The sequence below is a fragment of the Gallinula chloropus genome, assembly GCF_964237585.1.
Source record: "Gallinula chloropus genome assembly, chromosome: 6".
In the NCBI taxonomy this organism is placed as follows: Eukaryota; Metazoa; Chordata; class Aves; order Gruiformes; family Rallidae; genus Gallinula; species Gallinula chloropus.
The window spans coordinates 24,543,138-24,609,173 of NC_140091.1; the positions used below are offsets into that span (position 1 = coordinate 24,543,138).

The 66,036-nt window shown below is 53.3% G+C and overlaps 7 protein-coding genes across 7 annotated transcripts; all 7 read left to right on the plus strand.

Moving 5' to 3' along the window:
- Positions 1-19,987: 19,987 nt before the first annotated feature.
- On the plus strand, positions 19,988-24,691 carry LOC311193460 (histone H2A.V-like; the record flags this gene model as incomplete). The annotated part of the gene is made up of 5 exons (XM_084266290.1): positions 19,988-20,062; positions 20,997-21,074; positions 21,394-21,507; positions 21,594-21,723; positions 24,681-24,691. The coding sequence occupies 5 exons, from the start codon at positions 19,988-19,990 to the stop codon at positions 24,689-24,691; spliced, it is 408 nt and encodes a 135-aa protein (XP_084122416.1).
- A 719-nt stretch (positions 24,692-25,410) lies between these two features.
- Positions 25,411-30,115, plus strand: LOC311193463 (histone H2A.V-like; the record flags this gene model as incomplete). The annotated part of the gene is made up of 5 exons (XM_084266293.1): positions 25,411-25,485; positions 26,420-26,497; positions 26,818-26,931; positions 27,018-27,147; positions 30,105-30,115. The coding sequence occupies 5 exons, from the start codon at positions 25,411-25,413 to the stop codon at positions 30,113-30,115; spliced, it is 408 nt and encodes a 135-aa protein (XP_084122419.1).
- Positions 30,116-30,834: 719 nt separating this feature from the next.
- Positions 30,835-35,554, plus strand: LOC311193464 (histone H2A.V-like; the record flags this gene model as incomplete). Its single annotated transcript, XM_084266294.1, has 5 exons — positions 30,835-30,909; positions 31,844-31,921; positions 32,268-32,381; positions 32,468-32,597; positions 35,544-35,554. 5 exons carry the CDS (start codon positions 30,835-30,837, stop codon positions 35,552-35,554), a joined length of 408 nt encoding a protein of 135 aa, XP_084122420.1.
- A 719-nt stretch (positions 35,555-36,273) lies between these two features.
- LOC311193465 (histone H2A.V-like) lies at positions 36,274-40,993 on the plus strand (the record flags this gene model as incomplete). The annotated part of the gene is made up of 5 exons (XM_084266295.1): positions 36,274-36,348; positions 37,283-37,360; positions 37,707-37,820; positions 37,907-38,036; positions 40,983-40,993. The coding sequence occupies 5 exons, from the start codon at positions 36,274-36,276 to the stop codon at positions 40,991-40,993; spliced, it is 408 nt and encodes a 135-aa protein (XP_084122421.1).
- A 719-nt stretch (positions 40,994-41,712) lies between these two features.
- On the plus strand, positions 41,713-46,406 carry LOC311193466 (histone H2A.V-like; the record flags this gene model as incomplete). The annotated part of the gene is made up of 5 exons (XM_084266296.1): positions 41,713-41,787; positions 42,722-42,799; positions 43,120-43,233; positions 43,320-43,449; positions 46,396-46,406. 5 exons carry the CDS (start codon positions 41,713-41,715, stop codon positions 46,404-46,406), a joined length of 408 nt encoding a protein of 135 aa, XP_084122422.1.
- A 719-nt stretch (positions 46,407-47,125) lies between these two features.
- On the plus strand, positions 47,126-51,845 carry LOC311193467 (histone H2A.V-like; the record flags this gene model as incomplete). Its single annotated transcript, XM_084266297.1, has 5 exons — positions 47,126-47,200; positions 48,135-48,212; positions 48,559-48,672; positions 48,759-48,888; positions 51,835-51,845. The coding sequence occupies 5 exons, from the start codon at positions 47,126-47,128 to the stop codon at positions 51,843-51,845; spliced, it is 408 nt and encodes a 135-aa protein (XP_084122423.1).
- Positions 51,846-52,564: 719 nt separating this feature from the next.
- Positions 52,565-55,866, plus strand: LOC311193468 (histone H2A.V-like; the record flags this gene model as incomplete). The annotated part of the gene is made up of 5 exons (XM_084266298.1): positions 52,565-52,639; positions 53,574-53,651; positions 53,972-54,085; positions 54,172-54,301; positions 55,817-55,866. The coding sequence occupies 5 exons, from the start codon at positions 52,565-52,567 to the stop codon at positions 55,864-55,866; spliced, it is 447 nt and encodes a 148-aa protein (XP_084122424.1).
- Between the last annotated feature and the right edge of the window lie 10,170 nt (positions 55,867-66,036).

Sequence of the window (66,036 nt, forward strand, 5' to 3'; positions counted from 1 at the left end):
GGGCAGCCCTGCTGAGAAGGACCTGAGGGTTCTGGTGGAGGAGAAACTTCACATGAGCAGGCAGCTCCCTGTAGTAATGTTCCTTTCTGAGCAGTGTTTGGCACTGTGGCAGTTCAAGGCGCGGTGTCAACACTTAATTGTCGAAAGTCCACTGTAAAACACCAGTGCCTGGTAGGTTTCCTTACTGGCCATAGCGGTGAATTGTAAAGCCAGTAAGTTCTTTTCATTACATCCCTTCTTCCAGTGCTGTTACCCCCCAGTCAGTCCTTGCAACGGCAATTGCTGGCAACGGATGTTGCTGAACATTAGTGATTGTGGAGGGGGTAAGAGTCCAGAGGTTTCTGACAGTCTCGGTTTCATTGTGCCTGATTCCCTCTTATTTCAAATCCTAAAATGTCAGTGTTTGTGGCACCACCCAATACTTCTGCTCTGGTTAACCTCTGCTCTCCTGGCAGCCAGAGAGTTACTTTTGCAGTGGGGCATTTTTCACTGTTTCCTCAATTCCGGTGGTTCTAACCTCGCATCACCCAGGTTTTATGCTGAAGGTCTGTACTGTTTCTGTGGTGATTATTGGCATTTAGGCCCCTGTAACAATGAGAAAATCTACCGATCTTCTTCAGGGTGCAATGGGAATAGCAACAGTGCTCCTGGAAATTCAGTGGCTTTTATCAGAGTGCCACTGAATTTCCAGTAGCAGCCAGGCAGGGTGGCTTGCTACCCTCTCTGGGGACAGAAATATTTTGCTGTCTGCTGTGCTGGGGTCCCATTTCAGTTAGATTGTGCTCTGGTGCAGAAGGAGCACTTTCTTGATGGATTTGGATGTTAGGAGCTAGAGAGTTTCCCTCTGCTGAGTTACAGCTTTTGCACAGAGATTGGACTCAGGAGCAGAGGTCCTCGGTAGTGGCCCCATGCAGGAATTGTCGAGGTACACCCAGATTCAGGGCTTTGTGCCAGGACTCACTGCATTCCTTGTTCGGTCCAAATCTCCCACCGGCTTCAGGGCTTTGGGTGCAGAGTTGGCAGGCTCGCTGGGCAAGGCCTGGAGATTTTCCCCTGGGTGAACTGACCCAGCCTATTCAGTGTCTGTATTTATCTATTTCTCGTACAAAGTTGGTCCCGGTGGGTATAGGGCTGTGCTGGCTTTTGTGACTGGCTTTTTCATGACCAGTTTGAATGCAGTCTTGAGTATTTTTTACAAACTTCTGAAGACAATCAGAAAGACCACGAATAAGAGGGGTTAATCGTGCTGGGTCAATGGGAGCTAACATCAGGGATTTCCTTACACACGTCTCTTTCATACAGTGCTTGTATGCAGGCTGCTTTTTGTACCACCTCTGCCAGATGGGAGTAGCCTGTGGCTTTAATCTCCAGCAGCCCCTCTCTCTCCTGTGGATTTATGACACCTGCTCAGTGTGCAGCTTGTGCGGTCAAGGAATAATCGTGGTCTCCTGGCATGGGGGTTAAAAATACTCGTGGCCCCCCGTACCCTCCATCTTCCTCCTCATTTCACATAATCCTGTCTCTCCCTGCAAGAGAAACTTGCCACACACAGTCCCCGCCCGACTGCCCCGACCACCTGGAGAATTTGTCCTGCATCTTTGCCGGCTCCGCTGGTGAGCCTGGAATTGTACCGGCAGTGGTGTGAATCTGGTCATCACTGCCAGCAGCAGTTTTAGCTTTCAGCAGAGGTCTAATGGGAATTGGGGTTGAGGTTCAGAAACAGGGGTTCCTTTGAACTCAGCATCATCACTGTCAGACCAGGTATCTCCATTCCAAGTTTCAGGGTTAATGCTAGACATGAATCTACGAATCTGCCTGACTGGAGCAGAAGGTTCCATTTTATCTAATAGAAGATTTACCCTCTCCTAACTATTTTCACTCACGAGCTTATCTACTCAAATTCATAGTTTTTCTCCTGTCTCCCTCTCAAAGGTCAGTGATCACTTCAGCACCTCATTTCCCAATTCCAGAGTTGCGTATTCTGTAGCAGAAATTTGCTTGGAAGCAGGGGTGCCCTCAGCTTCTTGTTGAGCACGTGGCCAGCAGGCTCCCAGCACCACGCAAATGACACTTGTGTTATTATCAGTCTACGATTTTGAGCAGCTTGACACTGCTTAAGGCACGCTTGCTGCTTTCTGTTGATCCTTCTGAAAACATGGTGCCCACTCCTTCCTGGTCGGGGAAGGGGCACAGTCACTTTTTTGTAGTAGCTGAATGTTCACATCTCCCCCAAGGCGCCCTGGGGTGGGGGAGAGAGGCTCGCTCTGTCGACAGGTCCCAGAAGTCAGCGATGCCTCGTGATGGTTTCTTCCCTAACGTGCCTCTGGTTTGGGGCTACTTTTATGCTATTTTTCCCTGCCAGGTGGAGTTTGAGTGACTCTAGTCATGCGTATCTTTGTTGAGCTTGGTGTAAATTTTCCTCACTTCATGTTTAAAGGTCCAGGCTAACAGAAATTCAGAGCGTGTGCTCAGTGAGGGGTGGTGGTCCTACCTTAGAGGCAGGTAGCTTTTGGGATGGAGGTGTGGTTTTGTTTTCTAATGATATTATAATGAGCAACAGCTGACCTGAAGAACACAATCCTGCCAGGAAAATGATGAATTTCCAGCTGGGTTCTGCTTCAGTTCTCACTCTGGGCAGAAATAATGCAGCACGGCTGTACAGAGGCGCCCGTAGATCTGAGAGCTGCGCCACAGTGCCTCCTGCATGTACTGTTCTCTCAGGGGTAGCACATAAAGCTCCCCTGATGTTGCCAACCTCCAAGATTGCCTAGGGAACATTTTGTGAAGTGGACTATTGGCAACACAGGAGTTTCCTGGATGCTGAACCTTTGCTTGAAGTGTGAACATAAGTTTTAATTTTTAAGTCACCTCCAGTAATTATTCCACAATGTTTCTCAATGTAAAGCGCAGGCAGAACCTGGTACATTTCCTATGCTCAGTAGCTATTTTTGCAGAGCCTGTTTGACCTGGTTAAATCCTTTCTGCAGGAGGAATGGAATGGCTTAAACCATAGGATCTCTGTGGGAGCTGTGGCTGGTACATCCCCCTATCACATCCCCACCACAGAGACTCCTACGGTACCAGTGCAACATCCACCCCTTGAAAAGGGAGCTGAACCCACCAAGGCAGCGAGAAGTGTCATATACCGAGGGAGACGATATCGTCCCATCGCCACACCAAATGACACAGAGGCACCTCTACGAAGGGTAAGTGTTTGCCTGATGCTGAAAGCTGCCTGTACCACAATCCTGAAAGACAGACAGCTTGTAGCTACCAAAATATAGAAATGCCACCCATGGCTGTATCTACCGCAGCACTTGTGGGGCAGGAAAGAGGCTTGAACAATGGCACCACAGGAACTCTAGCTTAAAACCTCCCTTCCTATGACTTTAGTCAGCCTGCCCCCATCTCTGGCCCTAGCTGGTGCCAGGACTTCAGAAGGGTGTCTGAAACCCCTAAGTGTATGAAAAGGTCACCTGGTACGCTGCTTCTCCAGCCAGTTTTCGCTCCTGCAAAGGCTTTTCCACTCAAGATATTTCTCTGCCCTTCTGCATGTTAGACAACACGTTCCAAGTTAAGCAGGTCAAGGTGTTCACACTGTCTGTCGAGTTTTCATCTACAGCTGTATAGCAGCAAAACAGGCCTTTCTCTTTTTTGCCATTCCTCCTGCTGAGTCGCCCTCACGGGTTCAGAGAATGGCAGCTCATTGGAGCAGGGAGGAAGTGACAGGTGGACAGAAGGCGAGCTCAGGCATTGCTGCTAGAGTATGTGGTACCTCAGGACCTACATTTCTGTTCGCTCAGGTGGAGCCATCCAGAAGAGCAGTGGAAGGTGCTGGACCTGTTCGCTTGCCACATCCACCAGCTGGTCCCAGAAGGGGTGGGTTCCCAGCATTCGTGGCTGGAGAACCAGCTGCTCGCTTTCAACCGGTGAGTTTCCCCCAGCGCTCCATGTGCTGTGTGTAAGCACACACAGGGAAAGTGTGCACATAACACCTCTGGCCCCTTGGTGCTTAGCCTAGAGCATCTCCTGCCACCACTCTTCCTGCTTAGGGGCTCATCCTTTTCTACTCCCTTTTGGGGAGTAGCCAAATGTGATCGTGATGTGCACACGGTTGCTTTCAGGTGAGTTTTGGACTTGCCTTCTGGTTTAGAACAAAAGAACGGGATTGACTTTGTGTGAGGAGTTCTGTGGGACCATCGGATTTAGAATGGGACTGTGACCTGCTACTGAGGAGTGGCAGACAGTATATGAACAGCTCCCTCCTGCTCCACGTTGGCTCCGTGTCATGATGCTCATGAGTTTTTCTCCAAGAATTTGCGTCAAGTGGTGGTTATTAAGGTGATCTCTTCCATGCTCACCACTGCCAAGACAGCTCAGTCAGTCCTAGGGCATAAAGGCACGATGCTGAGCTTGGATCCAGATCATGCAACATTTGCAGAATTTCTTCTCTAGTATCTCTTGCTTTTCAGGGCCTCGTCACTCCATTGGCATTTCATCCCAAAAGAGGCCTAGAGCTCCCTAGAAATGGGCAAGAAGCCTTCTGACCCACATCTTGTATGATTGATGCCAGAGATCTTCCTGTTGGAAGATTCTGGCTGCTTGGGAATTGGCTTGCCAGCTGAGAGCGCAGAGCACGGCTGTAGGGGCTGAGCAGGATTCTGTCTGCTAGTGACCAGAACGATGCATGGGGATGAGCACTACCTGGCTCACAGTGTCGTGTGTATCTGGGGGAGACATTTTCAAGCAATCAGCCTGTAGCCTGGCAAAGGAAAGGAAAGAGGCACAGCCCAGGACTGTTCTCGTGACGAAACTTCAGAGCATCGAGTTACAGGGCAGACCCTGGTACATTTCATATGCTCAGTAGCAATTTTTGCAGAGCCTGTTTCACCTGGTTAAATCCTTTCTGCAGGAGAAATGGCGTGGCTTAAACTGTAGGACCTCTGTGGGAGCTGTGGCTGGTATATCCCCCTGTCATATCCCCACCATAAAAAAACCTATGGTACCAGTGCCACATCCACCCCTGAAAAAGAGAGCTGAACCCACCAAGGCAGCAAGAAGTGTCATATACCGAGGGAGACGATATCGTCCCATCACCACACCAAATGACACAGAGGCACCTCTAAGAAGGGTAAGTGTTTGCCTGATGCTGAAAGCTGCCTGTACCGCAATCCTGAATGACAGACAGCTTGTAGCTATCAAAACACAGAAGTGCCACCCATGGCTGTATCTACCGCAGCTTGGTTATTGTGTTCAGCTTCAGTCAGAGCTGGAAGGTGAATGAACGTGCTTTTTGTGTCTCTCCTGCCTCAGAATGCCAGAGGATCCCCCCAGGCCCTGCTCCGCAGCAACGCACGTGTTACCATGGTCTTCCTAGGGAAACGTGTCCGTTTGTCTCGCAGTGCTGATGATTACAGAGACAAAATCGCAGTCTACCAGCAGCACTGTGGAGGAGAAAACATCTGTGTTTACAAAGGCAACCTGCTGGAAGGAGGTAAGGGCCCAGAGACAGAGAGTTCCTGCTGATCCAGGCAACTGGCTAAAATGTGGACACGAGTCCCAGCGTACTAGTGCGGGCCCAGAGCCCCTGGCATGGCCGCTGTCCCCATCGGGAGCCTGGCTGCACTCTGCAAGGAGGCGCCCGCTGAGGAACGCCTGCATTACACTGCGGGAGCTCTGGCTCGCTGCTGCACGGCCCCATCAAGGCAGGCACACGCCGGGGGTCCCAACCTTCCTGCACATACCGCACGCTCTCATAGGGCAGGTGGCAGAGGGCACCTTGCTGGGCCGTGAGGCTCTGGGTTCTGTTCCGCTGCAGAGCGAGCGGCCCTGCTGAGGATGGATTTGCATGTCACAGGCCTGCCCAGCTTGGTAGTGTGGGGCTGGAAAGTGCCAGTGCTGTGGTGTGGGGAGGAGGTGGACTTTTGCCACCCGATTGATAGAGCCGAGAGCCAAAGTACCTGACCTGGGAGGGCTGGCTGCTTTTGTGGGGATGGGATGTGATGATGGCAAGAGGCTGACAGCAAAGCATAACCTGTTTCTCTGAACCCTTTCCTCTGCGATTGCAGAAAGCTTTCAGTTCATCTCCTGGAGGCACCACGGTTTCCCATTCAGCCTCACCTTCTTCCTCAATGGGCTGCGGGTGGACCAGTTGAGCACGTGCTGCGAGTACAAACATCGGAAGCGCTGCAGAGTGGGAGGCAGAAGTGGATCCTTTGCGTTCCTCAAGGTGGAGGGAGCGTCTCCTTGCTACAGGTACAGAGACAAATGCACGTTGCTTGCTCCCAAGGACCTAGTGTCCCGCTTCTTGCCCACATGAAAGACCTGCAGTCAGTTTAGTGAACTCCAGAGTCTCCAGAAACTGGCTCATTCTGACCTAGGTGAGAGTTTGCTGCTTGCCTAGGTCCGGCCTTTCTGAACAGTAGAAGTGCTTCAGTATCTCCAAGGCCCCTGAAAAATAGAGCATGGACAAATAATTCAAAGGCAGGACTCTCTTCACAAATGGTCACATTGCCTACAGTGTCTGCCCGCAAAATAGAAGGATTCCTAGAGTGACTGACTGTAGGATATTGCAGAGCACTTGTGAACAGCCGGAACATGAGGGACAATGAGGGCGATCAAGCCTTCCATAATAACACAGGGGGAAAAAGGAGCTCAGTGTAGTTTGACATTAGCACACACCTGGGATAATTCTGACTTGAAGCTGCATTGCCAGCTTGAAGTGCAGAGAGTGTTGCTTTCCTTCAAGGAGGAACTGCATCACTGTCTGAGGAGCACTTGCAGATTTTAGGGTGCTTCTCCCACCCAGTCCGTCTCAGTTACAGTGTTGTCTGAGTGGCAGTGCCAAGACAGACAGGTACATCACGTCACTGCTGGTGCATCGTGCAGAGACAGCACAATGTGACATTTTCCTGTTCGCCTTGTTTTTTTATAGGTGCATACTTTCCAGGGGTATGGACAAAAAGCCATCCCCTCCCACAAAGAGGACAGACGACAACAAGGAGAGGTATGTGGACTCAGAAGGAAGTGAAGAGAGCACAGGAGCTCCTGAGGAAAAAATGGAGAAATGCCAGGAGTACGGAGAAGATGATGATGATGACAAAGATGACAACGATGAAGAAGAATACAATGATGAAGAAGACAACAAACTTTATGACAGAGAAGACCAGGATGAAATCGATGACATTGAAGAAATTGTTGACAAAAAAGTCAAAGAAGAGGAGGAAGAAGTTATTGAAGAAATCATTCTGGAAGAAATCTTAGTTGAAGAAATCGTCAAAGAAATCATTGAGGAAGTTGTCATCGATAGAGAAGTTGTCATTGATGAAGAAGTCATCATTGATGAACAAATCATTCAGGAAGAAGAAGGGAAAAGCCTCTCTGATGGAGAGCAGGAAGACAGTGAGGAAGACACCTGCCAAAATGGTATGGTATTCCAAAAGACAAGCAGGGTGATCCTGGGGCAGGTATGGGCTCCTGGTTCTCCAGCTTTGCCTGGAGAATCCTCTTCTCACCTGCCTGAGCATTTGTTCCCTCTGCTCCAGGCCTGTCATCTCAACTTTCCTACCGTCCCTGCTCCAACCATGGGGGCGACTGCCCCTTCCCCAGTGCTCCCTCTGCCTGTTGTAGCTGGCTGACAATGCCCCTTGGCTTGAGCCCTGTCTCCTTTCTGTTGAGGGAGATTTCAACAGGCAGACTGGAGAAAGGCTGCCCCTGCTGAAAGTTTGCCCAAGGGTGTTTCTTGCAAGACGTTTTTCTCCTGGAATAAAAGAAAAGACCGTCTTGCATTTTGTTTCTGAGCCTGCCCAGGTCTTAATCAGAGTCCCCACAGCACAGTGCGTTAAATGGCTTTGTTGTTAACACTGGTGCATCTGCTTGGCAAAGGCAACAAGAGATGACTTAAGTCAATCTGCCTAAACAGACCGGATGTTTGAGCTGTGAATTCCGTTTCCTGTCTCACAGTCTGGGTCTTTTATTTCAGAGTACGAGGACGATTTTGAGTTGGACGATTTTGAGCCGGACAATGTTGAGCCGGACGATGATGAGCCGGACGATGTTGAGCTGTGCGAAGAGGGTGGAGAGGTGGAACTCCTTCACCCTAGGTCACAGTCTCCATCTGAATGCCACAGCTCATCAGGACTGCCTTCTGTGGCCAGTGACAGCGATGAAGACATCAGCACTTGAGATCCTGTCACTGACTCCGAGGATGGGACTTCTGTGGAGGTAAACTTGCTAAGAAAATCCTTTCCATCCTGTTGAAGTCCTCAGCCTGAGCGCTGCCTGCACAGCGCTTTCTGCAGTGGGAATGTTTTCTGCGGTGGAGAAGGTTTGGAAGTCCACACTGAGAGTGCAGAGCTCTGCTCTGGACAGGTCTGAGAATCCCCACTGCCAGAAACATGAAGGAAATACAAGAGGGTGATGCTGGACAAAGAAAGCTTGTAATGATTCTTATCAGGCCTTTAGTGATTAAGGAAAAGAGTGACATTTGGGGCTGGGAGATGACCAGCTTTCCGGAGAGCTCTCCAAGAGAGGCCTTTGGCTGTCAGAAATAAGACAGCCCTTGAGAGGGGTCATGGGTGGCCTTGCAGTGTGCACCTTGCCACCATGTGTCCTGGAGCTCTCCCTGCCCTGGCACCTCTGGGACACCAGCCAGAGCTTCCCCCAGGAATGCTTCCTGGGGGTTTCATTTGGAGACAACGTAAGAAATCATAACCCCATGTGACTCGAAAGACACACACACACCAGGATTTATTAGGGGGTTTCTAGCAAAACTACCATAGGAGCGCCCCATGACACTGTCGTAGCATTTCCTTGGTGGAGGAAAGCAGCGCAGGAAAAATATGGAAGCTCCAACTCAGATGAAGTTCTGTACATAGTGGGGAATAGCATCCCTGACTTCTCTATGAGGGTTCATCAGGCTGAAATGACACGTGTGACAGAGCCTTTTGGAAGAGAGTGACTAAAACAGAAACTGCCCTAAAACACCTCCCCAGGCCAGCCTGTTCCCAGGCAGAGTCATGCCGAGTCACAAAGCAGAGCTTATACTATACAGAATTTACAGATGGAATTGCTTTACATCAGGAGGAGGAATGTGAAATGCATCCAGTTTAACATGGGACAAGAGAGAAGTTTCTAAAGTAGATCAGAGGGAAGCAGAGGAGGGTGAAGCCCATGAACACAGTGTACATACGAGTTACTTCATGGTCTTTCTGCCACTATTTTCCTAGAAAAAAAAGTCTGGTAAAACTAAAGTGTGATGCAAGTAGGTTTTTGATTGGCTTATAGTGTCAGGATTACAAAAATGTATCCTGTGCTTCTGTGGCAGTCCAAGATAATAATGTTTAGACTTTTTATGAGAACAAGGAAGAACCAGGGATTGGACAAGAAGAAAACAGTGCCTATCTCAATTTTTAACGTAGCAGACCACAAGTAATCAGACCACAAGTCTATGTAAACAGTTGGTCCACTGCCATTTACTCCAGAAAACAAAACCGTGGGTGGAGGGGTGTTACTGTGCTTTTTGTTGTTGATTTTTGTTTAGGGGTTTTGGTTTTGGGTGGGGTTTTTTTCCTCCCCAAGTCTGAAGAGACTGCTGTGTAGCAACTGTTCTTAAAAGCCAGGCGCTGACTTTTCACAGTTACCCACCACAGCTTTGGAGCTGATAACACTTCTCTGGACAGCTCTGGCAGGCATATAGGGGCTTTTTATAATGACAGCGAAACACGAGGAAAAAAGATCTGTCAGCACAGTGCACTGTTAGTATTTGAATGCTGGTAAGGTTCTTGAGAAACAGATCAACAGGAGGACGCTTAGGGTATGGTCACTAGGATCTAGCCGCCTTTCAGCTTGGGCACACCAAACACTGGAAAAACGTGTACCAGGCTCGTAACGTTTATGTGCCTAAGACTGAGCTGACCTCCTCGCCTGAGATCACAGCTTTACATACAGCCTTTTTCAAACGAGACTCTGGCTTAAGGCTGATCACCCCTTCCTGCAGGAAAGCTAATCACCCCTTCCTGCAGGCACCTCCAAAACTGGAACACTTCTTTATATAGAGACTCTGTCTAGAAATAACAAGTAACTGGGTTTTAGTGACCTTCAGTTTCTAAGTCATTCTGCCTCCACTGCTGTCACTAAGGTTCAAAATCATCATCATCCCGTGTTTGTACTGCTGCTAGCTGCTGAAGTATTTGTCTGTAAATCTCATTGTTTTGGGTTTTTCTTAGGCTCTGTCGCAGTTCTGCATAGATGGGTGCTGGGACAGACCAAGCACTGCAGAGAATGACCGCTGTAAGGAGCAGTTAGAGCGCTCTGCAGGCTCCGAAGACTAAACATCGGCCAGCGCGCTCCTTGCCAAGCCCTCGGCCCCTGGGCGGCACCGGCGGCTTCCTGTGGGGCTGCGCGGGGCCGGCCCCACACGCGCCTCTGCCCTCTCCCCTCTCCCCGCCGCGGGGCTGGCGAGGCGGCAGCGGCAGAGACGGGGCTGCGGGAAGGCGGCCGGTGAGTCCGCGGCGGAGGAGGGGGGCGGGCGGCGAGGGAGGCGGGGGGGGGGCGGGCGGGAGGCCAGTCCGCGGCAGCGGCGGAGGGGGGGGCGGGCGGCGAGGGAGGCGGGGGGGGCGCGCCGCTTCCTCGCCGCCCCGTCGCTGCCGCCCCCGCGCCGCCCGCTCTTGTATTTGTGTTGGGGGGCACAAAGGTGGGAGACCCGTCCTTTCCCTCAGCATCATCCCCAGTGTCTTTGCAGGTGTTACAGCTGGCAGGGAAAGTCTCGAAGGACTTGAAAGCCAAGCGCATCACCCCTCGCCATTTGCAGCTGGCTATTCGTGGAGACCAGGAGCTGGATTCCCTAGTCAAAGCCACCATTCCTGGAGGAGGTGGGGATCGCCCTTGCTGCTCCCTTTCCCTCCTTCCCGCGGGGAATTTTAGAGGGGAGAACTGTGGGACCACGGGAATTTGGCAACGACGGGAAATACCGGAGCCACGGCAGGAGGAGACACGTCACCAAATTCGGCTGGGAATTGAGGGTGTCTCTAAGAGGCTTTTAGGAAGTCTGATGGGAATCCTCCTCTTGTATGTGCAGGTGCCGTCCCTCACATCCACAAGTGCCTGACTGGAAAGCAGGGCAGCAGAAGACGGCGCAGAGGGAAGAATTGAGAAGCAGCCCGCTCCCTCCTCTTTTACCATCCCTGGGACAGAAGAAACATTGGGAATTCGTTGTTGTTGTTGTTGTTCTTGTTGTTGTTGTAGCTGTTGTTTTTGTTGTTGTTCTTATTGTTGTAATAAATAAAAGGGAGATCAGAGACCATTGTCTGTCAGAGGAGGAAAGATGGGTTTGGGCTTGAGTTTGGGGGAGGAGAGAAAAAGTGGTATCTCGGTTTAAGCGAGGGGGTCGTCTGCTCCCTGGCGTTTTATATGAAAATGGGATGGATAAACGTTTTTTTACAAAAATCCCTGCTGAAGTCCACCTTTCTTGGGGCATGCAGGGGTTGTTCAGGGTTAGGGAGGGGTGCTGGGGCAGCCATGGGTGGGTTAGGGCACAAAGGAAGGGAGGTGTAGGGTGGGGGTATCTGGCTCCCCTGGGTGGTGGGGCAGCCTGTCCCATGCCAAATGCATCCGTGTCCCCACCCCTATGCAAATTCCAAATAATTATCCACAAGCTCTCCTCTTGACTCACAAGCCTCACTGTGTTCTCTGTCAGTGTGGCAGAAATGCTGATTGTTTCTGATCTCCAAGAGTATTCCACAGGTGAGATGGAGGAATGCTTTAAAAAACAATCTCTCTGACTCTCTTGTGTCATACCCCTGTCTTAGCACTGGGAGTACAGGTATTGACAAGCCTTTCTGTGTTAGAAACACTTTAACCAGAAGAAAAACAATCACTAGGATCTTCCCTGCCTGAATGTTCCCATGAATCTGCTGCTGGAGAGCAGATCTGAATCTTTGGAAGCATGTGGGCAAGGCCCTACTTCCATTGCACGCTCAGCCAGCACCAAACAGAGCTCAAGCCACAGAGCTGAAGATCTAGAGAATTAAAAGGGTGGGTGGGTGGGTGGCAGGGAGCTGTCCAAGAACAGAGGTCCAAGAGAAATGGCTGTGATTTTGCTCAGAGAAGACTACCCGAACTTGTCACTGTCTTCTCTTTTGACAGTGTCCCATGCTCAGAGAAAGCAAGTGTCCAATGACAGCTCAGTGACCGAGTTCCTCCTCCTGGCATCCTCCAGCCTCCACACCCCCACGTACTACTTCTTTCTCCTCAACCTCTCTGTCCTTCGCCTGGGATCAATCTTCACCATAACTTCTCCTTGGTTTAGGGCAGTCTGTACCCCTGTCATCAGGGCTGCTGTGTTTGGAGAATGTGATTATTAAAATCCTCTCAACATGAGTAACTTTTCCTGTCTCAGGGGGACACGAGGGTATTGTCAGGGCCTATGTCTTTGGTGAAGAGAGCTAGGCCGCCGCCAGGCCTGCTGCCAGGTCAGCCCACCACACTCTCAACAAGAGGTTGAAAACAAAGAAGTTAATGGGCCTGTGGAGTCGTAGGCTACAACAATGATCCTTAAACTCTTGCTCAGGAGAGCAGCCAGGTAGATGCCCAGCAAGAGCTGCAGCTCCCATGTGTCTGCAAAGGCCAGGAGGAGGACTTCAGTTTTGGGTACGGGTGAATGGGGCTGACAGTTAGTTTCCATCACGTGAAATCCAAGCTCCTGGAGAAGGGGATCTTGGCAAATCTCCTCCCACCCCATGGGAGCTGGGACCCTGGAAGAAGGTGCCTAGTTTGTGCCCACCAGAACTGGGGAAGAGGAATCCCATTTCCGCTGGGTTTGTGAAAGTCATAGGCCAGAGCTGCATCCCCTTCCAGCCACAGGCCTCAAAGCAAGGATGAGGTGACTGGAGTGACTTGCCTGACTCCCTTCCTTTCACAGGGGAAAGAGTCCCCTCCCGGTCCCTGCCTGGGGGTCCTGTCTCATGTGGATCCAGACCAGGAACATTGCTTCTCCTGCCTAGCTCTGGTTTGAGCAGGAGAAACAACTCTGCTGGACAGAAGGATTTCTCCCCCGCCAAGGGAGGCAACGTCAGAGTTGACAGCGTAGAATGATCCCCATGAGGCCTGAGACACCAGGAGGGAGCCTACAAGAACTGGTCTTTTCCTGCTGAGCTGGGCTGGGCTCCTGGGATAGAGGGACTATGCTCATGCTAACCCACAGCACTGCCGGGAGACAGCTCTGCCCAGGAGCAGCTCCTCTGCCAAGCGCACAGGCCTTATTCTCCAAGCTTTAAGGGTGCTGAGAAGCGCTATTCTACCTGGGAAAAAGGGAGGTTTGTGCTTAGCCTAGCCTTGTGAGAAACCAAATGCACCCTACGTAAACAAGCAGTTGTACTTAGGGGTGCATTCAAAGTAATAAAATCTGTATCGGCTGGGACACCACCCCCTGACAGGGTGTCTCCAAGAGCTTCAGGGAGAAAATGCTGCTCTTGGATAGAATGTTACTGTAAGAGCTTTACAGTTTCAGAGGGTGCAGCCAAAACCCTGGCTCTTCAGGTAAGAGCTGCTTTAGAAACCCAAACCAGTACAAATTCCCCTGGGGTGTAAGTCATACCACACACACACCTCCCCCCCATTTTCAGAACAGTTACTGAATGCTTGGTTTACAGATGCTTCTGCTAAAAGAGAGGGCAAAACATGGGAACATCGAGCTGTTGCCTTGCAAAATATCATCGCTGAAGGGGAGTGTCGTGTTCAAGGAGGAGAACTGGTAGCAGCATGGGGTGTGTTTCACCACGAGGCACAATCTCCTTCTCCTGTCCATACCTATCCCGACACTTTCTCTGTATTCAAGGGATGTACTGAATGGCTTCCCTTGGGAATGGAAAGGGTGGGAAGTCAACCGAGTACCTGTCTGGCAAAAGGAAAACGGCAAGATCTCTGAACTATTGCAAAGCAAGGGAATTTGGCAGCGGCATGGGTCCCTAGCAGCAGCCCAGCCCAGCCCAGGGGGGAAGGGGGGCTCAGAGCAGGGCCCGTGGCATGTGGCCCATGGAACGTGCATGATGCAACAAACAGGGGGGCGGGTGGAGCACACGGGCCTGAAAGGGCTCTTCTCCCATTGGCTCCACGGGCTGCCCGTCCAGTGGGCACTGCGTTGCCAAGTGCCCGCGTCACCTTGCCCCATGGCTCCAGCTGCCGAGCAGCCTCTTGCCCTCATTCCCTGTGTGCCCTTGGCAGAGGCGCCACAGCTGTGGAGCTGTCTGCAAGGCAGAACTCCTGGGAGAGACCGAGGACCAGTACTGCGAGCAGGGAAATGTTCAAATCCATATGGGATGCCTTGATGGCCTTTGGGTGGCTGTGGCAGGCCGCGCTTCCTCCTCACACTCCGGTGGGTTATTCTCCGGCACCTCCTGAGGCACATGCAGTGGCAACTTGGGACCCAAACTCAAGAGAGGATGGTGGTAAAATGGTGAGGGGTGAGAGCGCTGGCCAGGCCGGATCTACTGGGATCCTCTGGGGTTGCTGGAGAGGGTTGCAGGGTGGGTACCGAGGCCAGTACTGGGGCCGATAGGAGACTGAAGATGAGTGCAGCAGTGCGGCAGCCTGGGCAGGGCATCCGGCACCAGCCTGGAGGTGACAGGGCTGTTCGGGTGAAGGTTGGAGCTGCCACTGCCAGTGGGGAGCCATGGCCGGAGTCGCGCAGAGCCGCAGCTCCACTCAGCAAGGGGCCTGAGCTGCTGCGGGGGTGGGGGGGACACGGGAACAACAGGCAGGTCTGGTGATGGGTTCCTGTCACCGATCTGTGACCTTGGTCACAGTGCCATGCCCTGCCCTTCCCAAGGGACTGCCCAGGAGCCTTCCTGTGACGGGATGCCGGGAAGCCAGCTAAAAACTGCTCCTCGGCCCCCTTCCCCCATTGCCCTCGTGCTCCACAGGGCTGCCATGTTGTACAATCAAAGCGTCTCGCCGGCACTGGCGAGCCCATCCCAGAGAGGATGTGTGCTGCTTCCCCACAGCCCTGAACCCCGCTGATCGGGTCAGTGGCGGGCGAGCGGTTGAGCCACTGTGTCCCTGGGGCTGTCAAAGGATGGGAGGCGCGGCGGCTGCCTTTACCTCCCCGGTTACGGTTTGGGAGGGAAGCTGCTCCCTTTTTGCTGCTACTTGCTGAGCAGGATGGGAATTGCCCTGGAATCCTGCAGGTCAGGGTTTACTTTCCGACTCGCACGTCCCTTCCAAGCTGGGAAAATGAGTCTGGAATCAAACCATTCTCACTGTGGCTGGAGAAAATGCCAAACCCACCCCGAAACCACAGCAAAATCTGGGGGGCGTTGGGAGCTGTTTTCCCCCCTTTTTGGCTTTTTCTGGAAAACAACGGGAATATATGGAGCAGGAAATGAGACCCCTGGGGTGATAAAGCAGCCGCCACACCCCTCACACCTGCCTCATCCCCTCAAGTTTGCTTCTTTTTGGATAGTTTGAGAGGCCACGAGTTTCCTGTTGTGGCCAAGAGCATATTTGCCCCTGGATTATGGTGCAGCAGGTTTCTCAGGATGAATTAAGATGATTAATAGGTGGATTTCTCCATTGCAGGCGGGTGGAAAAGCGGGGAAGCATAGTGGCAAGGCCAAAGCAAAGGCCGTGTCACGCTCCCAGAGAGCAGGACTCCAGGTAAGGCCCAGCCGCTCACGCTGGTGAGGGAAACCACGCCTCCCTGGGTGGGGGACCTCCACTTCTGGGGGCACGCCTCGGCCTCCCCCCCCCTTTTTTTGTCTTTGTTTGGTTTTTGAGTGCGTGGGAAATGTAATCTTTTGGGATTTGTGTCGTCACGGCAGCTGCGTTACAGGAGCTCCCAGAAGCTGTGGATAGGCGGGGTGGGGTTAAAAATTGGTGGCATACAGTGTAATTATGCAAATGGATAAGGGGCTTTAGTACGCAAATTTCTAAGGGGCTATAGGTGCTAATGAAGTGTTGGTCGTTTTCACCCCAGTTCCCTGTGGGAAGGATCCACAGGTATTTAAAAACTCGCACAACCAGCCGTCGGCGAGTGGGCGCTACAGCTGCTGTCTACAGCGCAGCCGTGCTGGAATATATCACTGCCGAGGTAGGTCCTCGCCTTCCTGCGGAGGCCTGGGCGGGGAGCTGGGAGACCCGTCCTTTCCCTCAGCATCATCCCCAGTGTCTTTGCAGGTGTTACAGCTGGCAGGGAAAATCTCAAAGGACATGAAAGCCAAGCGCATCACCCCTCGCCATTTGCAGCTGGCTATTCGTGGAGACCAGGAGCTGGATTCCCTAATCAAAGCCACCATTGCTGGAGGAGGTGGGTATCGCCCTTGCTGCTCCCTTTCCCTCCTTCCCGCGGGGAATTTTAGAGGGGAGAACTGTGGGACCACGGGAATTTGGCAACGACGGGAAATACCGGAGCCACGGCAGGAGGAGACACGTCACCAAATTCGGCTGGGAATTGAGGGTGTCTCTAAGAGGCTTTTAGGAAGTCTGATGGGAATCCTCCTCTTGTATGTGCAGGTGCCGTCCCTCACATCCACAAGTGCCTGATTAGAAAGCAGGGCAGAAGACGACGGCGCAGAGGGAAGAATTGAGAAGCAGCCCGCTCCCTCCTCTTTTACCATCCCTGGGACAGAAGAAACATTGGGAATTCGTTGTTGTTGTTGTTGTTGTTGTTGTAGCTGTTGTTTTTGTTGTTGTTTTTATTGTTGTAATAAATAAAAGGGAGATTAGAGACCATTGTCTGTCAGAGGAGGAAAGATGGGTTTGGGCTTGAGTTTGGGGGAGGAGAGAAAAAGTGGTATCTCAGTTTAAGCGAGGGGGTCGTCTGCTCCCTGGCGTTTTATATGAAAATGGGATGGATAAACGTTTTTTTACAAGAATCCCTGCTGAAGTCCACCTTTCTTGGGGCATGCAGGGGTTGTTCAGGGTTAGGGAGGTGTGCTGGTGCAGCCATGGGTGGGTTAGGGCACAAAGGAAGGGAGGTGTAGGTTGGGGGTATCTGGCTCCCCTGGGCGGTGGGGCAGCCTGTCCCATGCCAAATGCATCCGTGTCCCCACCCCTATGCAAATTCCAAATAATTATCCACAAGCTCTCCTCTTGACTCACAAGCCTCACTGTGTTCTCTGTCAGTGTGGCAGAAATGCTGATTGTTTCTGATCTCCAAGAGTATTCCACAGGTGAGATGGAGGAATGCATTAAAAAACAATCTCTCTGACTCTCTTGTGTCATACCCCTGTCTTAGCACTGGGAGTACAGGTATTGACAAGCCTTTCTGTGTTAGAAACACTTTAACCAGAAGAAAAACAAACACTAGGATCTTCCCTGCCTGAATGTTCCCATGAATCTGCTGCTGGAGAGCAGATCTGAATCTTTGGAAGCATGTGGGCAAGGCCCTACTTCCATTGCACGCTCAGCCAGCACCAAACAGAGCTCAAGCCACAGAGCTGAAGATCTAGAGAATTAAAAGGGTGGGTGGGTGGGTGGCAGGGAGCTGTCCAAGAACAGAGGTCCAAGAGAAATGGCTGTGATTTTGCTCAGAGAAGACTACCCAAACTTGTCACTGTCTTCTCTTTTGACAGTGTCCCATGCTCAGAGAAAGCAAGTGTCCAATGGCTGCTCAGTGACCGAGTTCCTCCTCCTGGCATCCTCCAGCCTCCACACCCCCACGTACTACTTCTTTCTCCTCAACCTCTCTGTCCTTCGCCTGGGATCAATCTTCACCATAACTTCTCCTTGGTTTAGGGCAGTCTCTACCCCTGTCATCAGGGCTGCTGTGTTTGGAGAATGTGATTATTAAAATCCTCTCAACATGAGTAACTTTTCCTGTCTCAGGGGAACACGAGGGTATTGTCAGGGCCTGTGTCTTTGGTGAAGAGAGCTAGGCCGCCGCCAGGCCTGCTGCCAGGTCAGCCCACCACACTCTCAACAAGAGGTTGAAAACAAAGAAGTTAATGGGCCTGTGGAGTCGTAGGCTACAACAATGATCCTTAAACTCTTGCTCAGGAGAGCAGCCAGGTAGATGCCCAGCAAGAGCTGCAGCTCCCATGTGTCTGCAAAGGCCAGGAGGAGGACTTCAGTTTTGGGTACGGGTGAATGGGGCTGACAGTTAGTTTCCATCACGTGAAATCCAAGCTCCTGGAGAAGGGGATCTTGGCAAATCTCCTCCCACCCCATGGGAGCTGGGACCCTGGAAGAAGGTGCCTAGTTTGTGCCCACCAGAACTGGGGAAGAGGAATCCCATTTCCGCTGGGTTTGTGAAAGTCATAGGCCAGAGCTGCATCCCCTTCCAGCCACAGGCCTCAAAGCAAGGATGAGGTGACTGGAGTGACTTGCCTGACTCCCTTCCTTTCACAGGGGAAAGAGTCCCCTCCCGGTCCCTGCCTGGGGGTCCTGTCTCATGTGGATCCAGACCAGGAACACTGCTTCTCCTGCCTAGCTCTGGTTTGAGCAGGAGAAACAACTCTGCTGGACAGAAGGATTTCTCCCCCGCCAAGGGAGGCAACGTCAGAGTTGACAGCGTAGAATGATCCCCATGAGGCCTGAGACACCAGGAGGGAGCCTACAAGAACTGGTCTTTTCCTGCTGAGCTGGGCTGGGCTCCTGGGATAGAGGGACTATGCTCATGCTAACCCACAGCACTGCCGGGAGACAGCTCTGCCCAGGAGCAGCTCCTCTGCCAAGCGCACAGGCCTTATTCTCCAAGCTTTAAGGGTGCTGAGAAGCGCTATTCTACCTGGGAAAAAGGGAGGTTTGTGCTTAGCCTAGCCTTGTGAGAAACCAAATGCACCCTACGTAAACAAGCAGTTGTACTTAGGGGTGCATTCAAAGTAATAAAATCTGTATCGGCTGGGACACCACCCCCTGACAGGGTGTCTCCAAGAGCTTCAGGGAGAAAATGCTGCTCTTGGATAGAATGTTACTGTAAGAGCTTTACAGTTTCAGAGGGTGCAGCCAAAACCCTGGCTCTTCAGGTAAGAGCTGCTTTAGAAACCCAAACCAGTACAAATTCCCCTGGGGTGTAAGTCATACCACACACACACCTCCCCCCCATTTTCAGAACAGTTACTGAATGCTTGGTTTACAGATGCTTCTGCTAAAAGAGAGGGCAAAACATGGGAACATCGAGCTGTTGCCTTGCAAAATATCATCGCTGAAGGGGAGTGTCGTGCTCAAGGAGGAGAACTGGTAGCAGCATGGGGTGTGTTTCACCACGAGGCACAATCTCCTTCTCCTGTCCATACCTATCCCGACACTTTCTCTGTATTCAAGGGATGTACTGAATGGCTTCCCTTGGGAATGGAAAGGGTGGGAAGTCAACCGAGTACCTGTCTGGCAAAAGGAAAACGGCAAGATCTCTGAACTATTGCAAAGCAAGGGAATTTGGCAGCGGCATGGGTCCCTAGCAGCAGCCCAGCCCAGCCCAGGGGGGAAGGGGGGCTCAGAGCAGGGCCCGTGGCATGTGGCCCATGGAACGTGCATGATGCAACAAACAGGGGGGCGGGTGGAGCACACAGGCCTGAAAGGGCTCTTCTCCCATTGGCTCCACGGGCTGCCCGTCCAGTGGGCACTGCGTTGCCAAGTGCCCGCGTCACCTTGCCCCATGGCTCCAGCTGCCGAGCAGCCTCTTGCCCTCATTCCCTGTGTGCCCTTGGCAGAGGCGCCACAGCTGTGGAGCTGTCTGCAAGGCAGAACTCCTGGGAGAGACCGAGGACCAGTACTGCGAGCAGGGAAATGTTCAAATCCATATGGGATGCCTTGATGGCCTTTGGGTGGCTGTGGCAGGCCGCGCTTCCTCCTCACACTCCGGTGGGTTATTCTCCGGCACCTCCTGAGGCACATGCAGTGGCAACTTGGGACCCAAACTCAAGAGAGGATGGTGGTAAAATGGTGAGGGGTGAGAGCGCTGGCCAGGCCGGATCTACTGGGATCCTCTGGGGTTGCTGGAGAGGGTTGCAGGGTGGGTACCGAGGCCAGTACTGGGGCCGATAGGAGACTGAAGATGAGTGCAGCAGTGCGGCAGCCTGGGCAGGGCATCCGGCACCAGCCTGGAGGTGACAGGGCTGTTCGGGTGAAGGTTGGAGCTGCCACTGCCAGTGGGGAGCCATGGCCGGAGTCGCGCAGAGCCGCAGCTCCACTCAGCAAGGGGCCTGAGCTGCTGCGGGGGTGGGGGGGACACGGGAACAACAGGCAGGTCTGGTGATGGGTTCCTGTCACCGATCTGTGACCTTGGTCACAGTGCCATGCCCTGCCCTTCCCAAGGGACTGCCCAGGAGCCTTCCTGTGACGGGATGCCGGGAAGCCAGCTAAAAACTGCTCCTCGGCCCCCTTCCCCCATTGCCCTCGTGCTCCACAGGGCTGCCATGTTGTACAATCAAAGCGTCTCGCCGGCACTGGCGAGCCCATCCCAGAGAGGATGTGTGCTGCTTCCCCACAGCCCTGAACCCCGCTGATCGGGTCAGTGGCGGGCGAGCGGTTGAGCCACTGTGTCCCTGGGGCTGTCAAAGGATGGGAGGCGCGGCGGCTGCCTTTACCTCCCCGGTTACGGTTTGGGAGGGAAGCTGCTCCCTTTTTGCTGCTACTTGCTGAGCAGGATGGGAATTGCCCTGGAATCCTGCAGGTCAGGGTTTACTTTCCGACTCGCACGTCCCTTCCAAGCTGGGAAAATGAGTCTGGAATCAAACCATTCTCACTGTGGCTGGAGAAAATGCCAAACCCACCCCGAAACCACAGCAAAATCTGGGGGGCGTTGGGAGCTGTTTTCCCCCCTTTTTGGCTTTTTCTGGAAAACAACGGGAATATATGGAGCAGGAAATGAGACCCCTGGGGTGATAAAGCAGCCGCCACACCCCTCACACCTGCCTCATCCCCTCAAGTTTGCTTCTTTTTGGATAGTTTGAGAGGCCACGAGTTTCCTGTTGTGGCCAAGAGCATATTTGCCCCTGGATTATGGTGCAGCAGGTTTCTCAGGATGAATTAAGATGATTAATAGGTGGATTTCTCCATTGCAGGCGGGTGGAAAAGCGGGGAAGCATAGTGGCAAGGCCAAAGCAAAGGCCGTGTCACGCTCCCAGAGAGCAGGACTCCAGGTAAGGCCCAGCCGCTCACGCTGGTGAGGGAAACCACGCCTCCCTGGGTGGGGGACCTCCACTTCTGGGGGCACGCCTCGGCCTCCCCCCCCCTTTTTTTGTCTTTGTTTGGTTTTTGAGTGCGTGGGAAATGTAATCTTTTGGGATTTGTGTCGTCACGGCAGCTGCGTTACAGGAGCTCCCAGAAGCTGTGGATAGGCGGGGTGGGGTTAAAAATTGGTGGCATACAGTGTAATTATGCAAATGGATAAGGGGCTTTAGTACGCAAATTTCTAAGGGGCTATAGGTGCTAATGAAGTGTTGGTCGTTTTCACCCCAGTTCCCTGTGGGAAGGATCCACAGGTATTTAAAAACTCGCACAACCAGCCGTCGGCGAGTGGGCGCTACAGCTGCTGTCTACAGCGCAGCCGTGCTGGAATATATCACTGCCGAGGTAGGTCCTCGCCTTCCTGCGGAGGCCTGGGCGGGGAGCTGGGAGACCCGTCCTTTCCCTCAGCATCATCCCCAGTGTCTTTGCAGGTGTTACAGCTGGCAGGGAAAATCTCAAAGGACATGAAAGCCAAGCGCATCACCCCTCGCCATTTGCAGCTGGCTATTCGTGGAGACCAGGAGCTGGATTCCCTAATCAAAGCCACCATTGCTGGAGGAGGTGGGTATCGCCCTTGCTGCTCCCTTTCCCTCCTTCCCGCGGGGAATTTTAGAGGGGAGAACTGTGGGACCACGGGAATTTGGCAACGACGGGAAATACCGGAGCCACGGCAGGAGGAGACACGTCACCAAATTCGGCTGGGAATTGAGGGTGTCTCTAAGAGGCTTTTAGGAAGTCTGATGGGAATCCTCCTCTTGTATGTGCAGGTGCCGTCCCTCACATCCACAAGTGCCTGATTAGAAAGCAGGGCAGAAGACGACGGCGCAGAGGGAAGAATTGAGAAGCAGCCCGCTCCCTCCTCTTTTACCATCCCTGGGACAGAAGAAACATTGGGAATTCGTTGTTGTTGTTGTTGTTGTTGTTGTAGCTGTTGTTTTTGTTGTTGTTTTTATTGTTGTAATAAATAAAAGGGAGATTAGAGACCATTGTCTGTCAGAGGAGGAAAGATGGGTTTGGGCTTGAGTTTGGGGGAGGAGAGAAAAAGTGGTATCTCAGTTTAAGCGAGGGGGTCGTCTGCTCCCTGGCGTTTTATATGAAAATGGGATGGATAAACGTTTTTTTACAAGAATCCCTGCTGAAGTCCACCTTTCTTGGGGCATGCAGGGGTTGTTCAGGGTTAGGGAGGTGTGCTGGTGCAGCCATGGGTGGGTTAGGGCACAAAGGAAGGGAGGTGTAGGTTGGGGGTATCTGGCTCCCCTGGGCGGTGGGGCAGCCTGTCCCATGCCAAATGCATCCGTGTCCCCACCCCTATGCAAATTCCAAATAATTATCCACAAGCTCTCCTCTTGACTCACAAGCCTCACTGTGTTCTCTGTCAGTGTGGCAGAAATGCTGATTGTTTCTGATCTCCAAGAGTATTCCACAGGTGAGATGGAGGAATGCATTAAAAAACAATCTCTCTGACTCTCTTGTGTCATACCCCTGTCTTAGCACTGGGAGTACAGGTATTGACAAGCCTTTCTGTGTTAGAAACACTTTAACCAGAAGAAAAACAAACACTAGGATCTTCCCTGCCTGAATGTTCCCATGAATCTGCTGCTGGAGAGCAGATCTGAATCTTTGGAAGCATGTGGGCAAGGCCCTACTTCCATTGCACGCTCAGCCAGCACCAAACAGAGCTCAAGCCACAGAGCTGAAGATCTAGAGAATTAAAAGGGTGGGTGGGTGGGTGGCAGGGAGCTGTCCAAGAACAGAGGTCCAAGAGAAATGGCTGTGATTTTGCTCAGAGAAGACTACCCAAACTTGTCACTGTCTTCTCTTTTGACAGTGTCCCATGCTCAGAGAAAGCAAGTGTCCAATGGCTGCTCAGTGACCGAGTTCCTCCTCCTGGCATCCTCCAGCCTCCACACCCCCACGTACTACTTCTTTCTCCTCAACCTCTCTGTCCTTCGCCTGGGATCAATCTTCACCATAACTTCTCCTTGGTTTAGGGCAGTCTCTACCCCTGTCATCAGGGCTGCTGTGTTTGGAGAATGTGATTATTAAAATCCTCTCAACATGAGTAACTTTTCCTGTCTCAGGGGAACACGAGGGTATTGTCAGGGCCTGTGTCTTTGGTGAAGAGAGCTAGGCCGCCGCCAGGCCTGCTGCCAGGTCAGCCCACCACACTCTCAACAAGAGGTTGAAAACAAAGAAGTTAATGGGCCTGTGGAGTCGTAGGCTACAACAATGATCCTTAAACTCTTGCTCAGGAGAGCAGCCAGGTAGATGCCCAGCAAGAGCTGCAGCTCCCATGTGTCTGCAAAGGCCAGGAGGAGGACTTCAGTTTTGGGTACGGGTGAATGGGGCTGACAGTTAGTTTCCATCACGTGAAATCCAAGCTCCTGGAGAAGGGGATCTTGGCAAATCTCCTCCCACCCCATGGGAGCTGGGACCCTGGAAGAAGGTGCCTAGTTTGTGCCCACCAGAACTGGGGAAGAGGAATCCCATTTCCGCTGGGTTTGTGAAAGTCATAGGCCAGAGCTGCATCCCCTTCCAGCCACAGGCCTCAAAGCAAGGATGAGGTGACTGGAGTGACTTGCCTGACTCCCTTCCTTTCACAGGGGAAAGAGTCCCCTCCCGGTCCCTGCCTGGGGGTCCTGTCTCATGTGGATCCAGACCAGGAACATTGCTTCTCCTGCCTAGCTCTGGTTTGAGCAGGAGAAACAACTCTGCTGGACAGAAGGATTTCTCCCCCGCCAAGGGAGGCAACGTCAGAGTTGACAGCGTAGAATGATCCCCATGAGGCCTGAGACACCAGGAGGGAGCCTACAAGAACTGGTCTTTTCCTGCTGAGCTGGGCTGGGCTCCTGGGATAGAGGGACTATGCTCATGCTAACCCACAGCACTGCCGGGAGACAGCTCTGCCCAGGAGCAGCTCCTCTGCCAAGCGCACAGGCCTTATTCTCCAAGCTTTAAGGGTGCTGAGAAGCGCTATTCTACCTGGGAAAAAGGGAGGTTTGTGCTTAGCCTAGCCTTGTGAGAAACCAAATGCACCCTACGTAAACAAGCAGTTGTACTTAGGGGTGCATTCAAAGTAATAAAATCTGTATCGGCTGGGACACCACCCCCTGACAGGGTGTCTCCAAGAGCTTCAGGGAGAAAATGCTGCTCTTGGATAGAATGTTACTGTAAGAGCTTTACAGTTTCAGAGGGTGCAGCCAAAACCCTGGCTCTTCAGGTAAGAGCTGCTTTAGAAACCCAAACCAGTACAAATTCCCCTGGGGTGTAAGTCATACCACACACACACCTCCCCCCCATTTTCAGAACAGTTACTGAATGCTTGGTTTACAGATGCTTCTGCTAAAAGAGAGGGCAAAACATGGGAACATCGAGCTGTTGCCTTGCAAAATATCATCGCTGAAGGGGAGTGTCGTGTTCAAGGAGGAGAACTGGTAGCAGCATGGGGTGTGTTTCACCACGAGGCACAATCTCCTTCTCCTGTCCATACCTATCCCGACACTTTCTCTGTATTCAAGGGATGTACTGAATGGCTTCCCTTGGGAATGGAAAGGGTGGGAAGTCAACCGAGTACCTGTCTGGCAAAAGGAAAACGGCAAGATCTCTGAACTATTGCAAAGCAAGGGAATTTGGCAGCGGCATGGGTCCCTAGCAGCAGCCCAGCCCAGCCCAGGGGGGAAGGGGGGCTCAGAGCAGGGCCCGTGGCATGTGGCCCATGGAACGTGCATGATGCAACAAACAGGGGGGCGGGTGGAGCACACAGGCCTGAAAGGGCTCTTCTCCCATTGGCTCCACGGGCTGCCCGTCCAGTGGGCACTGCGTTGCCAAGTGCCCGCGTCACCTTGCCCCATGGCTCCAGCTGCCGAGCAGCCTCTTGCCCTCATTCCCTGTGTGCCCTTGGCAGAGGCGCCACAGCTGTGGAGCTGTCTGCAAGGCAGAACTCCTGGGAGAGACCGAGGACCAGTACTGCGAGCAGGGAAATGTTCAAATCCATATGGGATGCCTTGATGGCCTTTGGGTGGCTGTGGCAGGCCGCGCTTCCTCCTCACACTCCGGTGGGTTATTCTCCGGCACCTCCTGAGGCACATGCAGTGGCAACTTGGGACCCAAACTCAAGAGAGGATGGTGGTAAAATGGTGAGGGGTGAGAGCGCTGGCCAGGCCGGATCTACTGGGATCCTCTGGGGTTGCTGGAGAGGGTTGCAGGGTGGGTACCGAGGCCAGTACTGGGGCCGATAGGAGACTGAAGATGAGTGCAGCAGTGCGGCAGCCTGGGCAGGGCATCCGGCACCAGCCTGGAGGTGACAGGGCTGTTCGGGTGAAGGTTGGAGCTGCCACTGCCAGTGGGGAGCCATGGCCGGAGTCGCGCAGAGCCGCAGCTCCACTCAGCAAGGGGCCTGAGCTGCTGCGGGGGTGGGGGGGACACGGGAACAACAGGCAGGTCTGGTGATGGGTTCCTGTCACCGATCTGTGACCTTGGTCACAGTGCCATGCCCTGCCCTTCCCAAGGGACTGCCCAGGAGCCTTCCTGTGACGGGATGCCGGGAAGCCAGCTAAAAACTGCTCCTCGGCCCCCTTCCCCCATTGCCCTCGTGCTCCACAGGGCTGCCATGTTGTACAATCAAAGCGTCTCGCCGGCACTGGCGAGCCCATCCCAGAGAGGATGTGTGCTGCTTCCCCACAGCCCTGAACCCCGCTGATCGGGTCAGTGGCAGGCGAGCGGTTGAGCCACTGTGTCCCTGGGGCTGTCAAAGGATGGGAGGCGCGGCGGCTGCCTTTACCTCCCCGGTTACGGTTTGGGAGGGAAGCTGCTCCCTTTTTGCTGCTACTTGCTGAGCAGGATGGGAATTGCCCTGGAATCCTGCAGGTCAGGGTTTACTTTCCGACTCGCACGTCCCTTCCAAGCTGGGAAAATGAGTCTGGAATCAAACCATTCTCACTGTGGCTGGAGAAAATGCCAAACCCACCCCGAAACCACAGCAAAATCTGGGGGGCGTTGGGAGCTGTTTTCCCCCCTTTTTGGCTTTTTCTGGAAAACAACGGGAATATATGGAGCAGGAAATGAGACCCCTGGGGTGATAAAGCAGCCGCCACACCCCTCACACCTGCCTCATCCCCTCAAGTTTGCTTCTTTTTGGATAGTTTGAGAGGCCACGAGTTTCCTGTTGTGGCCAAGAGCATATTTGCCCCTGGATTATGGTGCAGCAGGTTTCTCAGGATGAATTAAGATGATTAATAGGTGGATTTCTCCATTGCAGGCGGGTGGAAAAGCGGGGAAGCATAGTGGCAAGGCCAAAGCAAAGGCCGTGTCACGCTCCCAGAGAGCAGGACTCCAGGTAAGGCCCAGCCGCTCACGCTGGTGAGGGAAACCACGCCTCCCTGGGTGGGGGACCTCCACTTCTGGGGGCACGCCTCGGCCTCTCCCCCCCCTTTTTTTGTCTTTGTTTGGTTTTTGAGTGCGTGGGAAATGTAATCTTTTGGGATTTGTGTCGTCACGGCAGCTGCGTTACAGGAGCTCCCAGAAGCTGTGGATAGGCGGGGTGGGGTTAAAAATTGGTGGCATACAGTGTAATTATGCAAATGGATAAGGGGCTTTAGTATGCAAATTTCTAAGGGGCTATAGGTGCTAATGAAGTGTTGGTCGTTTTCACCCCAGTTCCCTGTGGGAAGGATCCACAGGTATTTAAAAACTCGCACAACCAGCCGTCGGCGAGTGGGCGCTACAGCTGCTGTCTACAGCGCAGCCGTGCTGGAATATATCACTGCCGAGGTAGGTCCTCGCCTTCCTGCGGAGGCCTGGGCGGGGAGCTGGGAGACCCGTCCTTTCCCTCAGCATCATCCCCAGTGTCTTTGCAGGTGTTACAGCTGGCAGGGAAAATCTCAAAGGACATGAAAGCCAAGCGCATCACCCCTCGCCATTTGCAGCTGGCTATTCGTGGAGACCAGGAGCTGGATTCCCTAATCAAAGCCACCATTGCTGGAGGAGGTGGGTATCGCCCTTGCTGCTCCCTTTCCCTCCTTCCCGCGGGGAATTTTAGAGGGGAGAACTGTGGGACCACGGGAATTTGGCAACGACGGGAAATACCGGAGCCACGGCAGGAGGAGACACGTCACCAAATTCGGCTGGGAATTGAGGGTGTCTCTAAGAGGCTTTTAGGAAGTCTGATGGGAATCCTCCTCTTGTATGTGCAGGTGCCGTCCCTCACATCCACAAGTGCCTGATTAGAAAGCAGGGCAGAAGACGACGGCGCAGAGGGAAGAATTGAGAAGCAGCCCGCTCCCTCCTCTTTTACCATCCCTGGGACAGAAGAAACATTGGGAATTCGTTGTTGTTGTTGTTGTTGTTGTTGTAGCTGTTGTTTTTGTTGTTGTTTTTATTGTTGTAATAAATAAAAGGGAGATTAGAGACCATTGTCTGTCAGAGGAGGAAAGATGGGTTTGGGCTTGAGTTTGGGGGAGGAGAGAAAAAGTGGTATCTCAGTTTAAGCGAGGGGGTCGTCTGCTCCCTGGCGTTTTATATGAAAATGGGATGGATAAACGTTTTTTTACAAGAATCCCTGCTGAAGTCCACCTTTCTTGGGGCATGCAGGGGTTGTTCAGGGTTAGGGAGGTGTGCTGGTGCAGCCATGGGTGGGTTAGGGCACAAAGGAAGGGAGGTGTAGGTTGGGGGTATCTGGCTCCCCTGGGCGGTGGGGCAGCCTGTCCCATGCCAAATGCATCCGTGTCCCCACCCCTATGCAAATTCCAAATAATTATCCACAAGCTCTCCTCTTGACTCACAAGCCTCACTGTGTTCTCTGTCAGTGTGGCAGAAATGCTGATTGTTTCTGATCTCCAAGAGTATTCCACAGGTGAGATGGAGGAATGCATTAAAAAACAATCTCTCAGGCTCTTTTCTGTCATACCCCTGTCTTAGCACTGGGAGTACAGGTACTGACAAGCCTTTCTGTGTTAGAAACACTTTAACCAGAAGAAAAACAAACACTAGGATCTTCCCTGCCTGAATGTTCCCATGAATCTGCTGCTGGAGAGCAGATCTGAATCTTTGGAAGCATGTGGGCAAGGCCCTACTTCCATTGCACGCTCAGCCAGCACCAAACAGAGCTCAAGCCACAGAGCTGAAGATCTAGAGAATTAAAAGGGTGGGTGGGTGGGTGGCAGGGAGCTGTCCAAGAACAGAGGTCCAAGAGAAATGGCTGTGATTTTGCTCAGAGAAGACTACCCAAACTTGTCACTGTCTTCTCTTTTGACAGTGTCCCATGCTCAGACAAAGCAAGTGTCCAATGACAGCTCAGTGACCGAGTTCCTCCTCCTGGCATCCTCCAGCCTCCACACCCCCACGTACTACTTCTTTCTCCTCAACCTCTCTGTCCTTCGCCTGGGATCAATCTTCACCATAACTTCTCCTTGGTTTAGGGCAGTCTGTACCCCTGTCATCAGGGCTGCTGTGTTTGGAGAATGTGATTATTAAAATCCTCTCAACATGAGTAACTTTTCCTGTCTCAGGGGAACACGAGGGTATTGTCAGGGCCTGTGTCTTTGGTGAAGAGAGCTAGGCCGCCGCCAGGCCTGCTGCCAGGTCAGCCCACCACACTCTCAACAAGAGGTTGAAAACAAAGAAGTTAATGGGCCTGTGGAGTCGTAGGCTACAACAATGATCCTTAAACTCTTGCTCAGGAGAGCAGCCAGGTAGATGCCCAGCAAGAGCTGCAGCTCCCATGTGTCTGCAAAGGCCAGGAGGAGGACTTCAGTTTTGGGTACGGGTGAATGGGGCTGACAGTTAGTTTCCATCACGTGAAATCCAAGCTCCTGGAGAAGGGGATCTTGGCAAATCTCCTCCCACCCCATGGGAGCTGGGACCCTGGAAGAAGGTGCCTAGTTTGTGCCCACCAGAACTGGGGAAGAGGAATCCCATTTCCGCTGGGTTTGTGAAAGTCATAGGCCAGAGCTGCATCCCCTTCCAGCCACAGGCCTCAAAGCAAGGATGAGGTGACTGGAGTGACTTGCCTGACTCCCTTCCTTTCACAGGGGAAAGAGTCCCCTCCCGGTCCCTGCCTGGGGGTCCTGTCTCATGTGGATCCAGACCAGGAACATTGCTTCTCCTGCCTAGCTCTGGTTTGAGCAGGAGAAACAACTCTGCTGGACAGAAGGATTTCTCCCCCGCCAAGGGAGGCAACGTCAGAGTTGACAGCGTAGAATGATCCCCATGAGGCCTGAGACACCAGGAGGGAGCCTACAAGAACTGGTCTTTTCCTGCTGAGCTGGGCTGGGCTCCTGGGATAGAGGGACTATGCTCATGCTAACCCACAGCACTGCCGGGAGACAGCTCTGCCCAGGAGCAGCTCCTCTGCCAAGCGCACAGGCCTTATTCTCCAAGCTTTAAGGGTGCTGAGAAGCGCTATTCTACCTGGGAAAAAGGGAGGTTTGTGCTTAGCCTAGCCTTGTGAGAAACCAAATGCACCCTACGTAAACAAGCAGTTGTACTTAGGGGTGCATTCAAAGTAATAAAATCTGTATCGGCTGGGACACCACCCCCTGACAGGGTGTCTCCAAGAGCTTCAGGGAGAAAATGCTGCTCTTGGATAGAATGTTACTGTAAGAGCTTTACAGTTTCAGAGGGTGCAGCCAAAACCCTGGCTCTTCAGGTAAGAGCTGCTTTAGAAACCCAAACCAGTACAAATTCCCCTGGGGTGTAAGTCATACCACACACACACCTCCCCCCCATTTTCAGAACAGTTACTGAATGCTTGGTTTACAGATGCTTCTGCTAAAAGAGAGGGCAAAACATGGGAACATCGAGCTGTTGCCTTGCAAAATATCATCGCTGAAGGGGAGTGTCGTGTTCAAGGAGGAGAACTGGTAGCAGCATGGGGTGTGTTTCACCACGAGGCACAATCTCCTTCTCCTGTCCATACCTATCCCGACACTTTCTCTGTATTCAAGGGATGTACTGAATGGCTTCCCTTGGGAATGGAAAGGGTGGGAAGTCAACCGAGTACCTGTCTGGCAAAAGGAAAACGGCAAGATCTCTGAACTATTGCAAAGCAAGGGAATTTGGCAGCGGCATGGGTCCCTAGCAGCAGCCCAGCCCAGCCCAGGGGGGAAGGGGGGCTCAGAGCAGGGCCCGTGGCATGTGGCCCATGGAACGTGCATGATGCAACAAACAGGGGGGCGGGTGGAGCACACGGGCCTGAAAGGGCTCTTCTCCCATTGGCTCCACGGGCTGCCCGTCCAGTGGGCACTGCGTTGCCAAGTGCCCGCGTCACCTTGCCCCATGGCTCCAGCTGCCGAGCAGCCTCTTGCCCTCATTCCCTGTGTGCCCTTGGCAGAGGCGCCACAGCTGTGGAGCTGTCTGCAAGGCAGAACTCCTGGGAGAGACCGAGGACCAGTACTGCGAGCAGGGAAATGTTCAAATCCATATGGGATGCCTTGATGGCCTTCGGGTGGCTGTGGCAGGCCGCGCTTCCTCCTCACACTCCGGTGGGTTATTCTCCGGCACCTCCTGAGGCACATGCAGTGGCAACTTGGGACCCAAACTCAAGAGAGGATGGTGGTAAAATGGTGAGGGGTGAGAGCGCTGGCCAGGCCGGATCTACTGGGATCCTCTGGGGTTGCTGGAGAGGGTTGCAGGGTGGGTACCGAGGCCAGTACTGGGGCCGATAGGAGACTGAAGATGAGTGCAGCAGTGCGGCAGCCTGGGCAGGGCATCCGGCACCAGCCTGGAGGTGACAGGGCTGTTCGGGTGAAGGTTGGAGCTGCCACTGCCAGTGGGGAGCCATGGCCGGAGTCGCGCAGAGCCGCAGCTCCACTCAGCAAGGGGCCTGAGCTGCTGCGGGGGTGGGGGGGACACGGGAACAACAGGCAGGTCTGGTGATGGGTTCCTGTCACCGATCTGTGACCTTGGTCACAGTGCCATGCCCTGCCCTTCCCAAGGGACTGCCCAGGAGCCTTCCTGTGACGGGATGCCGGGAAGCCAGCTAAAAACTGCTCCTCGGCCCCCTTCCCCCATTGCCCTCGTGCTCCACAGGGCTGCCATGTTGTACAATCAAAGCGTCTCGCCGGCACTGGCGAGCCCATCCCAGAGAGGATGTGTGCTGCTTCCCCACAGCCCTGAACCCCGCTGATCGGGTCAGTGGCAGGCGAGCGGTTGAGCCACTGTGTCCCTGGGGCTGTCAAAGGATGGGAGGCGCGGCGGCTGCCTTTACCTCCCCGGTTACGGTTTGGGAGGGAAGCTGCTCCCTTTTTGCTGCTACTTGCTGAGCAGGATGGGAATTGCCCTGGAATCCTGCAGGTCAGGGTTTACTTTCCGACTCGCACGTCCCTTCCAAGCTGGGAAAATGAGTCTGGAATCAAACCATTCTCACTGTGGCTGGAGAAAATGCCAAACCCACCCCGAAACCACAGCAAAATCTGGGGGGCGTTGGGAGCTGTTTTCCCCCCTTTGTGGCTTTTTCTGGAAAACAACGGGAATATATGGAGCAGGAAATGAGACCCCTGGGGTGATAAAGCAGCCGCCACACCCCTCACACCTGCCTCATCCCCTCAAGTTTGCTTCTTTTTGGATAGTTTGAGAGGCCACGAGTTTCCTGTTGTGGCCAAGAGCATATTTGCCCCTGGATTATGGTGCAGCAGGTTTCTCAGGATGAATTAAGATGATTAATAGGTGGATTTCTCCATTGCAGGCGGGTGGAAAAGCGGGGAAGCATAGTGGCAAGGCCAAAGCAAAGGCCGTGTCACGCTCCCAGAGAGCAGGACTCCAGGTAAGGCCCAGCCGCTCACGCTGGTGAGGGAAACCACGCCTCCCTGGGTGGGGGACCTCCACTTCTGGGGGCACGCCTCGGCCTCTCCCCCCCCTTTTTTTGTCTTTGTTTGGTTTTTGAGTGCGTGGGAAATGTAATCTTTTGGGATTTGTGGGAAATGTAATCTTTTGGGATTTGTGTCGTCACGGCAGCTGCGTTACAGGAGCTCCCAGAAGCTGTGGATAGGCGGGGTGGGGTTAAAAATTGGTGGCATACAGTGTAATTATGCAAATGGATAAGGGGCTTTAGTACGCAAATTTCTAAGGGGCTATAGGTGCTAATGAAGTGTTGGTCGTTTTCACCCCAGTTCCCTGTGGGAAGGATCCACAGGTATTTAAAAACTCGCACAACCAGCCGTCGGCGAGTGGGCGCTACAGCTGCTGTCTACAGCGCAGCCGTGCTGGAATATATCACTGCCGAGGTAGGTCCTCGCCTTCCTGCGGAGGCCTGGGCGGGGAGCTGGGAGACCCGTCCTTTCCCTCAGCATCATCCCCAGTGTCTTTGCAGGTGTTACAGCTGGCAGGGAAAATCTCAAAGGACATGAAAGCCAAGCGCATCACCCCTCGCCATTTGCAGCTGGCTATTCGTGGAGACCAGGAGCTGGATTCCCTAATCAAAGCCACCATTGCTGGAGGAGGTGGGTATCGCCCTTGCTGCTCCCTTTCCCTCCTTCCCGCGGGGAATTTTAGAGGGGAGAACTGTGGGACCACGGGAATTTGGCAACGACGGGAAATACCGGAGCCACGGCAGGAGGAGACACGTCACCAAATTCGGCTGGGAATTGAGGGTGTCTCTAAGAGGCTTTTAGGAAGTCTGATGGGAATCCTCCTCTTGTATGTGCAGGTGCCGTCCCTCACATCCACAAGTGCCTGATTAGAAAGCAGGGCAGAAGACGACGGCGCAGAGGGAAGAATTGAGAAGCAGCCCGCTCCCTCCTCTTTTACCATCCCTGGGACAGAAGAAACATTGGGAATTCGTTGTTGTTGTTGTTGTTGTTGTTGTAGCTGTTGTTTTTGTTGTTGTTTTTATTGTTGTAATAAATAAAAGGGAGATTAGAGACCATTGTCTGTCAGAGGAGGAAAGATGGGTTTGGGCTTGAGTTTGGGGGAGGAGAGAAAAAGTGGTATCTCAGTTTAAGCGAGGGGGTCGTCTGCTCCCTGGCGTTTTATATGAAAATGGGATGGATAAACGTTTTTTTACAAGAATCCCTGCTGAAGTCCACCTTTCTTGGGGCATGCAGGGGTTGTTCAGGGTTAGGGAGGTGTGCTGGTGCAGCCATGGGTGGGTTAGGGCACAAAGGAAGGGAGGTGTAGGTTGGGGGTATCTGGCTCCCCTGGGCGGTGGGGCAGCCTGTCCCATGCCAAATGCATCCGTGTCCCCACCCCTATGCAAATTCCAAATAATTATCCACAAGCTCTCCTCTTGACTCACAAGCCTCACTGTGTTCTCTGTCAGTGTGGCAGAAATGCTGATTGTTTCTGATCTCCAAGAGTATTCCACAGGTGAGATGGAGGAATGCATTAAAAAACAATCTCTCAGGCTCTTTTCTGTCATACCCCTGTCTTAGCACTGGGAGTACAGGTATTGACAAGCCTTTCTGTGTTAGAAACACTTTAACCAGAAGAAAAACAAACACTAGGATCTTCCCTGCCTGAATGTTCCCATGAATCTGCTGCTGGAGAGCAGATCTGAATCTTTGGAAGCATGTGGGCAAGGCCCTACTTCCATTGCACGCTCAGCCAGCACCAAACAGAGCTCAAGCCACAGAGCTGAAGATCTAGAGAATTAAAAGGGTGGGTGGGTGGGTGGCAGGGAGCTGTCCAAGAACAGAGGTCCAAGAGACATGGCTCAGAGAAGACTACCCGAACTTGTCACTGTCTTCTCTTTTGACAGTGTCCCATGCTCAGACAAAGCAAGTGTCCAATGACAGCTCAGTGACCGAGTTCCTCCTCCTGGCATCCTCCAGCCTCCACACCCCCACATACTACTTCTTTCTCCTCAACCTCTCTGTCCTTCGCCTGGGATCAATCTTCACCATAACTTCTCCTTGGTTTAGGGCAGTCTGTACCCCTGTCATCAGGGCTGCTGTGTTTGGAGAATGTGATTATTAAAATCCTCTCAACATGAGTAACTTTTCCTGTCTCAGGGGAACACGAGGGTATTGTCAGGGCCTGTGTCTTTGGTGAAGAGAGCTAGGCCGCCGCCAGGCCTGCTGCCAGGTCAGCCCACCACACTCTCAACAAGAGGTTGAAAACAAAGAAGTTAATGGGCCTGTGGAGTCGTAGGCTACAACAATGATCCTTAAACTCTTGCTCAGGAGAGCAGCCAGGTAGATGCCCAGCAAGAGCTGCAGCTCCCATGTGTCTGCAAAGGCCAGGAGGAGGACTTCAGTTTTGGGTACGGGTGAATGGGGCTGACAGTTAGTTTCCATCACGTGAAATCCAAGCTCCTGGAGAAGGGGATCTTGGCAAATCTCCTCCCACCCCATGGGAGCTGGGACCCTGGAAGAAGGTGCCTAGTTTGTGCCCACCAGAACTGGGGAAGAGGAATCCCATTTCCGCTGGGTTTGTGAAAGTCATAGGCCAGAGCTGCATCCCCTTCCAGCCACAGGCCTCAAAGCAAGGATGAGGTGACTGGAGTGACTTGCCTGACTCCCTTCCTTTCACAGGGGAAAGAGTCCCCTCCCGGTCCCTGCCTGGGGGTCCTGTCTCATGTGGATCCAGACCAGGAACACTGCTTCTCCTGCCTAGCTCTGGTTTGAGCAGGAGAAACAACTCTGCTGGACAGAAGGATTTCTCCTCCGCCAAGGGAGGCAACGTCAGAGTTGACAGCGTAGAATGATCCCCATGAGGCCTGAGACACCAGGAGGGAGCCTACAAGAACTGGTCTTTTCCTGCTGAGCTGGGCTGGGCTCCTGGGATAGAGGGACTATGCTCATGCTAACCCACAGCACTGCCGGGAGACAGCTCTGCCCAGGAGCAGCTCCTCTGCCAAGCGCACAGGCCTTATTCTCCAAGCTTTAAGGGTGCTGAGAAGCGCTATTCTACCTGGGAAAAAGGGAGGTTTGTGCTTAGCCTAGCCTTGTGAGAAACCAAATGCACCCTACGTAAACAAGCAGTTGTACTTAGGGGTGCATTCAAAGTAATAAAATCTGTATCGGCTGGGACACCACCCCCTGACAGGGTGTCTCCAAGAGCTTCAGGGAGAAAATGCTGCTCTTGGATAGAATGTTACTGTAAGAGCTTTACAGTTTCAGAGGGTGCAGCCAAAACCCTGGCTCTTCAGGTAAGAGCTGCTTTAGAAACCCAAACCAGTACAAATTCCCCTGGGGTGTAAGTCATACCACACACACACCTCCCCCCCATTTTCAGAACAGTTACTGAATGCTTGGTTTACAGATGCTTCTGCTAAAAGAGAGGGCAAAACATGGGAACATCGAGCTGTTGCCTTGCAAAATATCATCGCTGAAGGGGAGTGTCATGTTCAAGGAGGAGAACTGGTAGCAGCATGGGGTGTGTTTCACCACGAGGCACAATCTCCTTCTCCTGTCCATACCTATCCCGACACTTTCTCTGTATTCAAGGGATGTACTGAATGGCTTCCCTTGGGAATGGAAAGGGTGGGAAGTCAACCGAGTACCTGTCTGGCAAAAGGAAAACGGCAAGATCTCTGAACTATTGCAAAGCAAGGGAATTTGGCAGCGGCATGGGTCCCTAGCAGCAGCCCAGCCCAGCCCAGGGGGGAAGGGGGGCTCAGAGCAGGGCCCGTGGCATGTGGCCCATGGAACGTGCATGATGCAACAAACAGGGGGGCGGGTGGAGCACACAGGCCTGAAAGGGCTCTTCTCCCATTGGCTCCACGGGCTGCCCGTCCAGTGGGCACTGCGTTGCCAAGTGCCCGCGTCACCTTGCCCCATGGCTCCAGCTGCCGAGCAGCCTCTTGCCCTCATTCCCTGTGTGCCCTTGGCAGAGGCGCCACAGCTGTGGAGCTGTCTGCAAGGCAGAACTCCTGGGAGAGACCGAGGACCAGTACTGCGAGCAGGGAAATGTTCAAATCCATATGGGATGCCTTGATGGCCTTTGGGTGGCTGTGGCAGGCCGCGCTTCCTCCTCACACTCCGGTGGGTTATTCTCCGGCACCTCCTGAGGCACATGCAGTGGCAACTTGGGACCCAAACTCAAGAGAGGATGGTGGTAAAATGGTGAGGGGTGAGAGCGCTGGCCAGGCCGGATCTACTGGGATCCTCTGGGGTTGCTGGAGAGGGTTGCAGGGTGGGTACCGAGGCCAGTACTGGGGCCGATAGGAGACTGAAGATGAGTGCAGCAGTGCGGCAGCCTGGGCAGGGCATCCGGCACCAGCCTGGAGGTGACAGGGCTGTTCGGGTGAAGGTTGGAGCTGCCACTGCCAGTGGGGAGCCATGGCCGGAGTCGCGCAGAGCCGCAGCTCCACTCAGCAAGGGGCCTGAGCTGCTGCGGGGGTGGGGGGGACACGGGAACAACAGGCAGGTCTGGTGATGGGTTCCTGTCACCGATCTGTGACCTTGGTCACAGTGCCATGCCCTGCCCTTCCCAAGGGACTGCCCAGGAGCCTTCCTGTGACGGGATGCCGGGAAGCCAGCTAAAAACTGCTCCTCGGCCCCCTTCCCCCATTGCCCTCGTGCTCCACAGGGCTGCCATGTTGTACAATCAAAGCGTCTCGCCGGCACTGGCGAGCCCATCCCAGAGAGGATGTGTGCTGCTTCCCCACAGCCCTGAACCCCGCTGATCGGGTCAGTGGCAGGCGAGCGGTTGAGCCACTGTGTCCCTGGGGCTGTCAAAGGATGGGAGGCGCGGCGGCTGCCTTTACCTCCCCGGTTACGGTTTGGGAGGGAAGCTGCTCCCTTTTTGCTGCTACTTGCTGAGCAGGATGGGAATTGCCCTGGAATCCTGCAGGTCAGGGTTTACTTTCCGACTCGCACGTCCCTTCCAAGCTGGGAAAATGAGTCTGGAATCAAACCATTCTCACTGTGGCTGGAGAAAATGCCAAACCCACCCCGAAACCACAGCAAAATCTGGGGGGCGTTGGGAGCTGTTTTCCCCCCTTTTTGGCTTTTTCTGGAAAACAACGGGAATATATGGAGCAGGAAATGAGACCCCTGGGGTGATAAAGCAGCCGCCACACCCCTCACACCTGCCTCATCCCCTCAAGTTTGCTTCTTTTTGGATAGTTTGAGAGGCCACGAGTTTCCTGTTGTGGCCAAGAGCATATTTGCCCCTGGATTATGGTGCAGCAGGTTTCTCAGGATGAATTAAGATGATTAATAGGTGGATTTCTCCATTGCAGGCGGGTGGAAAAGCGGGGAAGCATAGTGGCAAGGCCAAAGCAAAGGCCGTGTCACGCTCCCAGAGAGCAGGACTCCAGGTAAGGCCCAGCCGCTCACGCTGGTGAGGGAAACCACGCCTCCCTGGGTGGGGGACCTCCACTTCTGGGGGCACGCCTCGGCCTCTCCCCCCCCTTTTTTTGTCTTTGTTTGGTTTTTGAGTGCGTGGGAAATGTAATCTTTTGGGATTTGTGGGAAATGTAATCTTTTGGGATTTGTGTCGTCACGGCAGCTGCGTTACAGGAGCTCCCAGAAGCTGTGGATAGGCGGGGTGGGGTTAAAAATTGGTGGCATACAGTGTAATTATGCAAATGGATAAGGGGCTTTAGTACGCAAATTTCTAAGGGGCTATAGGTGCTAATGAAGTGTTGGTCGTTTTCACCCCAGTTCCCTGTGGGAAGGATCCACAGGTATTTAAAAACTCGCACAACCAGCCGTCGGCGAGTGGGCGCTACAGCTGCTGTCTACAGCGCAGCCGTGCTGGAATATATCACTGCCGAGGTAGGTCCTCGCCTTCCTGCGGAGGCCTGGGCGGGGAGCTGGGAGACCCGTCCTTTCCCTCAGCATCATCCCCAGTGTCTTTGCAGGTGTTACAGCTGGCAGGGAAAATCTCAAAGGACATGAAAGCCAAGCGCATCACCCCTCGCCATTTGCAGCTGGCTATTCGTGGAGACCAGGAGCTGGATTCCCTAATCAAAGCCACCATTGCTGGAGGAGGTGGGTATCGCCCTTGCTGCTCCCTTTCCCTCCTTCCCGCGGGGAATTTTAGAGGGGAGAACTGTGGGACCACGGGAATTTGGCAACGACGGGAAATACCGGAGCCACGGCAGGAGGAGACACGTCACCAAATTCGGCTGGGAATTGAGGGTGTCTCTAAGAGGCTTTTAGGAAGTCTGATGGGAATCCTCCTCTTGTATGTGCAGGTGCCGTCCCTCACATCCACAAGTGCCTGATTAGAAAGCAGGGCAGAAGACGACGGCGCAGAGGGAAGAATTGAGAAGCAGCCCGCTCCCTCCTCTTTTACCATCCCTGGGACAGAAGAAACATTGGGAATTCGTTGTTGTTGTTGTTGTTGTTGTTGTAGCTGTTGTTTTTGTTGTTGTTTTTATTGTTGTAATAAATAAAAGGGAGATTAGAGACCATTGTCTGTCAGAGGAGGAAAGATGGGTTTGGGCTTGAGTTTGGGGGAGGAGAGAAAAAGTGGTATCTCAGTTTAAGCGAGGGGGTCGTCTGCTCCCTGGCGTTTTATATGAAAATGGGATGGATAAACGTTTTTTTACAAGAATCCCTGCTGAAGTCCACCTTTCTTGGGGCATGCAGGGGTTGTTCAGGGTTAGGGAGGTGTGCTGGTGCAGCCATGGGTGGGTTAGGGCACAAAGGAAGGGAGGTGTAGGTTGGGGGTATCTGGCTCCCCTGGGCGGTGGGGCAGCCTGTCCCATGCCAAATGCATCCGTGTCCCCACCCCTATGCAAATTCCAAATAATTATCCACAAGCTCTCCTCTTGACTCACAAGCCTCACTGTGTTCTCCTTGAGTGTGGCAGAAATGCTGATTGTTTCTGATCTCCAAGAATATTCCACAGGTGAGATGGAGGAATGCATTAAAAAACAATCTCTCAGGCTCTTTTCTGTCATACCCCTGTCTTAGCACTGGGAGTACAGGTATTGACAAGCCTTTCTGTGTTAGAAACACTTTAACCAGAAGAAAAACAAACACTAGGATCTTCCCTGCCTGAATGTTCCCATGAATCTGCTGCTGGAGAGCAGATCTGAATCTTTGGAAGCATGTGGGCAAGGCCCTACTTCCATTGCACGCTCAGCCAGCACCAAACAGAGCTCAAGCCACAGAGCTGAAGATCTAGAGAATTAAAAGGGTGGGTGGGTGGGTGGCAGGGAGCTGTCCAAGAACAGAGGTCCAAGAGACATGGCTCAGAGAAGACTACCCGAACTTGTCACTGTCTTCTCTTTTGACAGTGTCCCATGCTCAGACAAAGCAAGTGTCCAATGACAGCTCAGTGACCGAGTTCCTCCTCCTGGCATCCTCCAGCCTCCACACCCCCACATACTACTTCTTTCTCCTCAACCTCTCTGTCCTTCGCCTGGGATCAATCTTCACCATAACTTCTCCTTGGTTTAGGGCAGTCTCTACCCCTGTCATCAGGGCTGCTGTGTTTGGAGAATGTGATTATTAAAATCCTCTCAACATGAGTAACTTTTCCTGTCTCAGGGGAACACGAGGGTATTGTCAGGGCCTGTGTCTTTGGTGAAGAGAGCTAGGCCGCCGCCAGGCCTGCTGCCAGGTCAGCCCACCACACTCTCAACAAGAGGTTGAAAACAAAGAAGTTAATGGGCCTGTGGAGTCGTAGGCTACAACAATGATCCTTAAACTCTTGCTCAGGAGAGCAGCCAGGTAGATGCCCAGCAAGAGCTGCAGCTCCCATGTGTCTGCAAAGGCCAGGAGGAGGACTTCAGTTTTGGGTACGGGTGAATGGGGCTGACAGTTAGTTTCCATCACGTGAAATCCAAGCTCCTGGAGAAGGGGATCTTGGCAAATCTCCTCCCACCCCATGGGAGCTGGGACCCTGGAAGAAGGTGCCTAGTTTGTGCCCACCAGAACTGGGGAAGAGGAATCCCATTTCCGCTGGGTTTGTGAAAGTCATAGGCCAGAGCTGCATCCCCTTCCAGCCACAGGCCTCAAAGCAAGGATGAGGTGACTGGAGTGACTTGCCTGACTCCCTTCCTTTCACAGGGGAAAGAGTCCCCTCCCGGTCCCTGCCTGGGGGTCCTGTCTCATGTGGATCCAGACCAGGAACATTGCTTCTCCTGCCTAGCTCTGGTTTGAGCAGGAGAAACAACTCTGCTGGACAGAAGGATTTCTCCCCCGCCAAGGGAGGCAACGTCAGAGTTGACAGCGTAGAATGATCCCCATGAGGCCTGAGACACCAGGAGGGAGCCTACAAGAACTGGTCTTTTCCTGCTGAGCTGGGCTGGGCTCCTGGGATAGAGGGACTATGCTCATGCTAACCCACAGCACTGCCGGGAGACAGCTCTGCCCAGGAGCAGCTCCTCTGCCAAGCGCACAGGCCTTATTCTCCAAGCTTTAAGGGTGCTGAGAAGCGCTATTCTACCTGGGAAAAAGGGAGGTTTGTGCTTAGCCTAGCCTTGTGAGAAACCAAATGCACCCTACGTAAACAAGCAGTTGTACTTAGGGGTGCATTCAAAGTAATAAAATCTGTATCGGCTGGGACACCACCCCCTGACAGGGTGTCTCCAAGAGCTTCAGGGAGAAAATGCTGCTCTTGGATAGAATGTTACTGTAAGAGCTTTACAGTTTCAGAGGGTGCAGCCAAAACCCTGGCTCTTCAGGTAAGAGCTGCTTTAGAAACCCAAACCAGTACAAATTCCCCTGGGGTGTAAGTCATACCACACACACACCTCCCCCCCATTTTCAGAACAGTTACTGAATGCTTGGTTTACAGATGCTTCTGCTAAAAGAGAGGGCAAAACATGGGAACATCGAGCTGTTGCCTTGCAAAATATCATCGCTGAAGGGGAGTGTCATGTTCAAGGAGGAGAACTGGTAGCAGCATGGGGTGTGTTTCACCACGAGGCACAATCTCCTTCTCCTGTCCATACCTATCCCGACACTTTCTCTGTATTCAAGGGATGTACTGAATGGCTTCCCTTGGGAATGGAAAGGGTGGGAAGTCAACCGAGTACCTGTCTGGCAAAAGGAAAACGGCAAGATCTCTGAACTATTGCAAAGCAAGGGAATTTGGCAGCGGCATGGGTCCCTAGCAGCAGCCCAGCCCAGCCCAGGGGGGAAGGGGGGCTCAGAGCAGGGCCCGTGGCATGTGGCCCATGGAACGTGCATGATGCAACAAACAGGGGGGCGGGTGGAGCACACAGGCCTGAAAGGGCTCTTCTCCCATTGGCTCCACGGGCTGCCCGTCCAGTGGGCACTGCGTTGCCAAGTGCCCGCGTCACCTTGCCCCATGGCTCCAGCTGCCGAGCAGCCTCTTGCCCTCATTCCCTGTGTGCCCTTGGCAGAGGCGCCACAGCTGTGGAGCTGTCTGCAAGGCAGAACTCCTGGGAGAGACCGAGGACCAGTACTGCGAGCAGGGAAATGTTCAAATCCATATGGGATGCCTTGATGGCCTTTGGGTGGCTGTGGCAGGCCGCGCTTCCTCCTCACACTCCGGTGGGTTATTCTCCGGCACCTCCTGAGGCACATGCAGTGGCAACTTGGGACCCAAACTCAAGAGAGGATGGTGGTAAAATGGTGAGGGGTGAGAGCGCTGGCCAGGCCGGATCTACTGGGATCCTCTGGGGTTGCTGGAGAGGGTTGCAGGGTGGGTACCGAGGCCAGTACTGGGGCCGATAGGAGACTGAAGATGAGTGCAGCAGTGCGGCAGCCTGGGCAGGGCATCCGGCACCAGCCTGGAGGTGACAGGGCTGTTCGGGTGAAGGTTGGAGCTGCCACTGCCAGTGGGGAGCCATGGCCGGAGTCGCGCAGAGCCGCAGCTCCACTCAGCAAGGGGCCTGAGCTGCTGCGGGGGTGGGGGGGACACGGGAACAACAGGCAGGTCTGGTGATGGGTTCCTGTCACCGATCTGTGACCTTGGTCACAGTGCCATGCCCTGCCCTTCCCAAGGGACTGCCCAGGAGCCTTCCTGTGACGGGATGCCGGGAAGCCAGCTAAAAACTGCTCCTCGGCCCCCTTCCCCCATTGCCCTCGTGCTCCACAGGGCTGCCATGTTGTACAATCAAAGCGTCTCGCCGGCACTGGCGAGCCCATCCCAGAGAGGATGTGTGCTGCTTCCCCACAGCCCTGAACCCCGCTGATCGGGTCAGTGGCAGGCGAGCGGTTGAGCCACTGTGTCCCTGGGGCTGTCAAAGGATGGGAGGCGCGGCGGCTGCCTTTACCTCCCCGGTTACGGTTTGGGAGGGAAGCTGCTCCCTTTTTGCTGCTACTTGCTGAGCAGGATGGGAATTGCCCTGGAATCCTGCAGGTCAGGGTTTACTTTCCGACTCGCACGTCCCTTCCAAGCTGGGAAAATGAGTCTGGAATCAAACCATTCTCACTGTGGCTGGAGAAAATGCCAAACCCACCCCGAAACCACAGCAAAATCTGGGGGGCGTTGGGAGCTGTTTTCCCCCCTTTGTGGCTTTTTCTGGAAAACAACGGGAATATATGGAGCAGGAAATGAGACCCCTGGGGTGATAAAGCAGCCGCCACACCCCTCACACCTGCCTCATCCCCTCAAGTTTGCTTCTTTTTGGATAGTTTGAGAGGCCACGAGTTTCCTGTTGTGGCCAAGAGCATATTTGCCCCTGGATTATGGTGCAGCAGGTTTCTCAGGATGAATTAAGATGATTAATAGGTGGATTTCTCCATTGCAGGCGGGTGGAAAAGCGGGGAAGCATAGTGGCAAGGCCAAAGCAAAGGCCGTGTCACGCTCCCAGAGAGCAGGACTCCAGGTAAGGCCCAGCCGCTCACGCTGGTGAGGGAAACCACGCCTCCCTGGGTGGGGGACCTCCACTTCTGGGGGCACGCCTCGGCCTCTCCCCCCCCTTTTTTTGTCTTTGTTTGGTTTTTGAGTGCGTGGGAAATGTAATCTTTTGGGATTTGTGTCGTCACGGCAGCTGCGTTACAGGAGCTCCCAGAAGCTGTGGATAGGCGGGGTGGGGTTAAAAATTGGTGGCATACAGTGTAATTATGCAAATGGATAAGGGGCTTTAGTACGCAAATTTCTAAGGGGCTATAGGTGCTAATGAAGTGTTGGTCGTTTTCACCCCAGTTCCCTGTGGGAAGGATCCACAGGTATTTAAAAACTCGCACAACCAGCCGTCGGCGAGTGGGCGCTACAGCTGCTGTCTACAGCGCAGCCGTGCTGGAATATATCACTGCCGAGGTAGGTCCTCGCCTTCCTGCGGAGGCCTGGGCGGGGAGCTGGGAGACCCGTCCTTTCCCTCAGCATCATCCCCAGTGTCTTTGCAGGTGTTACAGCTGGCAGGGAAAATCTCAAAGGACATGAAAGCCAAGCGCATCACCCCTCGCCATTTGCAGCTGGCTATTCGTGGAGACCAGGAGCTGGATTCCCTAGTCAAAGCCACCATTGCTGGAGGAGGTGGGTATCGCCCTTGCTGCTCCCTTTCCCTCCTTCCCGCGGGGAATTTTAGAGGGGAGAACTGTGGGACCACGGGAATTTGGCAACGACGGGAAATACCGGAGCCACGGCAGGAGGAGACACGTCACCAAATTCGGCTGGGAATTGAGGGTGTCTCTAAGAGGCTTTTAGGAAGTCTGATGGGAATCCTCCTCTTGTATGTGCAGGTGCCGTCCCTCACATCCACAAGTGCCTGATTAGAAAGCAGGGCAGAAGACGACGGCGCAGAGGGAAGAATTGAGAAGCAGCCCGCTCCCTCCTCTTTTACCATCCCTGGGACAGAAGAAACATTGGGAATTCGTTGTTGTTGTTGTTGTTGTTGTTGTAGCTGTTGTTTTTGTTGTTGTTTTTATTGTTGTAATAAATAAAAGGGAGATTAGAGACCATTGTCTGTCAGAGGAGGAAAGATGGGTTTGGGCTTGAGTTTGGGGGAGGAGAGAAAAAGTGGTATCTCAGTTTAAGCGAGGGGGTCGTCTGCTCCCTGGCGTTTTATATGAAAATGGGATGGATAAACGTTTTTTTACAAGAATCCCTGCTGAAGTCCACCTTTCTTGGGGCATGCAGGGGTTGTTCAGGGTTAGGGAGGGGTGCTGGTGCAGCCATGGGTGGGTTAGGGCACAAAGGAAGGGAGGTGTAGGTTGGGGGTATCTGGCTCCCCTGGGCGGTGGGGCAGCCTGTCCCATGCCAAATGCATCCGTGTCCCCACCCCTATGCAAATTCCAAATAATTATCCACAAGCTCTCCTCTTGACTCACAAGCCTCACTGTGTTCTCTGTCAGTGTGGCAGAAATGCTGATTGTTTCTGATCTCCAAGAGTATTCCACAGGTGAGATGGAGGAATGCATTAAAAAACAATCTCTCAGGCTCTTTTCTGTCATACCCCTGTCTTAGCACTGGGAGTACAGGTATTGACAAGCCTTTCTGTGTTAGAAACACTTTAACCAGAAGAAAAACAAACACTAGGATCTTCCCTGCCTGAATGTTCCCATGAATCTGCTGCTGGAGAGCAGATCTGAATCTTTGGAAGCATGTGGGCAAGGCCCTACTTCCATTGCACGCTCAGCCAGCACCAAACAGAGCTCAAGCCACAGAGCTGAAGATCTAGAGAATTAAAAGGGTGGGTGGGTGGGTGGCAGGGAGCTGTCCAAGAACAGAGGTCCAAGAGACATGGCTCAGAGAAGACTACCCGAACTTGTCACTGTCTTCTCTTTTGACAGTGTCCCATGCTCAGACAAAGCAAGTGTCCAATGACAGCTCAGTGACCGAGTTCCTCCTCCTGGCATCCTCCAGCCTCCACACCCCCACATACTACTTCTTTCTCCTCAACCTCTCTGTCCTTCGCCTGGGATCAATCTTCACCATAACTTCTCCTTGGTTTAGGGCAGTCTCTACCCCTGTCATCAGGGCTGCTGTGTTTGGAGAATGTGATTATTAAAATCCTCTCAACATGAGTAACTTTTCCTGTCTCAGGGGAACACGAGGGTATTGTCAGGGCCTGTGTCTTTGGTGAAGAGAGCTAGGCCGCCGCCAGGCCTGCTGCCAGGTCAGCCCACCACACTCTCAACAAGAGGTTGAAAACAAAGAAGTTAATGGGCCTGTGGAGTCGTAGGCTACAACAATGATCCTTAAACTCTTGCTCAGGAGAGCAGCCAGGTAGATGCCCAGCAAGAGCTGCAGCTCCCATGTGTCTGCAAAGGCCAGGAGGAGGACTTCAGTTTTGGGTACGGGTGAATGGGGCTGACAGTTAGTTTCCATCACGTGAAATCCAAGCTCCTGGAGAAGGGGATCTTGGCAAATCTCCTCCCACCCCATGGGAGCTGGGACCCTGGAAGAAGGTGCCTAGTTTGTGCCCACCAGAACTGGGGAAGAGGAATCCCATTTCCGCTGGGTTTGTGAAAGTCATAGGCCAGAGCTGCATCCCCTTCCAGCCACAGGCCTCAAAGCAAGGATGAGGTGACTGGAGTGACTTGCCTGACTCCCTTCCTTTCACAGGGGAAAGAGTCCCCTCCCGGTCCCTGCCTGGGGGTCCTGTCTCATGTGGATCCAGACCAGGAACACTGCTTCTCCTGCCTAGCTCTGGTTTGAGCAGGAGAAACAACTCTGCTGGACAGAAGGATTTCTCCCCCGCCAAGGGAGGCAACGTCAGAGTTGACAGCGTAGAATGATCCCCATGAGGCCTGAGACACCAGGAGGGAGCCTACAAGAACTGGTCTTTTCCTGCTGAGCTGGGCTGGGCTCCTGGGATAGAGGGACTATGCTCATGCTAACCCACAGCACTGCCGGGAGACAGCTCTGCCCAGGAGCAGCTCCTCTGCCAAGCGCACAGGCCTTATTCTCCAAGCTTTAAGGGTGCTGAGAAGCGCTATTCTACCTGGGAAAAAGGGAGGTTTGTGCTTAGCCTAGCCTTGTGAGAAACCAAATGCACCCTACGTAAACAAGCAGTTGTACTTAGGGGTGCATTCAAAGTAATAAAATCTGTATCGGCTGGGACACCACCCCCTGACAGGGTGTCTCCAAGAGCTTCAGGGAGAAAATGCTGCTCTTGGATAGAATGTTACTGTAAGAGCTTTACAGTTTCAGAGGGTGCAGCCAAAACCCTGGCTCTTCAGGTAAGAGCTGCTTTAGAAACCCAAACCAGTACAAATTCCCCTGGGGTGTAAGTCATACCACACACACACCTCCCCCCCATTTTCAGAACAGTTACTGAATGCTTGGTTTACAGATGCTTCTGCTAAAAGAGAGGGCAAAACATGGGAACATCGAGCTGTTGCCTTGCAAAATATCATCGCTGAAGGGGAGTGTCGTGTTCAAGGAGGAGAACTGGTAGCAGCATGGGGTGTGTTTCACCACGAGGCACAATCTCCTTCTCCTGTCCATACCTATCCCGACACTTTCTCTGTATTCAAGGGATGTACTGAATGGCTTCCCTTGGGAATGGAAAGGGTGGGAAGTCAACCGAGTACCTGTCTGGCAAAAGGAAAACGGCAAGATCTCTGAACTATTGCAAAGCAAGGGAATTTGGCAGCGGCATGGGTCCCTAGCAGCAGCCCAGCCCAGCCCAGGGGGGAAGGGGGGCTCAGAGCAGGGCCCGTGGCATGTGGCCCATGGAACGTGCATGATGCAACAAACAGGGGGGCGGGTGGAGCACACAGGCCTGAAAGGGCTCTTCTCCCATTGGCTCCACGGGCTGCCCGTCCAGTGGGCACTGCGTTGCCAAGTGCCCGCGTCACCTTGCCCCATGGCTCCAGCTGCCGAGCAGCCTCTTGCCCTCATTCCCTGTGTGCCCTTGGCAGAGGCGCCACAGCTGTGGAGCTGTCTGCAAGGCAGAACTCCTGGGAGAGACCGAGGACCAGTACTGCGAGCAGGGAAATGTTCAAATCCATATGGGATGCCTTGATGGCCTTTGGGTGGCTGTGGCAGGCCGCGCTTCCTCCTCACACTCCGGTGGGTTATTCTCCGGCACCTCCTGAGGCACATGCAGTGGCAACTTGGGACCCAAACTCAAGAGAGGATGGTGGTAAAATGGTGAGGGGTGAGAGCGCTGGCCAGGCCGGATCTACTGGGATCCTCTGGGGTTGCTGGAGAGGGTTGCAGGGTGGGTACCGAGGCCAGTACTGGGGCCGATAGGAGACTGAAGATGAGTGCAGCAGTGCGGCAGCCTGGGCAGGGCATCCGGCACCAGCCTGGAGGTGACAGGGCTGTTCGGGTGAAGGTTGGAGCTGCCACTGCCAGTGGGGAGCCATGGCCGGAGTCGCGCAGAGCCGCAGCTCCACTCAGCAAGGGGCCTGAGCTGCTGCGGGGGTGGGGGGGACACGGGAACAACAGGCAGGTCTGGTGATGGGTTCCTGTCACCGATCTGTGACCTTGGTCACAGTGCCATGCCCTGCCCTTCCCAAGGGACTGCCCAGGAGCCTTCCTGTGACGGGATGCCGGGAAGCCAGCTAAAAACTGCTCCTCGGCCCCCTTCCCCCATTGCCCTCGTGCTCCACAGGGCTGCCATGTTGTACAATCAAAGCGTCTCGCCGGCACTGGCGAGCCCATCCCAGAGAGGATGTGTGCTGCTTCCCCACAGCCCTGAACCCCGCTGATCGGGTCAGTGGCAGGCGAGCGGTTGAGCCACTGTGTCCCTGGGGCTGTCAAAGGATGGGAGGCGCGGCGGCTGCCTTTACCTCCCCGGTTACGGTTTGGGAGGGAAGCTGCTCCCTTTTTGCTGCTACTTGCTGAGCAGGATGGGAATTGCCCTGGAATCCTGCAGGTCAGGGTTTACTTTCCGACTCGCACGTCCCTTCCAAGCTGGGAAAATGAGTCTGGAATCAAACCATTCTCACTGTGGCTGGAGAAAATGCCAAACCCACCCCGAAACCACAGCAAAATCTGGGGGGCGTTGGGAGCTGTTTTCCCCCCTTTTTGGCTTTTTCTGGAAAACAACGGGAATATATGGAGCAGGAAATGAGACCCCTGGGGTGATAAAGCAGCCGCCACACCCCTCACACCTGCCTCATCCCCTCAAGTTTGCTTCTTTTTGGATAGTTTGAGAGGCCACGAGTTTCCTGTTGTGGCCAAGAGCATATTTGCCCCTGGATTATGGTGCAGCAGGTTTCTCAGGATGAATTAAGATGATTAATAGGTGGATTTCTCCATTGCAGGCGGGTGGAAAAGCGGGGAAGCATAGTGGCAAGGCCAAAGCAAAGGCCGTGTCACGCTCCCAGAGAGCAGGACTCCAGGTAAGGCCCAGCCGCTCACGCTGGTGAGGGAAACCACGCCTCCCTGGGTGGGGGACCTCCACTTCTGGGGGCACGCCTCGGCCTCTCCCCCCCCTTTTTTTGTCTTTGTTTGGTTTTTGAGTGCGTGGGAAATGTAATCTTTTGGGATTTGTGGGAAATGTAATCTTTTGGGATTTGTGTCGTCACGGCAGCTGCGTTACAGGAGCTCCCAGAAGCTGTGGATAGGCGGGGTGGGGTTAAAAATTGGTGGCATACAGTGTAATTATGCAAATGGATAAGGGGCTTTAGTACGCAAATTTCTAAGGGGCTATAGGTGCTAATGAAGTGTTGGTCGTTTTCACCCCAGTTCCCTGTGGGAAGGATCCACAGGTATTTAAAAACTCGCACAACCAGCCGTCGGCGAGTGGGCGCTACAGCTGCTGTCTACAGCGCAGCCGTGCTGGAATATATCACTGCCGAGGTAGGTCCTCGCCTTCCTGCGGAGGCCTGGGCGGGGAGCTGGGAGACCCGTCCTTTCCCTCAGCATCATCCCCAGTGTCTTTGCAGGTGTTACAGCTGGCAGGGAAAATCTCAAAGGACATGAAAGCCAAGCGCATCACCCCTCGCCATTTGCAGCTGGCTATTCGTGGAGACCAGGAGCTGGATTCCCTAATCAAAGCCACCATTGCTGGAGGAGGTGGGTATCGCCCTTGCTGCTCCCTTTCCCTCCTTCCCGCGGGGAATTTTAGAGGGGAGAACTGTGGGACCACGGGAATTTGGCAACGACGGGAAATACCGGAGCCACGGCAGGAGGAGACACGTCACCAAATTCGGCTGGGAATTGAGGGTGTCTCTAAGAGGCTTTTAGGAAGTCTGATGGGAATCCTCCTCTTGTATGTGCAGGTGCCGTCCCTCACATCCACAAGTGCCTGATTAGAAAGCAGGGCAGAAGACGACGGCGCAGAGGGAAGAATTGAGAAGCAGCCCGCTCCCTCCTCTTTTACCATCCCTGGGACAGAAGAAACATTGGGAATTCGTTGTTGTTGTTGTTGTTGTTGTTGTTGCTGTTGTTTTTGTTGTTGTTTTTATTGTTGTAATAAATAAAAGGGAGATTAGAGACCATTGTCTGTCAGAGGAGGAAAGATGGGTTTGGGCTTGAGTTTGGGGGAGGAGAGAAAAAGTGGTATCTCAGTTTAAGCGAGGGGGTCGTCTGCTCCCTGGCGTTTTATATGAAAATGGGATGGATAAACGTTTTTTTACAAGAATCCCTGCTGAAGTCCACCTTTCTTGGGGCATGCAGGGGTTGTTCAGGGTTAGGGAGGGGTGCTGGTGCAGCCATGGGTGGGTTAGGGCACAAAGGAAGGGAGGTGTAGGTTGGGGGTATCTGGCTCCCCTGGGCGGTGGGGCAGCCTGTCCCATGCCAAATGCATCCGTGTCCCCACCCCTATGCAAATTCCAAATAATTATCCACAAGCTCTCCTCTTGACTCACAAGCCTCACTGTGTTCTCTGTCAGTGTGGCAGAAATGCTGATTGTTTCTGATCTCCAAGAGTATTCCACAGGTGAGATGGAGGAATGCATTAAAAAACAATCTCTCAGGCTCTTTTCTGTCATACCCCTGTCTTAGCACTGGGAGTACAGGTATTGACAAGCCTTTCTGTGTTAGAAACACTTTAACCAGAAGAAAAACAAACACTAGGATCTTCCCTGCCTGAATGTTCCCATGAATCTGCTGCTGGAGAGCAGATCTGAATCTTTGGAAGCATGTGGGCAAGGCCCTACTTCCATTGCACGCTCAGCCAGCACCAAACAGAGCTCAAGCCACAGAGCTGAAGATCTAGAGAATTAAAAGGGTGGGTGGGTGGGTGGCAGGGAGCTGTCCAAGAACAGAGGTCCAAGAGACATGGCTCAGAGAAGACTACCCGAACTTGTCACTGTCTTCTCTTTTGACAGTGTCCCATGCTCAGACAAAGCAAGTGTCCAATGACAGCTCAGTGACCGAGTTCCTCCTCCTGGCATCCTCCAGCCTCCACACCCCCACATACTACTTCTTTCTCCTCAACCTCTCTGTCCTTCGCCTGGGATCAATCTTCACCATAACTTCTCCTTGGTTTAGGGCAGTCTCTACCCCTGTCATCAGGGCTGCTGTGTTTGGAGAATGTGATTATTAAAATCCTCTCAACATGAGTAACTTTTCCTGTCTCAGGGGAACACGAGGGTATTGTCAGGGCCTGTGTCTTTGGTGAAGAGAGCTAGGCCGCCGCCAGGCCTGCTGCCAGGTCAGCCCACCACACTCTCAACAAGAGGTTGAAAACAAAGAAGTTAATGGGCCTGTGGAGTCGTAGGCTACAACAATGATCCTTAAACTCTTGCTCAGGAGAGCAGCCAGGTAGATGCCCAGCAAGAGCTGCAGCTCCCATGTGTCTGCAAAGGCCAGGAGGAGGACTTCAGTTTTGGGTACGGGTGAATGGGGCTGACAGTTAGTTTCCATCACGTGAAATCCAAGCTCCTGGAGAAGGGGATCTTGGCAAATCTCCTCCCACCCCATGGGAGCTGGGACCCTGGAAGAAGGTGCCTAGTTTGTGCCCACCAGAACTGGGGAAGAGGAATCCCATTTCCGCTGGGTTTGTGAAAGTCATAGGCCAGAGCTGCATCCCCTTCCAGCCACAGGCCTCAAAGCAAGGATGAGGTGACTGGAGTGACTTGCCTGACTCCCTTCCTTTCACAGGGGAAAGAGTCCCCTCCCGGTCCCTGCCTGGGGGTCCTGTCTCATGTGGATCCAGACCAGGAACATTGCTTCTCCTGCCTAGCTCTGGTTTGAGCAGGAGAAACAACTCTGCTGGACAGAAGGATTTCTCCTCCGCCAAGGGAGGCAACGTCAGAGTTGACAGCGTAGAATGATCCCCATGAGGCCTGAGACACCAGGAGGGAGCCTACAAGAACTGGTCTTTTCCTGCTGAGCTGGGCTGGGCTCCTGGGATAGAGGGACTATGCTCATGCTAACCCACAGCACTGCCGGGAGACAGCTCTGCCCAGGAGCAGCTCCTCTGCCAAGCGCACAGGCCTTATTCTCCAAGCTTTAAGGGTGCTGAGAAGCGCTATTCTACCTGGGAAAAAGGGAGGTTTGTGCTTAGCCTAGCCTTGTGAGAAACCAAATGCACCCTACGTAAACAAGCAGTTGTACTTAGGGGTGCATTCAAAGTAATAAAATCTGTATCGGCTGGGACACCACCCCCTGACAGGGTGTCTCCAAGAGCTTCAGGGAGAAAATGCTGCTCTTGGATAGAATGTTACTGTAAGAGCTTTACAGTTTCAGAGGGTGCAGCCAAAACCCTGGCTCTTCAGGTAAGAGCTGCTTTAGAAACCCAAACCAGTACAAATTCCCCTGGGGTGTAAGTCATACCACACACACACCTCCCCCCCATTTTCAGAACAGTTACTGAATGCTTGGTTTACAGATGCTTCTGCTAAAAGAGAGGGCAAAACATGGGAACATCGAGCTGTTGCCTTGCAAAATATCATCGCTGAAGGGGAGTGTCGTGTTCAAGGAGGAGAACTGGTAGCAGCATGGGGTGTGTTTCACCACGAGGCACAATCTCCTTCTCCTGTCCATACCTATCCCGACACTTTCTCTGTATTCAAGGGATGTACTGAATGGCTTCCCTTGGGAATGGAAAGGGTGGGAAGTCAACCGAGTACCTGTCTGGCAAAAGGAAAACGGCAAGATCTCTGAACTATTGCAAAGCAAGGGAATTTGGCAGCGGCATGGGTCCCTAGCAGCAGCCCAGCCCAGCCCAGGGGGGAAGGGGGGCTCAGAGCAGGGCCCGTGGCATGTGGCCCATGGAACGTGCATGATGCAACAAACAGGGGGGCGGGTGGAGCACACAGGCCTGAAAGGGCTCTTCTCCCATTGGCTCCACGGGCTGCCCGTCCAGTGGGCACTGCGTTGCCAAGTGCCCGCGTCACCTTGCCCCATGGCTCCAGCTGCCGAGCAGCCTCTTGCCCTCATTCCCTGTGTGCCCTTGGCAGAGGCGCCACAGCTGTGGAGCTGTCTGCAAGGCAGAACTCCTGGGAGAGACCGAGGACCAGTACTGCGAGCAGGGAAATGTTCAAATCCATATGGGATGCCTTGATGGCCTTTGGGTGGCTGTGGCAGGCCGCGCTTCCTCCTCACACTCCGGTGGGTTATTCTCCGGCACCTCCTGAGGCACATGCAGTGGCAACTTGGGACCCAAACTCAAGAGAGGATGGTGGTAAAATGGTGAGGGGTGAGAGCGCTGGCCAGGCCGGATCTACTGGGATCCTCTGGGGTTGCTGGAGAGGGTTGCAGGGTGGGTACCGAGGCCAGTACTGGGGCCGATAGGAGACTGAAGATGAGTGCAGCAGTGCGGCAGCCTGGGCAGGGCATCCGGCACCAGCCTGGAGGTGACAGGGCTGTTCGGGTGAAGGTTGGAGCTGCCACTGCCAGTGGGGAGCCATGGCCGGAGTCGCGCAGAGCCGCAGCTCCACTCAGCAAGGGGCCTGAGCTGCTGCGGGGGTGGGGGGGACACGGGAACAACAGGCAGGTCTGGTGATGGGTTCCTGTCACCGATCTGTGACCTTGGTCACAGTGCCATGCCCTGCCCTTCCCAAGGGACTGCCCGGGAGCCTTCCTGTGACGGGATGCCGGGAAGCCAGCTAAAAACTGCTCCTCGGCCCCCTTCCCCCATTGCCCTCGTGCTCCACAGGGCTGCCATGTTGTACAATCAAAGCGTCTCGCCGGCACTGGCGAGCCCATCCCAGAGAGGATGTGTGCTGCTTCCCCACAGCCCTGAACCCCGCTGATCGGGTCAGTGGCAGGCGAGCGGTTGAGCCACTGTGTCCCTGGGGCTGTCAAAGGATGGAAGGCGCGGCGGCTGCCTTTACCTCCCCGGTTACGGTTTGGGAGGGAAGCTGCTCCCTTTTTGCTGCTACTTGCTGAGCAGGATGGGAATTGCCCTGGAATCCTGCAGGTCAGGGTTTACTTTCCGACTCGCACGTCCCTTCCAAGCTGGGAAAATGAGTCTGGAATCAAACCATTCTCACTGTGGCTGGAGAAAATGCCAAACCCACCCCGAAACCACAGCAAAATCTGGGGGGCGTTGGGAGCTGTTTTCCCCCCTTTTTGGCTTTTTCTGGAAAACAACGGGAATATATGGAGCAGGAAATGAGACCCCTGGGGTGATAAAGCAGCCGCCACACCCCTCACACCTGCCTCATCCCCTCAAGTTTGCTTCTTTTTGGATAGTTTGAGAGGCCACGAGTTTCCTGTTGTGGCCAAGAGCATATTTGCCCCTGGATTATGGTGCAGCAGGTTTCTCAGGATGAATTAAGATGATTAATAGGTGGATTTCTCCATTGCAGGCGGGTGGAAAAGCGGGGAAGCATAGTGGCAAGGCCAAAGCAAAGGCCGTGTCACGCTCCCAGAGAGCAGGACTCCAGGTAAGGCCCAGCCGCTCACGCTGGTGAGGGAAACCACGCCTCCCTGGGTGGGGGACCTCCACTTCTGGGGGCACGCCTCGGCCTCTCCCCCCCCTTTTTTTGTCTTTGTTTGGTTTTTGAGTGCGTGGGAAATGTAATCTTTTGGGATTTGTGTCGTCACGGCAGCTGCGTTACAGGAGCTCCCAGAAGCTGTGGATAGGCGGGGTGGGGTTAAAAATTGGTGGCATACAGTGTAATTATGCAAATGGATAAGGGGCTTTAGTATGCAAATTTCTAAGGGGCTATAGGTGCTAATGAAGTGTTGGTCGTTTTCACCCCAGTTCCCTGTGGGAAGGATCCACAGGTATTTAAAAACTCGCACAACCAGCCGTCGGCGAGTGGGCGCTACAGCTGCTGTCTACAGCGCAGCCGTGCTGGAATATATCACTGCCGAGGTAGGTCCTCGCCTTCCTGCGGAGGCCTGGGCGGGGAGCTGGGAGACCCGTCCTTTCCCTCAGCATCATCTCCAGTGTCTTTGCAGGTGTTACAGCTGGCAGGGAAAATCTCAAAGGACATGAAAGCCAAGCGCATCACCCCTCGCCATTTGCAGCTGGCTATTCGTGGAGACCAGGAGCTGGATTCCCTAATCAAAGCCACCATTGCTGGAGGAGGTGGGTATCGCCCTTGCTGCTCCCTTTCCCTCCTTCCCGCGGGGAATTTTAGAGGGGAGAACTGTGGGACCACGGGAATTTGGCAACGACGGGAAATACCGGAGCCACGGCAGGAGGAGACACGTCACCAAATTCGGCTGGGAATTGAGGGTGTCTCTAAAAGGCTTTTAGGAAGTCTGATGGGAATCCTCCTCTTGTATGTGCAGGTGCCGTCCCTCACATCCACAAGTGCCTGATTAGAAAGCAGGGCAGAAGAAGACGGCGCAGAGGGAAGAATTGAGAAGCAGCCCGCTCCCTCCTCTTTTACCATCCCTGGGACAGAAGAAACATTGGGAATTCGTTGTTGTTGTTGTTGTTGTTGTTGTTGTTGTAGCTGTTGTTTTTGTTGTTGTTTTTATTGTTGTAATAAATAAAAGGGAGATTAGAGACCATTGTCTGTCAGAGGAGGAAAGATGGGTTTGGGCTTGAGTTTGGGGGAGGAGAGAAAAAGTGGTATCTCAGTTTAAGCGAGGGGGTCGTCTGCTCCCTGGCGTTTTATATGAAAATGGGATGGATAAACGGTTTTTTACAAGAATCCCTGCTGAAGTCCACCTTTCTTGGGGCATGCAGGGGTTGTTCAGGGTTAGGGAGGGGTGCTGGTGCAGCCATGGGTGGGTTAGGGCACAAAGGAAGGGAGGTGTAGGTTGGGGGTATCTGGCTCCCCTGGGCGGTGGGGCAGCCTGTCCCATGCCAAATGCATCCGTGTCCCCACCCCTATGCAAATTCCAAATAATTATCCACAAGCTCTCCTCTTGACTCACAAGCCTCACTGTGTTCTCTGTCAGTGTGGCAGAAATGCTGATTGTTTCTGATCTCCAAGAATATTCCACAGGTGAGATGGAGGAATGCATTAAAAAACAATCTCTCAGGCTCTTTTCTGTCATACCCCTGTCTTAGCACTGGGAGTACAGGTATTGACAAGCCTTTCTGTGTTAGAAACACTTTAACCAGAAGAAAAACAAACACTAGGATCTTCCCTGCCTGAATGTTCCCATGAATCTGCTGCTGGAGAGCAGATCTGAATCTTTGGAAGCATGTGGGCAAGGCCCTACTTCCATTGCACACTCAGCCAGCATCAAACAGAGCTCAAGCCACAGAGCTGAAGATCTAGAGAATTAAAAGGGTGGGTGGGTGGGTGGCAGGGAGCTGTCCAAGAACAGAGGTCCAAGAGAAATGGCTCAGAGAAGACTACCCGAACTTGTCACTGTCTTCTCTTTTGACAGTGTCCCATGCTCAGACAAAGCAAGTGTCCAATGACAGCTCAGTGACCGAGTTCCTCCTCCTGGCATCCTCCAGCCTCCACACCCCCACGTACTACTTCTTTCTCCTCAACCTCTCTGTCCTTCGCCTGGGATCAATCTTCACCATAACTTCTCCTTGGTTTAGGGCAGTCTCTACCCCTGTCATCAGGGCTGCTGTGTTTGGAGAATGTGATTATTAAAATCCTCTCAACATGAGTAACTTTTCCTGTCTCAGGGGAACACGAGGGTATTGTCAGGGCCTATGTCTTTGGTGAAGAGAGCTAGGCCGCCGCCAGGCCTGCTGCCAGGTCAGCCCACCACACTCTCAACAAGAGGTTGAAAACAAAGAAGTTAATGGGCCTGTGGAGTCGTAGGCTACAACAATGATCCTTAAACTCTTGCTCAGGAGAGCAGCCAGGTAGATGCCCAGCAAGAGCTGCAGCTCCCATGTGTCTGCAAAGGCCAGGAGGAGGACTTCAGTTTTGGGTACGGGTGAATGGGGCTGACAGTTAGTTTCCATCACGAGAAATCCAAGCCCCTGGAGAAGGGGATCTTGGCAAATCTCCTCCACCCCCAGTAATTCCTATGGGAGCTGGGACCAGCAGTCCCCCGTGTGGAAAATGCTGGGAAATGTTGCTTTTGCAAATTTAAAAGGGTTATTGCATTTTCTGTAGAAGAATTCAGGTTATATTCAAACTCTTGGTTAACTGAACAAAACTGAACTTTATTGGTCTACACAGCTGTAACAACAATAGAAACCAGCCACAACCAAAACCAAAACCAAAATAACAAGAGCTCCTAACAATTCATAGAATTCTATCATACGGCATCGTTCACAAATCGCCACGGCATCTGCAAGTCTGCGACGAGAAGCATGGGTCCTCTGCCTAGAAGGAAAGCAATAACAGAACAGGAAAACCTTGATTCTTTCTAAACCAACTATCTGAGTTTAAGAGACCCCTCAGTCTCAGTAACACCCACCTCTCTGGTTGCTCCGGGAGGTGAAACCGCACAGGTTGAGTACGCTGTGATGACCTGAAAGTCTAATGGAAGGGGAACAATACACCACTATAGCCATAGCAAGGACATTGTCCCTACTGCCTGGTTATAGTGCTGTAGAAAGGAAACCTTACCACTCCTGGAGTTGAAGCATGAGGTTCGGGGGAGGGATTTGGGGTCTCCTCCTCACCAATGCCAGCCATTTTCTGCTGCTCCAGTGCTTATTCACGTAACTGTGTGCTTTTGGAAATGCACATGCGCAGTTTACCCTCACCACCTCCCCACAGAAAGTACTAGAAAAGGAAGCTCACGCATGCGTGAATCCAGTGAGCCCAGTATTTCCACAAAGCAAAAGGTGGATTTGTTGTTAAAGTCTCCAAGGGACCGAATGGGAAATAAGGATAGCCGGCTTTCAAAGAAAATAGGGGTTGGGGAGAGAACCGATGGAAACCTTCCTCCATACAGTCCCTTAGGGAGGATGGAAAGACATGTCTTCTTGGGGATACCTGTAAGTCGTGAGGAGACGTCCTACGCGAGGTAAAGAGCTTTGGTGCTCGCCCCACGGGTGGATTCGAATCTGGTAAAGGAGGTTTGCACGCATATGTGAGACCCTTTGGTGGTCTGGGCTTCTTGCTATTTGGGCTAGCAGAAGCAATGTGGCATAGCTATCATTTATAACATTCTGCAGCCCATGGGAATTGAAATTTACATCGTTGTGGTTAGAATTGGGATTTTCATAACCATTGTTAGGCTTGGTGCATGCAATACGTTTTTGTGCCCGGTACCGTGTATTGTAGGAGAGGTTTGTGTGAGAGTTTTTCGGTGAACAAGACGCAGTCTGACTGCGGGACGAGTGCTGTGTCTCCACAGGGAGAGCAGCTGGAGACAGACAAAGTGAATGGCAGATTTAAACTGTTTGTGTAAGTGAAATGAGTTTTGAACCAGTTGTTTTCTGGTGCTCTGTAGAAGGATTAAAGAGTGAACACATCATTGAGGAAGAAGAAGGGAAAAGCCTCTCTGATGCAGAGCAGGAAGACAGTGAGTCTGACATTTAGGGCGATCAAGCCTTCTATAACACACAGGGGGAAAAAGGAGCTCCGTGTAGTTTGACATTAGCAAACACCTGGGATAATTCTGACTTGAAGCTGCATTGCCAGCTTGCAGTGCAGAGAGTGTTGCTCTCCTTCAAGGAGGAACTGCATCACTGTCTGAGGAGCACTTGCAGATTTTAGGGTGCTTCTCCCAGCCAGTCCGTCTCAGTTACGGTGTTGTCTGAGTGGCAGTGCCGAGGCAGACAGGTACATCATGTCACTGCTGGTGACAAGCTGAAGAGCTCCGTGTGCTGGCTGCCCTACCATCGTGCAGAGTCAGCACAATTTTCCTGTTCGCCTTGGGTTTTTATAGGTGCATACTTTCCAGGGGTATGGACAAAAAGCCATCCCCTCCCACAAAGAGGACAGACGACAACAAGGAGAGGTATGTGGACTCAGAAGGAAGTGAAGAGAGCACAGGAGCTCCTGAGGAAAAAATGGAGAAATGCCAGGAGTACGGAGAAGATGATGATGATGACAAAGATGACAACGATGAAGAAGAGTACAATGATGAAGAAGACAACAAAGTTTATGACGGAGAAGACCAGGATGAAATCGATGACATCGAAGAAATTGTTGGCAAAAAAGTCAAAGAAGAAGAGGAACAAGTTATTGAAGACATCATTCTGGAAGAAATGTTAGTTGAAGAAATCGTCAAAGAAATCATTGAGGAAGTTGTCATCGATAGAGAAGTTGTCATTGATGAAGAAGTCATCATTGATGAACAAATCATTGAGGAAGAAGAAGAAGAAGGGAAAAGCCTCTCTGATGGAGAGCAGGAAGACAGTGAGGAAGACACCTGCCAAAATGGTATGATATTTCAAAAGACATGCAGGGTGATCCTGGGGCAGGTATGGGCTCCTGGTTCTCCAGCTTTGCCTGGAGAATCCTCTTCTCGCCTGCCTGATCATTTGTTCCCTCTGCTCCAGGCCTGTCATCTCACCTTTCCTACCGTCCCTGCTCCAACCATGGGGGCGACTGTCCCTTCCCCAGCGCTCCCTCTGCCTGTTGTAGCTCGCTGACCATGCCCCTTGGCTTGAGCCCCATCTCCTTTCTGTTGAGGGAGATTTCAACAGGCAGACTGGAGAAAGGCTGCCCCTGCTGAAAGTTTGCCCAAGTGTGTTTCTTGCAAGATGTTTTTCTCCTGGAATAAAAGAAAAGACCGTCTTGCATTTTGTTTCTGAGCCTGCCCAGGTCTTAATCAGAGTCCCCACAGCACAGTGCGTTAAATGGCTTTGTTGTTAACACTGGTGCATCTGCTTGGCAAAGGCGACAAGAGATGACTTAAGTCAATCTGCCTAAACAGACCGGATGTTTGAGCTGTGAATTCCGTTTCCTGTCTCACAGTCTGGGTCTTTTATTTCAGAGTACGAGGACAATTTTGAGTTGGACGATTTTGAGTTGGACGATTTTGAGTTGGACGATTTTGAGCCGGACGATGATGAGCCGGACGATGTTGAGCTGTGCGAAGAGGGTGGAGAGGTGGAACTCTTTCACCCCAGGTCACAGTCTCCATCTGAATGCCACAGCTCATCAGGACTGCCTTCTGTGGCCAGTGACAGCGATGAAGACATCAGCACTGGAGATCCTGTCAGTGACTCCGAGGATGGGACTTCTGTGGAGGTAAACTCTTGCTAAGAAAATCCTTTCCATCCTGTTGAAGTCCTCAGCCTGAGCGCTGCCTGCACAGCGCTTTCTGCAGTGGGAATGTTTTCTGCGGTGGAGAAGGTTTGAAAGTCCACACTGAGAGTGCAGAGCTCTGCTCTGGAAAGGCGCCCTTGGTGCAACAGGACCTGTGTCTGCACTCTACTCTGGGTACAAGACCTGGAGCATCACCACTGAGGTGCACGGAAGCATGCAAGCAGGAGGGACTTGCAGGTCTCTGGAGAAACCGGGGTGGAAACCAGAGAGCTTGTAGTGAAAAAGCTCAGTCCTAGAGGGACGTGTTGGCCAATGTCTTGGGAGTGCAAAGACTTATTTAGGTCTGAGAATCCCCACTGCCAAAAACATGACGGAGATACAAGAGGGTGATTCTGGACAAAGAAAGCTTGTAATGATTCTTATCAGGCCTTTGGTGTTTAAGGAAAAAAGTGACATTTGGGGCTGGGAGGTGAGCAGCTTTCCGGAAAGCTCTCCAAGAGAAGCCTTTGGCTGTCAGAAATAAGACTGAAAGCTAATCACCCCTTCCTGCAGGCACCTCCAAAACTGGAACACTTGTTTATATAGAGACTCTGTCTAGAAATAACAAGTAACTGGGTTTTAGTGACCTTCAGTTTCTAAGTCATTCTGCCTCCACTGCTGTCACTAAGGTTCAAAATCATCATCATCCCGTGTTTGTACTGCTGCTAGCTGCTGAAGTATTTGTCTGTAAATCTCATTGTTTTGGGTTTTTCTTAGGCTCTGTCGCAGTTCTGCATAGATGGGTGTTGGGAGCAGTTAGAGCGCTCTGCAGGCTCCGAAGACTAAACATCGGCCAGCGCGCTCTTTGCCGAGCCCTCGGCCCCTGGGCGGCACCGGCGGCTTCCTGTGGGGCTGCGCGGGGCCGGCCCCACACGCGCCTCTGCCCTCTCCCCTCTCCCCGCCGCGGGGCTGGCGAGGCGGCAGCGGCAGAGACGGGGCTGCGGGAAGGCGGCCGGTGAGTCCGCGGCGGAGGAGGGGGGCGGGCGGCGAGGGAGGCGGGGGGGGGGGGGCGGGCGGGAGGCCAGTCTGCGGCAGCGGCGGAGGGGGGGGCGGGCGGCGAGGGAGGCGGGGGGGGGGCGCGCCGCTTCCTCGCCGCCCCGTCGCTGCCGCTCCCGCGCCGCCCGCTCTTGTATTTGTGTTGGGGGCACAAAGGTGGGAGACCCGTCCTTTCCCTCAGCATCATCCCCAGTGTCTTTGCAGCTGTTAGAGCTGGCAGGGAAAGTCTCGAAGGACTTGAAAGCCAAGCGCATCACCCCTCGCCATTTGCAGCTGGCTATTCGTGGAGACCAGGAGCTGGATTCTCTAGTCAAAGCCACCATTCCTGGAGGAGGTGGGGATCGCCCTTGCTGCTCCCTTTCCCTCCTTCCCGCGGGGAATTTTAGAGGGGAGAACTGTGGGGAAACAGGAATTTAGCACCAATGGGAAATACCGGAGCCACGGCGGGAGGAGACACGTCACCAAATTCGGCTGGGAATTGAGGGTGTCTCTAAGAGGCTTTTAGGATGTCTGATGGGAATCCTCCTCTTGTATGTGCAGGTGCCGTCCCTCACATCCACAAGTGCCTGACTGGAAAGCAGGGCAGCAGAAGACGGCGCAGAGGGAAGAACTGAGAAGCAGCCCGCTCCCTCCTCTTTTACCATCCCTGGGACAGAAGAAACGTTGGGAATTGGTTGTTGTTGTTGTTGTTGCTGTTGTTTTTGTTGTTGTTTTTATTGTTGTAATAAATAAAAGGGAGATCAGAGACCATTGTCTGTCGGAGGAGGAAACCTGGGTTTGGGCTTGAGTTTGGGGGAGGAGGGACAAAGTGGTATCTCGGTTTAAGCGAGGGGGTCATCTGCTCCCTGGCGTTTTATATGAAAATGGGTTGGATAAAGGTTTTTTTACAAGAATCCCTGCTGAAGTCCACCTTTCTTGGGGCATGCAGGGGTTGTTCAGGGTTAGGGAGGGGTGCTGGGGCAGCCATGGGTGGGTTAGGGCACAAAGGGAGGTAACTGGCTCCCCTGGGCGGTGGGGCAGCCTGTCCCATGCCAAATGCAGCCATGTCCCCGCCCCTATGCAAATACCAGGGGTGTGCTCCCCTGCTCCCCTATGCAAAGTGGGGGGGCAGGCTGGGCCAGGCCCCCAGGGCTCCTCCCCCTGCCCCACATGGCCAGGGCTGCCTGGGACCCCAGTGGGCTCTGGGGCGCAGCTGTCGTCTTCTTGGAGGACATCCTCCTGGAGAAACTAGCCACTTGTGGATTAGATGGGTATACTCTGTGCTGGGTTAAAAACTGGTTGAAGGCCGGTCCCAAACAGTTGTGGTGAAAAACACTTTCCCTGCAACACACTCATTCATAACTATGCTGAGATGGGAGGGAGGCAAACCGGTCGGCCTCACTTCCATCCCTGGGAAGGCGATGGCAGGACGTATCCTTGGTGCTGTCTCCAGGCATATCAAGGGTAAGAGGGTTGTTAGGAGCAGCCAACATGGCTTTACCAAGAGGAAGTCCTGCTTGCCTCATCTAATCACCTTTTATGAGGATATAACTGAGTGGATAGGTGTTGGTAGGGCCATAGATGTGTTCTACCTTGAGCTCAGTAAAGCATCTGGCACCGTCTCCCACAGCATCCTCGTGGCCAGACTGAGGAAGTGTGGTCTGAGAGGCCAAGTAGTGAGGTGGACTGAGAGCTGCTTGAAGGGAAGAAGCCAGTGAGTTTTGAGGAATGGAGTCTGGTCTCCAGAGTCTGTCTGGAGGCCTGTACCTAGTGGAGTCCCTCAGGGCTCGGTACTGGGACCTGTACTATTCAGTATGTTTATTGGTGACCTGGACGAGGGAATAGAGTGTGCGATCAGCAAGTCTGCTGATGACACAACCCTAGGAGGGTTGCCATTTATCTCTCTCTCTCCTTACTGCTCTTTTTGTCTTTCTCACTGTGTCTCTTTCATTCTGTCTCTCACTGTCCCTCCTTCCTGCTCCTCTGTTAGTCTCTCGTGACAAAAAAGGGATGTAAGGCACTGTTAGGACCACTCCGTTCCCATGGCTAGGAAAGCCCTGAGCCCCAGTGTTCCTGAGGCTGCTCACGGGCTACCTGGGGTGGTTTCAGGCCAGAAATATCTTTCAGCCCTGGCACCTTTTGTTTGCAAGCTATTGCTGGATGTTTATGACTTTGGAAGGTAGAACCTAAAAGCGATGTAAGCCGCTACGGGAACAGGGACCCTTGCTAATGTTGTCTTTCCCTGACTGCCTGTCTGTCCCTTCTAATCCCTCCCCATCTGTCCTGTAGCCTGTTGTTCCATTTGTCTTTTTCCCATACGTCTCTACAGCTCCCTGCCCTTCTCTGTTTTCTGTCCATCTTCACCCTCTTTCTGTGCCCCCTCGCCCAGCCTGTGTTACTCCCTCCTTTTATCCTCCTTCCCACCCTTCTGCTCCTCTCTCTGTAGCTCTGGGCTGCTGCTTAGCACAAGTTTCCTCCTGCACCCCCCCCCCTCCGTCTCCTTCCTGCTCTCTGCTTCTGCATGTCTATTCCCTCTGCTCACTGGCCCCTGTTCTCACCTGTGGCATGGGGCTTGAAAGACAAAGCCTCAAGCATTGCTAGGTTAATAGATGAGGATGTGATGGGACCTTTAGGCCATAAAACATGGGATGTGGCAAGATTGGGACAAGCAAAGTTCCAGGCCCCCCCGCCAAGACAGGCGCCAGAAGGGGCCTTAAGTATCCTGTCCTCAAAGATAAGCTATGCCCGTTGTCTGGGGAGATCTTAGAAGTTGTGTTCTCAAGATAACATAGGGTTGCTAGCGGGACAGTATACCACTGACCAATCAGATGCAGCCCCACGAGCAGTGTATGTGCAAAAGGACCAATCTGTTTAAAGCACACCATCTTCTGAGCATATTTCAAGGAATAATTGTGTACAATAAATGGACTTTTGCTTGCATCAGGTTGTGTCCCATCTCTCCATCGCGGCACCCACCACTCCTTTGTCCATCTGCTGTTAGTCGGTCTGGGCTGGGGCAGCCCCAGGGAGGCAGCCATGTGTGCCTGTGAGAGCCAGGCTGGGCTGAGGGACAGTGTCCGTGCAGTAAGGAGCACCCCGGGGCACAGTGGGAGCTGTAGGCGTGAGGTTGGCCATCACTGGCATCACTGGGAAAGACCAGCTCACAGTAGCCAGGATCAAACTGACCCGGCCAAAGGAAAAGAGCACTGTGACCCACAGTGGCAGTAGGGCCCCAGAATATGTGAGGTCTAGATCTATTAACAGCCCAGGCTGTTAGGAATCCATCAGGCCCTTGGGAGCCAAGCCATCAGACCCAGAACTCTGTGGTGTCTATAGAGGAAACCCTGCTTTTTGGGAGGGGATATAGCCAGGAACCCTCATGCCATCTTCCTCCCTAGACGTACATCAGCTGATTCAAGGCCAGAGTTGCTGCTGACCAGGGCCAAGCCAGTTGCTGACGGTCACAGCGCCTCTGGGAATCACAGAGAGGAGAAAAAAATGAATTTTTGGCTGTCCCCATTTCTACAGAGATGCACACACTCATCCCAACACCACGAATTAGCTCAGTGGGATTTAAGTCAGTGTTTGTATTTTGCAGTAACTCAGCACTGTGGCTCCTGGTGGCCTGCGGCTTCCCCAGGGCCCTTCCTCGCTCGAGGTGGTGCATAGGCCCAGAAGCTGGTTTCCTCGTGGGCTGCCCTTGGCACAGGAGTAGGGAGCTGTGCTGCTCCTTGGAGGCTCAGGAACGCTTGGCCTAGTGTAAGTGACGCGTGACGTCACCGGTGGTTGTTAGGTAAAGGGCGCCGGTCATTCCTATTGGCTGGGGCAGTGCCTGGCTCACAGAAGGTGAGGGGCACTGATTGGTCCGTCACTTGGGGAGAGCGGCCCGAGCTTTGGGGAACAGCGCAAACCAAGATTTGCTGCAGTCTGTGAGGGACACCAGTGGAGTTGCTCCTGGGTGTCGCAGGCTGTGCCGTTGGTTCGAGGGACGCTAGCGTCCAATCGAGGAGAGTCATCTCAGCTACTTCAGCAGCTGCAGATCAGCTTCTTGGAGAGCTGGCAGCTGCACCTGGGTCACAACCACCATTAGTGGCCCAGCGCTGAGGTGAGTGGGGCAGGGGGTGGGGGCTCTGTCTGGAGTCAGGCTGCCCTGCCTGGGAAACGTGGGGACCGGGGGTTTGCGGGTCAGGCTGGGCAGGGACAAATGCCTCCTGACCCAGGAGCTCTCTGCGCCGCAGAGCCCTGCGCTGAGGCGGGTCCTTTGTTCTGGGAGCGGGCAGGTGGAGTGGCAGGGAAGGGAACCACTGATGCCAGGCGTTGCCTTGTGGCAGTACCTGGCTGCAGGTGCCCAGGTTGTGAGTTTCTGAGCACCTGGGCATCCCTGAAGGGATGGGTTTTAGTGATACCAAGGAACCGCAGACCTCTGCGGCTCTCCCTGACAAAACACGGCACGTCCTGTTTTTGTGGGAAATGCTTCAAAGAAGGAACTAGTGTCAGAACTTAACCGTGGCCGTACAACCCACCTCAAAGTTGTGTTCCAGATTGGAACCTCCCTGCAGCATGCCTGGATTCTTCTAGAGCCTTTGGAAAAGGGTGGTGCGGGAAGGTCTCTCTTGAGAAGTAGTACCTAGTGCTCCAGACAGGTGGGACAAAAGACGACTTGGCTCCAGTGAGAGAGATGTGATTCTTTGAACGGGCAGCTAAGGTGTGGCCCTGGCAGAGTAAATGATACTGGAGAGTTAGTGGTGTGGTAAAGACTGGGGCTGCTGCCTGTCTGAAACCGAAAGGCTGAGCAGCCCAGGCAAGGTCTTTGTAAATTAAGCTGGATGAAATTGGCTCTCAAGGGGATTATATGTGTGTGTGTTGATTTCATTTCAGATTTCTTGCGACGAGGAACATCATTATGGACAAAGACTTGTCGGGATATTTAAGCAATCTTAGCTTAAGAAGACATCTTCAGAGATCAGGACTGGTGAGATTGAAAAGTTTCTTTTCTCTGAATACAAAAGAAAAAAGGATTCGTGGTTTTGCATGTCTTTTGCATGTTCCACTGGGTCTAGGCACGCCAGTGGTCACAGCCATCCGATGACGGGAGCTCAGGCATTGCTGCTAGAGTATGTGGTACCTCAGGACCTACATTTCTGTTCGCTCAGGTGGAACCATCCAGAAGAGCAGTGGAAGGTGCTGGACCTGTTCACTTGCCACATCCACCAGCTGGTCCCAGAAGGGGTGGGTTCCCAGCATTCGTGGCTGGAGAACCAGCTGCTCGCTTTCAACTGGTGAGTTTCCCCCAGCGCTCCATGTGCTGTGTGTAAGCACACACAGGGAAAGTGTGCACATAACACCTCTGGCCCCTTGGTGCTTAGCCTAGAGCATCTCCTGCCACCACTCTTCCTGCATAGGGGCTCATCCTTATCTACTCCCTTTTTGGGAGTAGCCAAATGTGCCAAACCTGGCAAAGGAAAGGAAAGGGGCACAGCCCAGGACTGTTTTCATGACCAAACCTGAGAGCACAGAGTTACAGGGCTGTTCCAGAGCTATGTGTGTTCCTAAATGTAAAGCGCAGGCTGACCCTGGTGCATTTCCTATGCTCAGTAGCTATTTTTGCAGAGCCTGTTTGACCTGGTTAAATCCTTTCTGCAGGAGGAATGGAATGGCTTAAACCATAGGATCTCTGTGGGAGCTGTGGCTGGTACATCCCCCTGTCCCA